This window comes from Pelodiscus sinensis, chromosome 5, assembly GCF_052426305.1.
Source record: "Pelodiscus sinensis isolate ZL-2025 chromosome 5, ASM5242630v1, whole genome shotgun sequence".
Lineage (NCBI taxonomy): Eukaryota > Metazoa > Chordata > Testudines > Trionychidae > Pelodiscus > Pelodiscus sinensis.
Window position 1 is genome coordinate 8,721,800 of NC_143056.1, and position 64,789 is coordinate 8,786,588.

General features: G+C 46.4%; 2 protein-coding genes across 4 annotated transcripts; one reads left to right on the forward strand and one right to left on the reverse strand.

Annotated features, from left to right (window-relative positions):
* Positions 1 to 16,666: 16,666 nt before the first annotated feature.
* On the reverse strand, positions 16,667 to 36,420 carry GMFB (glia maturation factor beta). 2 transcript variants are annotated; one of them, XM_075926229.2, is made up of 8 exons: positions 36,264 to 36,376; positions 34,311 to 34,905; positions 32,785 to 32,881; positions 32,107 to 32,156; positions 30,017 to 30,068; positions 28,770 to 28,850; positions 26,498 to 26,571; positions 16,667 to 20,872 (listed from the first exon to the last, which is right to left on the reverse strand). In XM_075926229.2, exons 2-8 carry the CDS (start codon positions 34,326 to 34,328, stop codon positions 20,801 to 20,803), a joined length of 444 nt encoding a protein of 147 aa, XP_075782344.1. In that variant the 5' UTR covers positions 34,329 to 34,905; positions 36,264 to 36,376; the 3' UTR covers positions 16,667 to 20,800. The 2 variants fall into 2 exon arrangements, with proteins under 2 accessions (XP_075782344.1, XP_075782345.1); XM_075926230.2 differs by lacking the exon at positions 34,311 to 34,905 and having other exon boundaries at positions 36,264 to 36,420.
* A 1,797-nt stretch (positions 36,421 to 38,217) lies between these two features.
* CGRRF1 (cell growth regulator with ring finger domain 1) lies at positions 38,218 to 58,348 on the forward strand. Of its 2 annotated transcripts, XM_075926231.2 has the most exons (6): positions 38,219 to 38,384; positions 47,920 to 48,059; positions 49,892 to 50,069; positions 50,261 to 50,408; positions 55,091 to 55,198; positions 57,045 to 58,348. In XM_075926231.2, the coding sequence occupies exons 1-6, from the start codon at positions 38,281 to 38,283 to the stop codon at positions 57,384 to 57,386; spliced, it is 1,020 nt and encodes a 339-aa protein (XP_075782346.2). In that variant the 5' UTR covers positions 38,219 to 38,280; the 3' UTR covers positions 57,387 to 58,348. The 2 variants fall into 2 exon arrangements, with proteins under 2 accessions (XP_075782347.2, XP_075782346.2); XM_075926232.2 differs by lacking the exon at positions 55,091 to 55,198 and having other exon boundaries at positions 38,218 to 38,384.
* The last annotated feature ends 6,441 nt before the right edge of the window (positions 58,349 to 64,789 follow it).

The following is a 64,789-nucleotide window of genomic DNA, read 5'->3' on the forward strand; positions in this document are numbered from 1 at the left end:
ATTCTTGGCCGTATCATTAGTTCTCACGTGGAGAAGCAGGAAGGGGTAGCGATCCGAAGGTTTGATCAGCTTGGTAAGCCTCTCAGTGACATCCTGAATGCGAGCTCCCGGTAAGCAGCACACCTCTCGAGATTCCAGGTCCGGACGGCAGAGGGATGGCTCAGTCCCTGTTAGGAGGGAGTCCCCGACCACCACCACCCGTCGTTTCCTTTTGGGGGTGGTGGCCGTGGAACCCCCATCCGTAGGACTACCCACCCCATGCCTTCCAGTAGATGGTGTTTCCTTCTGGTTTCTTCCTTGTGAGGTCCCTTCCAGAACTTTCAGCACTGCAGAGGAATTAATCCATCTGTACCTCAGTTTCTCTATCCTAATGGAGGTCCAAACAGGAATACAGTCAGATGTAATTAGCAAATGTTTGTAAAATGTTCTGCTGTCCCCCGATAAAAGATGCTATCTAAATGCAAAATGTCATTGTACTGCCCCTGATTTGGTTGTAATAGCTCAGGGGAAAATTGTAGTACAAGAGTTGAGGCTGATAATGACTTTAAGTTAAATCATTAAGAAAGGGAAATATAATTAGCCAGAAAATATCTTATTGCTTCTTTATCAAGCCATGGTACATCCACATCTTAAATACTGTGTGCAGATATGGTTGCCTCCTATCAAAACAAGTTATACTGGGATTGGAAAAGGTTCAGAAAAGGGAAACAAAAATAATTCAAGTTCTGGAACAGCTGCCATCTGATGAGAGATTAACAAGACTGGGATGTTTCAGCTTGGAATAGAGACAGCTAAGGGGGGATATGATAGAAGGCTATACAATCATGATTGACGTGGAAAAAGAAAATATGGAAAAGTTATGTAGGCCTTGTCCTAACACAAAAACTAGGCGTCACCAAATGAAATTAATAGGCAGCAGGTTAAAACTAAGCAAAAAGAAGTACTTCTTCAAAAAACACAACATCTTCTGGCAGGGAGGGGTTGAGTACGTGAAGGCCAAGACTTTAACAGAGTTCAAAAAAGAACTAGATAAGTTGATGGAGGATAAATCCACCAATGGTTGTTAGCCAGGATGATCAGGGAGAGTGTTCACGGCCCAGTGCTGGGCTACCTGCAACCCGCAGACTGCATATGGCCCCATTGGGGTTCTATGGCCTGCAGGACATTTTGTTTACTGTTGCCAGATTATGGTGGTTTCCATCCATGTAGCTTTTTTCTTATCAGTACTACTAAAGGGTACATCTACACTGCACAATTATTTAGGAATAAGCTATTCCAGAATAGTTATTCCAAAATAGCTATTTCGGAATAGGCGTTATTCTTCATAGAATGAGGTTTACAGAAGTCGGAATAAGCCGTCCATTATTTTGAAATTATTTTGAAATAATGGAATTGCTGTGTAGACACTCACATAGTTATTTCAGAATAACAGCCATTGTAACAAAATAACTTTGCTGTGTAGACACCTCCAAAATGACTTGCATGTAAAGCAAGGTGCGTGCTGTTGCACACAACATTGGATGCAGAAAGCTCTCATCAAAGCACTACATTGGCATGAACTACAGGTTCCATTGGCATACCCCACAAATTCTAGGTATGCAAGTACACTTAACAAAACTACCCAGTCCCAGGAAACCACTGAGACAATCGTGTGGCCTGCTGAGAAGAGTGCTACTCATGCGGCCCATCACTAGCCTGGGTTACCCATCACTGTCCTAGCCTCTGTTTGTCAGGACTGGGAATGGGCAATAGGGGATGGCTCACTTGATTACCTGTGCTGTTCATTTCCTTAGGCACCTGGCATTGGCCACTGTTGGCAGGCAGGAAAGTGGGCCAGACAGACCTTTGGTCTGACCCAGTATGGCCGCTCTTATGTTAGAAGCGCCACCACCTACATCATCTTCAGCGAGGTTTAAACCTGATCTTTTAGCAAAAGCATCTACCACTTTGCCTAATGGAGTAACTATTAGTTGGTAGGAACAGTAAGCTGTTACCTCCTTGAGAGGGACAAGACATGTTTTGCCAGTGTGTAATTTACAAGATGCTTTTAACATAATCAAAACCCAGAATTCTCCAATTCTGTTTTTAATTTGATTTAGTGCCAATCTGACATTTACAAAGATGCCAGCTTGCTATCTCTGGAGGCCACAGAGCAGGTGCATCAAGGAAGGCAACAGTTTTAAGCTTATTCACACAACAGGCAATACCTGCAAATATTGGCCTTGCTGCTGAGACTAGCATGTGTCTAGAACTAACATCCCACACTAAATCCAAGTAGGATGCACTTTGAGCTTATTCCTGTACCACTGAAGTAAAGAGGAGTTTTACCATTCACTTCAGTGAAAGCAGGAGCAGATGCTTTGACCTATATTTCAAAATAAATAAATAACCCTCCTACAAAGGAGCATATGGTGTGTATGATTTAGAGCTATGCGTAATTCCGTACTGCAGACAAAACACTGTGCTGTGATTGCTCTTAAAATGGAGCTTCCCCTCTCCCCACCCCCCGCTTGACCTTTATTTCCTTACATTTTGAAATGCAAAGTACGCATCAACTCCTGTATTTCATTGCTCTAAAATAATTTACATAAAACCAGTGGGTAACCACACCGAGAGGCCAAGAGGGAAAACAGTTTGAGGGGAACATCAGATGTTTTCCTGCTATATCAATCATATACAATTGACATTTTTAAAAAATCTACTATTTATTTAAGAGAGTGTGTCTGTTTCTTTTTGTTCAAGAACTCCTAAACAGTAAGCTAGGATCACCAAATTTGGTAGGCAGCTTCCTCATCATAATTTAAAGCAAGGTGAGGGTTTGGAAGTGCCAGGACAATGGGATGTGCTTGCAATGGGATTACTTCTCATAAAACCATACAGAAAAGAGACCGAATCATTAGGCAGGTGAAAGGGGCTGGGAGGGATCATGCCCCTCCCCCATCCTGGACTGCCCCAGTCCTGAGCCTCCCACACAGGGAAGCTGAGCACAGCAGGCTGGGAGATGGCAATAGAGCAGAGCAGACTGTTGCGTCACTCCAGCTCCTGCCAACACTGTGAGTTTGGACCTGACCCCCACTTCCGTCCTGCACCAGGCCCCCAGATCCCACCGGTCCCATCCATGGGATGGCTGAGGCGGCTACCGTGGACCCTCCTCGAAGTGCAGGGCCTGGGGTGACTACTCTGAACTGTCCTTCGGGCAGGACTGCTCTGGGTATGTGAAGTGTTTGGGTGGCCAATAAAGAGCAAATTATTCTAGAATGAACACTGGGTGCAAGTAACCCATAACTACGGGTCAGGAGCGGAAACCCCAGTGATGTGGAAACCAGATGGAAAAACAAATCAGCAAAAGAATTGAGCACGTTTTGTTTGTGTGCACGCGTGAGACAGACAGTGGCCTTTCTGGAGGTGCACAGATTGACAAAGGGCTTGGAAAGAGGTGAGAAAGGGGAGAGGAAGCAAGAAGCGTCAGTAGCCTGAGAAATAAAAGAGGCATTTGTAGTTGATGATTGTTATGGTGACAGGAGGAGGGAGTGTTTTGCTGAGGAAATATCACTTATATTAATGGCTGACACAGCATATTTGTGTGGGAGCCCCTTCTGAAAGCGTTGACAACCATCACTACCATTCTCAGTAGCAGTGTCTCTGGGTTCAATTTGGGAAGAATTTGCTGCTGGACTTTCACTCCCCTCCTCTGACTCATTGCTCTAGCCTAGGCCTTATTTTATGAAGCCATGCTCCTTATTTGGGCATTAATGTCTTTGCCAGCACTCCAGACTCTCGCCCCTTATTTCAGCTGAGAGGGTAATTACTGTGGCCATTCATGAACTGTCAAACCCATTCAAACATACCAGCAAAGCCATTTGATTGACATCTTCCCTATTCTAAACTGCTCTCCCCTGCCAGCCAGAGGGTTCATTCCCATCAGAAGTGGCAACAGGAGATGAAGCAACAGTGGATGAAAGCAGACCTGTTGTAGGTGACAGTGCAGGAGAATGAGGCTTAGGTCTGGTCTACACTACAATGTTAGATCAACAAGGCAGTTCACGTCGACCTAACTATGGACATATCTAGACTTTCATTTCACTCCCCGCCGATGTAAATGACCTGCTACACTGACTTAAAAACCATCTTCCTGATGCCATGGAATTGTGCTCGATACAGTGTCACAGTAGATGCTACATTACTTATGTCGACTGGCTTTCAAGAGCTGTCTCACACTGGCAGTACAATCACTTCAAGCCTTCCTGGTGTGAGACACAGCACCACCTCAAGGACCAAACTGTAGGCAATGTAAATAATGGTGGTGGCTATAGACCAATACTACTTAGGTCAACTTAATTTTGTTTACACTTAAAGCATGGCTTCAACTAGAAAAGCAGCAATATAGCCCCTCCAGGGAAAAGATACGTAAGGCATGTTGTGCATTTACCTTGCTTAGAGCAAAGGCTACAGGGACACAGAGATGGTCACTCAGTACAGCTCTATTCCATCTGCCCATGGCTTCCTCAGTAAAACAAACGTTGCACTATTAGGGTATGTCTACACTCCATTCCTCTTTTGAGAGAGGAATGCAAATGCAGCTAAGCGACATGACAAATAAAGCGCAATTTTAATTTCCCGTGTTTCATTTGCATAATCACATCCGGGCACTATTTTGAAAAAAGAAACACTATCTAGACAGGGTTATTTCGAAAGAAACCCTTTCATTCGAAATTACCCTTATTCCTTATAAAATGAGATTGCTTTGGGCAGGAAGCCTACACTATAATTCAGAAAGGAAACCGCCTACTTCCTGTTGAGATACATAGCATTTTCACCTTCAAACTCTCTACCAGTACACAGCATAGCATTTTAAGTAGAGACATACCCTGCGCCCCTCCTCTGCTCTGCCTTATGGCACACAACGGTTTAGTCTTTTGTGGGCTATAATATTTTGGCCCAATTGCAGCTGTTAGGTTTCTTGTCCGGGTGCTGAGTGGTGTAAGAGGTGTAAGATATGCAGGAGGTCAGAGTGGATGATAGGGAGATCCCTTCTCATCTTAAATTATGCTAACTAGTGTTTTTTGGAGTAAGTATGTCCCCATATTAACATCACCATGAAGGGAAAAAGAAGAGGAAAAGTGCTTTACGCACAAACAAACAATAGTGTTGCTAATGACATTGCTTACATTAATAGTTAAAAGCATGTGCAGTATAGATATGCAGTATATACAGTGTTAGCAATACACTGAATTTATATTTACTATTAGTATTATTTTTGCTTCAAAAGAATTTGATTTTTTTTCCACTAGCTTTAATACTGACACACATCTGGAAGTCACTAAAATGTAATTACTTTGCAAGGAAAACTGGAAGTAAACAACTGTAACATTATACCACTAGGATCTGTTCAGCAAAGGATTACTTAGACTCTGGATTATCTTTTTAGGACAACAGGAAAAACATTTTAAAAATAATGCTGTGAACAATGGTCAAAGCAATGCTCATTTCATTTATATATTTGACTTTTCAGATCATCCAACAATTGACTTCATTGCCTCAGAAGTTTCCTTGTATATACTTCATAGAGACTATACACACAAAAAATAGAACATTCATGAAACAAATGCTTAAGGATCACAGCACAGAGGGTGGGAGGAGGCATATAAGCTGCAATGCATTAGCGTTTTACTTATAGATGCATGGATTTTAATCCTACTTTGAATCCCAAGTGAAAATGTCATAGTTGATTTCACTGTAAATCCCTAAAAAGTATTTATTCACATCATAAGACAATATAATCAGGCATAAATCAGCATGTTTCATAGTGTGATCCTAAAGGGGTGTTAGGCCCAGCATGGGTATGGCAAGCCTCTTGCTAGAGCCCTGTGTGGATACAAAATTTGTATCTGCATACATAGCCACAAAAAATGAGTCACAGATGCGGATACCCACGGATACAGATCATGACTTTAGGGGTATGTCTACACAGCAACGTTATTTCAAAATAACTTAGTCGCGTCTCCACAGCAGGCAGTATTTCGAAATAAAGTCAAAATACTGTCAAAATACTGTCAACCTAGAGGACTTCTTACTCCGACTCCTGTATCCCTGATTGTATGAGGAAGGGAAGTTGGAGGAAGAGTGCTCTATTTCTAAATAAGTGCCGTGTAGACACTCCCAATTTAGAAATAATCTATGCAATTGATGTAGCTCAATTTGTGTAGCTTATTTCGAGTCAAGCCCTGCTATGTAGATGCAACCTACTAGTATATTGGCAGAGCTGAAGGGGTTGGGGAGAATTTGAGATCACACAGCACAGTACTTACTCTGACATATCTGGGCAATACTCATTTTCATATGCACCAAATATATCCCATAACATAGCATAACATTTTCCAGTTCTACATTCAATTCTATATTTTGAAGACAATAAATGACACAAGTTTTCCAATATTATGGCCATGTACTCTCTCTCTCAAGTATGACAACTGGTAGTTGAATGTCAAGTTTCATCCATTTGGTGCTGTACTATGGATCAGTCACAGCGTGTTTTTAATTCCAGGACCTATTAATAGGAGACAATCTCCTACATCTTTTTTATTTCTTTGGTTTCAAAAGCACAAGACAATATTTTAACAGAATGCTACGTTCAAAAAGAAAAAGAAAAGAGAAATCTAATAGTAAAACAAATATACACAAAAAATGAGACATACATTTAAATGGATAAAATGTTCTACATATGTTCATCATATCAAACATCAACCAAAGTGTCTTATTTGGAAGCTATTCTGCCTAATAGTCACTTTAATCAATGCCATGGTCCAGTTTCTGTGGATACGAGGAATAGAAGAACAGGCTATTTGATGTAACTATTTCCTAGCTTGTAGAAATGCACAAGTTAACCACTTTCCTTGAGCGTCAGTCCAATATCCCTGAAATAATGAAGAGCCAGGCAAAAGATACTGAGCGATGAAGCCACGATTCCATTGAAACATATAGTAAAATTCTCAGGGATTTTACTAGGGTTGGTTTTCACCCATTGAGTCTAAATACACTTATAGAGTTTAGTAAAGAACACTTTTCCACATACTTTCTGAATCTGGAAAATCCATAGCAAGAATAATAAGAAAAAAACTTTGACCAGAATTACCCTATTTGACTATTTAAGGACATTAATACTCTCATGCAGTGTAGACTGACTGAGTGGAACACTTCCTAGATGTCATCACACCAATTTTCTTTTCAAGTTTTCTAGGATCCTTTCTAGTTGAGCTATATTACCAACCTTGATGAGCTCTTATTTATATCAAGTCATTGTGCATCTGATATACATTCTTTATTAGGTGAAGAAAAACAAGAATCACTTCTATAAATCCATTTCTAAATATCACAACAGTAGGCAATCTGTAAACATGAGCTTTAGAAATGGCCTCAATCCTTCCAATACTTAGTATTACAGACAGAATCAATTTTCTTTGAATAGGCTGGTATAGATAAATACTCTGTTAGCATTCTAATGAGAGGGTTTGTTGTCTTGCTGTATAGAGCTCTTTTTGTAGGGTAGCTATTCATTCAAACCTGTGTGTAATGTGATTATGTGGCTGTGCAAAGAGCCCAGTAATTACTATTTTAAGTCCATGATCATTTTTGAAAACTCCACTAAATCGTTAGGTTGGAGGAAGATTTCAAATGATGAACCATATGTAATTTGATGAAGTGATATTAGCACAAATCTACAGATAGCTCAAACGAATGGTGCTAATAGGTTTGAACTGCCCCCATTCTCAAGGTGATGATAACTCTGGTACCTAATTCCATTGTAAATGTCATTTAATTAACTTTGTTTTAACTAAAACATTGGTAACTAAATACTCAACTATTTTACTGGTGACTGGTTTAGCAGAAATATACACTTTACCCATGATTATCAGATGCAGTTGTAGATATCGGGGCAGGACAGGGACGGTTAGTTTCTGGGGTGGAGAATTAGAAATCCAAGCATCCTCCCCAAAATATGTTACCACTGCCTCTGCTCAAAAGGAAGAGATGAAAGAGGAGAGGCAGCCACTTTCTTGTGCCAAAATCCTCAGTTGACCCTGGGGAGCCCAATACTACAACCACTTCCCCTCCTATCCCAAGAACTAAGAGTCCCAGCCCAAGACTTTCAGCCCACCAGCAATTTTTGCAGGGCAATTATGAAAATCAGCAGCACAGTGAAAATGGAAGGGTTATTGGCAGAGTAAAGTGCCTTTGTTGACATTTTAAATGAAGAGAAGATGCATCCGAGTCCCTTAGACTGCTTTGCAAATCTCAGCCATTGAATTTAACATCAAAGTAAGCAATGAGGGATACTGTACTGATTGGGGACAGAAAAAGGAGGGAACAGGAGTGCAGTGTAATTCCAGAACTTCTACTTTATAGGTTAGGTTTAAAGGGGAGACCTATTGAAGGCAGAATGTTCCAATGGTTAGGGTGCAAATGTGGGACTCGGGATACCTGGTTTGATTCCTTGGTCTGCCTTCTGCATGACTGTGAGCAAGTCACCTGGGGACATGTTTTTAAAGTTACTTAGATGCTTACAGACAGGTACCTAGTGGCATCTAGGCATCCAATTTCTATTGATTACAAAATGAAAATCCTACTAAATTCCTAAATACCTTTACAAATCTGGTGCTTGGTGTCTCTGTGATTCAGTTCCCCATCTGTGAAATGGGCAAAAGAGCATTGCTGTAACCCCAAAGAGGTGCTGTGAAGGTAAATACATCAAAGATTGTAATATACCATGGTAACAGGGCATCTAAATACCTAAAATAGAATGCGTTGCATAGAAGGTATATATATTTGATCATTTTCCCACAAACCTGGCTGGCAGTTTGCTTTGCATTTCTGAGGCAAACAATTGTTCATTCACAGCTGGGGGCAGAGGACATGTCAACATTATCTTTAGGCACTCCCTTGAGCCAGCCAGTCATGATCCTAGCTGAATTAATCCACTTCTCAAATCAACCGAGGATTTGTGGATGTCCGAGAAGATGGCACCGCGAGAGAGAGCCAGGTAAGCATGTTCTATTCCAGTTATTCGTTAGGATCTTCCAACTGGGTATGTATTAAATAATAAATCATTATAAAGGAGGTTGCCCTGCTTCCCAACTCAGATTGCCAACTGTATTGGAGCTTCCTTCTGACAGGTGGGCAGCTGGGTTCCCTTGTGCACACTTGTACTAGCACAATTACTAATTGTACTAGCCCTTTCTCCCTCCCTACTCCTGCCCTCTTAGTTTTTCTCCCTTGTCTCTTCTATCTGTCCCCCTCCTAGTTCTCCACTGATGAGAATGCCAATGGCATATGCTTCTCCACCTTGGGGTTTCAGTGGTGCTCTGTAGTGCAACTAAATGCCACAAGAGCAGAGAAGCTATGCTCCTGTAGCTAGCTGAGTTATGGGCCACCATGGCAGCCCAGATGTTTCTTCAGAAAAACCCTCCGTGCTGCTTTTACCCTCAGGAGCAGCACTACATTTGGTCTGACTAGCATGCAACTGACTAGCAGGCAACTGTCCTAGTGATTTCCACATTTCTTCTGCTGGGGAACACCGGTTTAATACATCCAAATTCCTAGAATGGTCAGATTAGGCATAGTGCAATCTCAGTGAGAATCCGTTAATTTAGGTAGGAGACATCTGTCACCACCACCAAAGGGGAGAATTAGCTAACACACGGTGCTTGAAGTTCCTGAGTGAAATGTTTCAAAATGGCTGTGAGAGAACAATCCCCCTATGATTTCAAGAGGTGAAAGAGGCTGATAAGCCTCATCCATAAATCTTTTCTCAAATAGAGTTTATTTTAGTTCCTGGTGTATTAGGATAGATGTCTAGAACCTCCAACCAGAACAAGGACTACATTATAGTAGGTCCGGTACAGATGCATCATAATAAATAACTCCTGTTCCAAAGCATTTATACAATCTTACATTAAGGCAAATAGTGTGAAATAAGAACTGAGCGTATTGGCAGGAGGGAAGAGAGGAAAGGGTTACAGTGATAGGGGCACATTTCTACATAAACTAGAAATCATAAAATGGGCATAAAGTGCCCTTTTTGCCTCCTGTTAATCAAGATCAATAAGTGCACCAGTATTCTCAGTTTGCCACTCAAGAGATTAAGATAGAGGAGCAGTTGATATAAAACTTGAACAGGGTGATTGCTCCGTTTAACTTTGTATTGAAAAGTGTCATGAATCATTACCAATACAAAAATATCCTATCACACAAGTTAAAAGCTAAAGTCAGAGCCCCACGCAGTACACGGCTCTGAAATCTGCCACCAAACCGCACTTACGAATCTAAGCATTCATAAAGAATTGTGGTTGTAAAGGAAACCTTGAAAACCACAAATGGAGCGGGAGGCAGTCCAATGTTGTCTGCCATAAGCAACAGCTCAGAGGTGAAACAGCCCATTCATCTCAGTCATGTCAATTCTGAAAGCCAATTATGACAAAATAATTGTATCAGTAGCTACTTCACTGCTGGTCATTTTAGCAGGAACAATCCCAAACAACTTTCTATGCCCTCTGAGCCAGAAGCCGCCCCTATGCAACTATCAAGGAGAGTGGTCATTACATGTGACAGTCCCTACAGTGCAATCTGGACTGTCGAACAGCTGTGTCCCTTCAGTTCTCCAGGCTGGGGTGCGTTTTACACTGCTTTGCTGAGAGAACCACAACTCCTGGTCTGCTCAAAGCAGCCCCTAGCATGTAAATCACTCCCAGCAATACTTGTGTGGCTTTGTCTACACTGCAGGTTTTTTGCACAAGAAGATTTTTGCGGAAGAGATCTTCCCCAAAATCTTCTTGTGCAAAAGCACGTCCACACTTCTAAAGCACATCGCAAAAGTGATGTGCTTTTGCTCAAGAGAGCGTCCACACTGCATGGACACTCTTGCACAAGAAAGTTCTGATGGCCATTCACAGAATGGCCAGAGTACCTGTGCTTTTTGCAATACGCTCTTTTTGTGCAAGAAACCCACACACCTTTTTGTGCAAGAACTCTTGCACAAAAAGGAGTGATGCCTCGTAGAAGGAGGTATATCTACACCGCAAAAAGCCCTCTGTTCTCTCGATTGACTGTAGATTTTCTTGTGCAAAAATGCACTTGAGGTGTGGATGCTCCATAGGTTTTTGCGCAAAAACCCTGTAGTGTAGACATAGCCTGCGAGTGCTATGACCAGCCACTCATGAACAGCACTGCAGGGCAACACCAGCAAACTCCCAGTCCCAGACTTTCTCCCAAGAATGTGCATCTTTCTCTGGCCGGCACTCACCTGTAGAATACAAGCTCATATAAAAGTCCCATTTTATTAATCAAAAATATGTTCAAATCTTGTCCCAAATGTAGTTTCCCATACACTTCATCCACACACAGATAAAGACAAAACAAATCATCAACAACTGCAGATGGAGTTTGAAGTGCCTGTGAACAGCGTGGCATAAGTCAGAATTGGTTAAAAGGAACTAAAAGGTAACACAAACAACCCAGATTGACAAAGCAAAGTGAATATAAAGTCTTACTGCCCGAACTTGTCAATCAAGATCTTTTGCTGTCCACAGTCCTCTTCAGGTGTTGATGATGCCATAGATAGAGAACAAAGGGAAAGATGATTTAGGGGCATCTGCCCTCTCCTCTTACAGCCCCTTCTCTTGGGCAAGATTCATGTAGCTATATATTCAGGAAAGAAAGTGTGGTGTGGTAAGGAACCTTAAGCTACTACTTTGTCAAAATGTAAACTTCTTTCTCTTAAGAGTGGTCACTTAATCAGGTGATGGTCTATTTGATCTCACTGACATCTGGCTGAGGCATGGCTAGCCTTTTGTCTCTGAGGAACCTGTCTGTGATTGTCCGGAACATGCTCTAGGTAATGTCATAAAGTAGACTGTTATATCTTTACATGCTATTTTCCCCTCAGACATTTTTCCCCAGACAATAATGATCAGCAAATTATGAGTTTTCAAATGATACACAGTATGCTTTGTACAGAATGTAATATAACAGTCTTGCAAAAGGGATGACTGTAGAGTTACAGATGATCACAGTGGGCGATAACTCCATATTTTCTGGTTTTCAATTGTTTGAGTTGTGAACTCAGTGTTCTGGAATGGCACAAGCAATCACAGGGCAACCTTAATTCTGTGCTTAATGGCTTAAACCATTAATAGCAGCATCTGTTATGGCTATTATCACTTGAGACCCCAATATAACATAAAGGACCACAACTCTCTTTCTTCCTCTAAATATTCTGCAATTCCACATAAAATGGAAAAGGAAGCAGTAGTAGCATGAATCCATGCAAAGACAGTCATTTCAGAGCCAAGGTTGGCTTTCTAATGGGGAAGCAAAGGGATGGATCACAGAGCATTGCTGGGTTCTGCCCCTGCTGCACCAGCCAGAGATCTTTGCATTGAAGCAATCAGCCATGCTCTTTATTTACAATATGCTTTCCCACCATCTTCTAGCTAGTGATGCTTCATATTCTAGCCTCAGGGACTAAGAGGTCTCCTCCCTCTAATTTGCTGGTTCTTCCCCTTCCTTTTCACCCAGTTTCTTTCCTGCCAGCCATTACATAGCCCTGCTAAAAAGACTGGCAGCTACTTCCCTATCACAGCTGGTCTTAGTTCCAATTCCCCTTTCTTGATTGTAGCATACATGAGGCGTGGCTCAGATTTCCTTAGCCAGCAGCCCATCCCAGGAAACCATAAGAGCAGTCATGCAGCCCTCCCCAAACAATATGTTGTGTGCACCCAATGCAGCCAGCAGAGGTAAATCACTGTGGGGCAGGGGCAGGAGAGGAAGGGAAGCTGATGGTTCCTACCCTGCACCAGAGTCAGATGCTAGACCCGGCTGAGCTGGGAAGAAAGGGACTTCCTCTCCCTCTGTGCAGCATCTGTGGAAGGGCCTGACCTTCCCCCAGATTTCTTTCAGGGCTGCAGGAAGAGCTTCTGCGCCTATTTCTTCTCAGCTGCCAGGGGCAGGATCACTGTGTGGGGAGTATATTTGCAGATCCCACTGCTGATCTCTGCTCCCAGACTATCCTGACAAGCCACTTGCACCCAGATCCACAACCATCTGCATCCATATACCACTGAGCCCCACTCCCCTGGCACCTGGACCCACCCCCAAACTTTCCTGTGAAGCTATCTCCTCCATACACATGTTCTGCCCTGCTGGGCCCCAACCACCTGGACCCCTGCAATACTATTGCACCAAGAACCCCCGCCCCAAACAGAACAGCCATACTGGGTCAGACCAACTGTCCATCTAGCCCAATATCCTGTCTGCCGACAGTAGCCAATACCAGTTGCACGTGATCCCTCCCCTTTCACCCACCTCCATACAAACAGAGGCTAGGGACACCATACCTACCCATCCTGGCTAATAGCCATTGATGGACCTAACCTCCATGAATCTAACAGGGTTAAAAAAAGTGCTGAAGTCCTCATCTTCACCACATCCTCTGGCAAGGAGTTCCAGAAGTTGACTGTGTGTGCTGAGTGAAAAACTTCCTTTTGTTTGTTTTAAACCTGCTGCCTATTAAATTTCATTTGGTGACCCCTAGTTCTTATATTGTGGGAAAATAACTTTTCCTTATTTGCTTTTTCCACACCAATCATAATTGTATAGACCAGAGGTTCCCAAACCTTTTGACACGGGGACCAGTAAATCCATTCACGAACTTTTGGAGGACCGGTAATGTTCATTTGCATATTCATTACTCAAATGATGAATATTCCAATAAGTTGTTTCTGGTCCTTCCAAAACCCCCAGTGCCAGCTTTAGCAAAGCTTTTGATATGGTCACCCACAATATTCTTGCCAGCGAGTTAAGGAATATGGATTGGATAAATGGACTGTAGGAGACAGAAAGCTGGTTAGATCAGGGTTTCCCAAACATTTTACTTTAGTTGGAACCTTTTTTTTTTTTCCAGTACTGCTTTTTGCAGCCCAAAAATATAAACACAAACAAACTGAGAAAATACCAGATATATAACATGTCTGGTATTTTCTCATTAGGTAAGTTGTATTATTACTAGATGGATTAGTTTGTAGTTTCGAACTGCCTGGCTGGTAAATGTGCTCAGGCTGCATGAGTGTGTCTACCAGCCAGACAGTTCTCAACTACTCGAGGGGCGTGTGGGGAGGGCGGGGGGACAATAGAATCCCCGGGCCGGACTAACTCGTGCTTTGTGGGGGGAGGAAGGGAACAGGGGCAGCGCCCCAAGATCCACATATGGCCGGGTCAGTCTCACTCCCTACAGGCCGATTCATTCCTCCCACCTGCTCCCCCCGCTGCGCCTCTGGCCAGCCCCACTTCCCCCAACCCTCTCCCAGGCAGCCAGTTCTCCCCCGCTTCTCCTCCCAATCTCCCTTGGCCAGCCCCGCTGCCTGCGTCCAGCCCTCCTTCCGGCAGCCGCTTCTCCCCCCACCCCCAATCTTCCCTGGCCAGCTCCCTGCCCCCAATCTCACACCCCCCGGTAGCCCTGCTTCCACCGTCCTCCCAGTCTCCCCAGCCTGCTCCAATTCCCCCGTCCAGTGCTGCTTCCAATGGCCAGCTCTCCCCTCCTCCTCACCCCAGAATCCCCTGGCACCTGCACCTTTCCTTAGCCCTGCACCCTCCTGGTGCCTCCCCCTTCCCTTACTGCCCCTGCCCCCTTTGCCCTCTTTTTCCCCTAATACGCACCCCCTCACCACTCTCTGCCCCATTCCCCTCCTGCCCCTCTATGCCCTCACAGATGCCTTGCTCCGTCCTGGCCTTCCTCATGCCCACTCCTTCTTTCAAGCCGTCTCCCAGAACCTCCTCTTCCAGCCCCCAATGCCCTTCCCCTCTCCTCTCCCAGCATCACCCTGTCCCTCCTCCCACTGACACCTCCCCTCCTGCCCTTTCCCTCATGGTCTGCACTTGGCCTCCTGGCATTTATCTCTCTCCTGCACCCTGTCCCTTGGTGCCTTCCCCTTCCGCCTCCACCCAAGCCCGTTCCTTACCTTCTGCCTTCCACATTGCGGGGCCAGAGGTTGCACTCAGGCCCCAGAGGCTGGCCCCAGAGGCAGCGTGGCCCAGCCACGTGCCCCCGAAGAGTTTTAAAATCCCGGGCCATCACACCCGGGCATCTTCCCCACCCACGTGCAACACCACACATGGGCAGCAGCAGGCAGTGAGGAGGAGCCGCGCGCGAGGGGATGCTCTGGGGGTAGGGTGGGAGGATGCCTGGGCCACTCCAGGCAGAGCTGGGGGAGAGACACAGCTCCACATATTGGTGGAGCAGGGCCCCTGGCTCTGTAACTCGCCGGCACTTCCGGGTTCAGAGGTGTGGGGCCCAAATCGGCCTAAGGCCAGCGCTGCCGGCAGCCACCAGCCATGCTGAGGCCCGGTATTTTTTTCCCCCCACAGCCCGGTACCGGGCCGCGGCCCATAGTTTGGGAAATGCTGGTATAGACCTCTATCTTATACCCCCCTCCCCAGTCTCCTCTTTTCTAAGCTGAAAAGTCCCAGTCTTTTTCATCTCTTTTCCTATGAGACCCGTTCCAAACCCCTAAACATTTTTGCTGCCCTTTTCTGAACCTTTTCCATGCCAAGATATCTTGAGATGAGGCAACCACACCTGTGCACGTTATTCACCCTGTGCATCCAGATTTCCACCCACACCCATATGACCCTATGCAGAATCCTCTCAAGCCGGGCCTGGATCCCACCCACTAAGCCCCTCCACACTTGGCTCCTTCCAAGCTCAGGTGTGAAGTTCCTGGCACAGAGGGGCAGAGCCCTGAGGTGTTTCTGGGGCAGGCTTGGTCTTTGGGCTGTGTTAGGATTGGGTGCAGTCTCACTGCTAAGCCATGTCCTCAGGGAAGGGTGTGCGTGAAGAAGCTGCAGGAGTAATCTCCCATCTTGGGGGAGCACAGGCCACTGGCTGCACTCCCCACTGCCGTGCTGGAGCCTCCACGTTTGACAAATAAAAAATGTGCAGAATTTTAAAAAGACTTGCATACAGAACGTTTCCATGTTTTGGCACAGAATTCCGTGGGGAGTATACTTCTACCAACTGAAGCTGTAGTATGTGTGCAAAAGTTAGCGATAGTATTGCTTCCTCTGAATAATGTAGCCAGGAGCAGAGGCAGATGTGGGGAACTTGACTGACCCTGTGCACGGTAGCAGTTCCTTCAGAAGAGGGTGTAAAGCCCTGAAATCCCACACTCTAATCTGATACTTCCATTGCACAGGTATGAAGACTGCTACCATTCTATCTCCTCATTTCTTCCAGCAACCGAAGGAGCAAGACAATGCAGAAACTCCTTTTGCTTCCTCCAGCTGAGATAAAGTTAGTTAAGGGATGCTTCCTCCAGCTGAGATAGGGACAACAAGGCAAGGCCTATTTTATGGATGATAGTCTCACAGGTTAAGAGGCAGCATCTTCCCCAGTCACCCTTGATCCCACATATGGAGGAGGAAAGAATTGTGTCACGGCACTAGTACTCCAACCCACCAGGTCCACTAGCTCCTTTTCTCCACAGATGGCCTGCTCTCAGTCCCCACTCACCCTCAAGCAGCAGAACAGAGGCCTGGTGTGGGGAGTTTGCAAGTGGGCCATGTGTTTAGACCTTGCCCAGCATTTGGTAAGTAGCAAAAACAAGAAACAGAACAGGGATTTGTGGATCCACAATTTTATTTCAACCAGTACAAGCACCATGCTTAGCAAAAGTTTTGGTTTAAAAATAAACATGCAGAATGAACTAGCCAAGACTAAATACCATATGGAAATTGTGCCAGTTATTGAAACAAACTGTTACATGGTCAATATTACCAATCTAACAATTCCATCAACATTTCAAACCTCCTAAATGTCTTTCCCCATCTACGGCATTGGCAGCTTGCCTTGGCATACACAATCAATACACATACAGGTAATATCATACGCCTGGCCCAACGTAATAAACAAAGAAAGTGGCTTTCCACGGAAGCCATTATTCCCATGCCATTACAACAACTAGTGCAGTTAGAGGGGAATATTTTGAGACGTGCTTACATCACAAAGCACAGCTGAGCAATCATGGAATGAATTTTTTAAAATCAGAGTTTCCTTTTGCACATTGATCTTAGACCCTTAACATTATTGTCTAGCTGAAGACACAGAAGTGTGAGCTCAGTGGAAATGTTCAAGGCACCTTTACACAATACATTGAAAGGTGTAGGTCCCAGCATTACTGACATTCTGGTTTATCAAGGGAGGCATACCTAGTACTAGAACTACTTTTAAACCACCAAATGTTGTGTTTAAGTTTTTTCACAAACATTTCCAATTGCATCAGTCCATTTTACAAAGTGAAAACATGCCAGAACTCTCATGCTTTAGTCAATTTGGCTTTTCTTCACATCTGGGGTTACAAGAGTTATTCCCCCACCCTGCCATATATACCTCTGTAAAATGTACAACCACCAAATTAAAGCATGGCAGAAAACCTCCACCTGTTGGAGACCTCTAAGGTAGTGTCATGACCTCTTAATAAAGTTTCTAGCCAGGGAACGTTTTATGGCTGAGTTACGTACTCCTGAAAAATGTTTCTAATAGAAAATGCTGGCTGACTAGTTGCAAAGGTGAAGAAGTGTCATTACAATTAAAGCACTCCTCTGCCCAATGTTTTGTCCTCTTTCAAGATCTCCGAAACACTGGCAGATGAGAGGAATTTGGTTACACTGGTCAGGCTTAAATTAAACTAACAATAAGAAGTTTGAATATACAGGCTGAGTGGGTGACTGGAATGAGGCATTTCTAACAAGATTGGGTGGTTAGTGATATGACAGCAAATCTCATGTCCACAGGATATAATTGAACAGGGCTAGTTATGCCTTTGTAGTTACTATAGTTGTGCACACTATCCACTCTCAGAGTCAGGCCTGGGACCCTGAAAACTGGGACAGTGAGCAGCTGGAGACTGTACAGTACATATTGTATCTGTCAAGACAGACTAGCCCTACAACAGCAGCTGTTGTCTGCAAAGACTCTGTCTCCTAGTAACTGCAGTTACTTTCCTCCCTAGCCTTTCACTGCAGATCTGAGAAAAATAAAGGACAAAGACAATGCCTGACCCCTACAAATATACAGAGCAACACTGAGGCCTGGCCCACCATGGCTTTTAGGAATCTGTTGCGTGTGTGGGCCCTAATCCTCACATCAGGTCTTCAGAGCGGTCAAGTCCACATGCCTGGGAAGTAGGCAAAGGAGGTGTGAGGAGCAGTACAAGAGGGAAGACTATGGGATAGAAGGTGCAGTAGAGGGACATTAGAAGATAGACATTCTTTCTGCCTTGATCTGCAGTAGGGGGAAGTGCTGAAGAAGGGACTGAAAAGAACTGAAGAGGAGAAAGTGCTCTTGGTATAGGGAAGGCAGGAGGAGACAACATGCAGAGAACTGGTGAAACTCCAGGTGACTCTCAGAATCACTTAAATCATAAGTACAGTTATAGCTTTACTGTAGAAAATCCCTTATTTTCATCTCAAAAAAACCTTATGATCACTTTTCTTGGTGGGGCAAGTTCCCCCTTTTATGAGCATTCTTCCCTGTGCAAGTAGTAAAGTGATTCCTGCCAGACCAATACGTACAAAAAACACTGGCTTGGTTCGGAGGGCTACAAATCCAGTTTTCCCACAGCAAGCTAGCCTGAATTTTATAGAATGTCATAGGCCCACGCACAAGGGGCAGCTTCTTTCTGCTCTACTGGATATTGACATCAATGGCTCACAGTTCATGCAATACATGAAGCAAGAACTTCAAGTCTGATTTTTTAAACTGCTTTTGAAAGCCATGTCAATTTAAAGACTAACGCCTTATTTATACAAGTCTGCCACTAAAGCAATTGCTTCTATTGATCTGTAGCACATAAGACAGACAAAGGAACATTTTTACAATCAATATGTGTTCTGTCCAGGGAAATGAGGAAATAATGTTGTTCCAGTTCGATATATCAACATAAGGATCTTATTTCCTCCAGTTAAAGTCATTTTGCCAACACTGAACTAATGATCTTTCAATCACATCACAAGCTGCAGACACAGAAAAGCTCCCTTATGTCTGAGTGATTTGTGTCTGAAGGAGGAATAAATCAATCAATAAGCCAATCTAAACATGAATCGCTGCCACTGAAGAGAACTGTCTGGGTCATGGGGTGGTCTTAAACATATTCATGTTTAATACTCTTACGCAGCATGTGTGTGGCAAACACATGAATTCTTCCAGCAACGGTTTTACAGAATGAAATAATGGCCTCCCAATTTAACAGATTCATTCACTCCTCTTCACCAAAAACATACATATTAGAGCATCTATACTGTAAGATACAGCTGTTCATGACTGGAAGCTGCTCTTGAGAAGTCACTTATTCTGTCGCATGACAAACACTCATGCGAGTCATAACAGAGATGCTGTCACAGGAGTACCTGTTTGCCACTGCATAGGCTAAAGAGGATATCCCAACTCAGAACTACTATTCTACTTTTATATAAAAGCAGAACCTTTAAAAAGGTTAGTTTTTAAGATAGATTATAAAAAAGTACAATTTTCATATTTGAATTTTTGCTGTTTTACCAAAAAGATGAAGCTCAAAGACTGAATGAGGTTACTCATGTGCAGATTTAACTGGAATGTAGTTTTGACTGACAATTAAGCTAGGAGACCTTCTTTCATCATAAAAAGATACAAGGTCTATATATGGCTAAGGTTTCTCAACAAACAAAAAGAAAAAAAACCCCATCAGACTACTCTAAGTCATTCAAGATGTTAAGAGCTTTGAACTCCTGCACTCCCAGGTCTTTACTGATGGGAGCAGATAGCTGGCATTTTAAGTCAAGGTGTGTTTTATTTTACAAATGCTTAATTGTACCACTAGGCATTAGAAAACATGTTACTTAGACAATTTAACAAAAGGCTAGTTTTCACCAAATTTGCAACAAATAGCAGTGTAAAATTTTTAGTCCTTTTAAAGCTAACAAATTAAAGGCACGCAGTATTAACAGGTGTTTGTATAACAGGTTAATTTATAATTATCCAATATAAAATCTTGCATGTAAAAATCCAGATGCATGTAATCAATATTGTAATTAAGCCCTTAAGAGTTAAATTAGTTTCTATAAGTCTATTGTATGACTGGCTAGTTCTCATGGAACTATACCCTGCAAGATGGACTCACAATCAACTTAGATACTTATTACAATTAAGGTATCAGTCCTGAAAAGTTCTAAAAAGAATTTTCTTCAGGTTAAGTTATTTTGTCATATAAATACTTAGTTTCCATTTAATATCAACACTTCCACAGACTTTAATTTGGGAAATTCAAGAGCCATTAAAAAGTAAAAAAAATTCTCAAATTTAACAAGTGACAATATGCTATTTTAACACAAACTGCTATTATACAGTATTTGTCAAAAGGATGCATTTGCAGCTCTGGAAAGTTAGTGTCAGCTTCCAAATGAAGTCTGTAAGTAGTTAACAGTTTCTGAACTGTAGTATGCGATTACAGAAATATTAGTCACAAGAGTGCAAAAAAAAAAAAAAAAAAAAGAGAATCCCTGCAGAGAAGTATTCCTTTTCATAGTTATACACAAGGAAACACTTGGCAAAGTTTTACTTCAAGGAGACTAATTTTCCTCTCCTTGCCCAAACTTTGTACAAGAACTATACTACACTACAGGAAACTGCTGTAAATACAGTGCATTTTTAGGCATACGTATTCATGACTGGTTCCAGTATTGTCAGGATGGCATATAAATATTCAATACAGAGGTTCACTTAATGAAAGTAGCCCAGTTTCTCATGCAGCCATTCTTCAGTTAGGTCTTCTGTGTTTCTTATTTCAAATACCTAAACAAAAATTGTAGCAGATTAAATATTATACCACACTTCTACTGATAAAATGCATTAGGGTACTTTTTAGAAAGCGGTCACAACAGACTAGGAAGCATGTAAGCATTTCTGTTTCATGCACGGTTTTGCAAGAACAGGTTAATAATCTAGAATAAGACAGGAGAGCCTAACAGAAATACATGTTACAATATTGATACCTTAGCTCACAGACATCCCACTCTCCCCACCTCTAATATCATCAATTCACAGACACTTACCTTCCTTCCTTCCCCCCCGCCCTGCATCCCCCTCCTGTTCTGATATGTGATTTGTCCTTTTCATATGTGTTCATTTTTTTTTTAATTGTATACTTTGGTATATATGGTTGTGACTATTTTCTTCCACTATTTGATCTGAGGAAGTGGGTCTGGCCCACGAAAGCTCATCATCTAATAAACCATCTTGTTAGTCTTTAAAGTGCTACATTGTCCTGCATTTTGTTACAATATGGCCAAGTTACAGAAAGCCAGGAATTACTGTTTCTGGGACTTGCCACCTTGATTTGTACTTCTTTTAGGATTCTACATTATATGTGCTAGATAAACTATTGTTTGCTTGTGTTATAAGTGACTCTGACGTGGCATTGTCAGCCAGAGCTCAGGGATGCTACACATTACTGTCGTGTATGAAGAGGCTTCCTGTTTGTAACACAACAACCATGTTCAGGGCTGAATTAATTATGAAGCCTTTGGATTTTTTCCACCCAAGATTAACAACTTGTGAAAAAGTCAGAACTCTCAAAACACCATAATATTTTGCTCATCTGATGAAGGTATCCTGTCAGTATTCATTGGTATACGCAAGCATTAAATGCATATAAGTCTTAAGAGCCACAGAAGAATCTTTAGAAAGGCTTACATACAGCAAATGAGATAACAGAAACGAGCGTACCATTTCCTGCCCAGTATGCACCTAGCAGGAAAGCAACTCCTGATTTGGATGCACAAAATAAAACAAATTTTACACTACTCCATTTCAGCACCACTCAAATGAGCTACCATCTTTTTAGGAAAGTCAGTATAAATCTTGTATCAATTACATGTGCCCAGAGCCTTCAGAACATTATTTTATCTAACAATCACGATAAAAACTGAAGTTGTGGACAATCAGGTTAGAATTACTAGCAAAGAGAAGACAGCATATACTCATTGAAGACTGCAAAATATTGTGCCCATACTATTAAGATTAATCTGAATTCTAATTTCACATTTTCTACCACTATACATATATGTCTGTATACACACAGCGCTGAGTACTGTAGTGCCAATATTAGGTCTGAGAGGAAAAGGGTAACAATACATAAAAACCCTAATAAATTTACTCGTTACTGGCATGAATTGACTGTTTACTCCTCCCCATCCATTCTACCTTTTTCTTAGGATTCCCCAAGTTTTTTTTCCCTCCAAGGGTTTCTTTTTTTTTTTTTTAATTAGAGACTGGTATCCCTTTGTTTATATCCACTTACGCATAATCTTTTTCCTACTTTCTATCCTTTCAGGCCCAGCCTGCAGACACTGATGCTCATGTTCGATCTGTTATTCATGCAGTTTGCTGACCGTTGGATTGTCAAGTAAAGAATGGGGGGAAAAGATCAATATGATAGCACTGACTAGCATAAAAGAAAGGAGGTTAATCTACCAAGCTACCAAAAAGAGGATTAATTCAAGCAAGATTCAAATCAGGAGAAAGCCCTCACATGAGTCAAAATGAAATCAAGTTGCAGCGAGAGGTATGAATAAAGCACATTTAAAATCTAAATCTGAAGCAGCAATTTAAAACCACAGTATAAGTGTGGGGTGGGGTCCTGGGACATTTCAGAGACAATGAAGAACTAAGACAGACAGAGAAGAGTTTGGGCTTGGAGAAAGAAAGAAAAAAAAGGGAACAGTAGTCTGCGTTAAAAATCTGGCACCAGGAGCCTTACAGAATTGCTGGAGGAGACAAGTATTGTCCCAGCCAATCAGGACAAGCTCTGGGAGGAAGCCTGTACAAAGACTCTTTCTCTTTCCTCAGAAGAGGAAAGTCACCAGCAGGGGAATGTCTGGTTGTGAACATTCTGGCCTGAAGGTGAAATGACACATTGCAGAAAGGGCAAACTTGAGAGGAAGCTGAAGTGCTACAGCTGGTCTGAATTACAACTCCAGCTTTGAGGAGAAGAGTCAGGGCCTGAAGCAAAGGGGAACACTAGGGCAGGGGTGGGCAATAGTTTTTAAAAGGGGGTCACTTCGCAAATTTCTGAAGTGGCCCCAGGCTGCCCTGGAAGGGGCAGGGCCTTTGGCAGAAGGCACAGGGCCAGGTGACTTCTAGTGCTCCCCTGCCCACAGACCCTGATTGGCCTGGGGATGGGAGAGAGCGTAAAGTATTGTCCTGTGCCCCCAGCACCTAGAGATCACCAGCTGTTTTAAAACAACTGGTAGTTCCCTCTAGGTGCCACAGCGGGAGGAGACCTTGAGCATTCCCCCACACCCTGAGGCCAATCGGGGCTGGGGAGAGCATGCAAAGTCTCTCGTCCTCTGACCCTACCCTGGCCAGGGGTGCGCAGCCTGTGGCTCTCTCTAGCTGCTGCATACCCTTGGTGGGGGAGAGACTGTGTGCGCTCCCCTGTCTCCAGGTCTTGATTGGCATGGTGATACGGAATCGGCAGGGTGGTCACAGTCTGGATCCACTGGCTTGGCAGGCCAGATCCAGCCCAGGGGGGCCCCTTTGCCCACCTCTACACTAGGGGAATAAAATAACTCCAGCCAAACAGAGCTGGGAAAGGATGAAATTTCAACTCTGAAGTCTATTTTGAGTGGAATAGTTTAGGACAATAAACCAGGGTATTAAGGGAAAAGAAAAGCCTAAGTGGAGTTTAAGGAGCCCATGAGAGAGAGAAACTGAGGCAGGGTGCAAAAGAGCCAGCCCCTGGCCAGAAGAGAGTACAAGGCAGGCACGCCCTTTAACAGATACCAAAAGCAATGGCTAAGACAAGACTTTGGATACCTGGTCAACAACCAAGTGAGCAAGCCAGTACAATGCTGTAGCTAAAAGGCTAATGCAATCCTTATTTGTATACAGGGAACAGTGAGAGGGAAGATAGGTATAGAACACTGACAGACCAGTATCAGAATTCTATAGCTAGCTCTACGGGTCTCCACTTACAAGAAGTGTTTGAAGAACTGCAAAATATTCAAAGAAGAGCTGCAAGCTAGGGTTGGGCATCTGGTAGAAAGCCTTTATAACGAAAGGCTTAAAGAGCTCAATTTCTCCCTTATCAAAAGGCAGAAGAAGGTGACTTGATCATGATCTGCAAGTACCTATGTACATCTAATACTACAGGGCTTTAATCTAACAGAGAAAGGGATAAACACAAATGGGAAGAAGGTGCTTGTAGAAAAATCAAAATGGAAAAGGAGGCACTTCTTTCACGGAGGGTAATTAGCCATTGCAACCATTTACCCAGGGATGGAGTTCTTCCACTCCATCCGAAAGCTTTAAATCAAGACAATGTATTTCTATTAAAACCATCCTAGTTCAACCATGAATTACAGGGCTCACTACCAGAATTCCTAGGTGAAGGTCAATGGCACATACAGCAAATCAAGATTAGATGCCTGCAATGGTCCCTTCTATTTTTAATCTAAGAATGTGAAAGGTGTTAAAATCTTTAAAAAAAATTATAAATAGTAGACACTTGGCACCTAGATACTAAGGGAGGTTAGTGTGTACTCATTTAAGCGATTAACTGATAAACCTGGCGTAATCTTATCAGTTAATAGTTACATGCATACACAGCCTTGCTGCTTCTGTATGTGCATGTACAGAAAGGGGGAGGAGGGGAGAGAAAGGTGGGAACCAGTGCCCAGAGGGAACCAACTTTTAAGCCGGCTCCCTGCATATGCCAGCTTCTGGCGCTGCCGGCCCCCTCCTGCTGCCTCCCACAGAGGCAGCAACGCAGGAGGGGGGTGGGAGCTGATGCTCAGGGGTAACTGGCTTAAGAGCGTGACAAACAGGTACATAAGTAATGGGATGAATCAGAAAGCAAAATTAGGCATGAAAAAAATCTGAAATTAGCATTTGGAACAGTTTCTCCCAAGAAAAGTCAACAGACATCCTATTAATTGACATTTAGAACTAAACTGGACAAGAGATGAATAAAGAATCCTGTACTGGCAGGAGATGGCAAAGACTTATCAGATCAGCTAGTCTAAGTTTTAGGGTTAGCTATTACCATGGATCAGAAGACAAACTTCTGCCTTGTTTAAATGAATGCCATTTTAAGTAGGCTCCTAGAATCTAGACTAGTTTGGTGCTTAGGGCAGGGATATTAAAAAACCCAGGTTCAATTCCCTGCTCCACTTTGTGTAACCTCTGTCAAGTCACTTAGTCCTTCTAGGGAAAATAATGCTTTTCTACCTCACAGGGATATTATGAGAATAAATAGCATGAAGGACTGAGATCTGCTGATCAAGAGCGCCAACAGGCAATATTCACATTGTTCCACCTATTATAATACAGGAAACACTTGTGTCTAGCCAATCAGTAGGTCTCCCTTCTCATTTGTTCCAGTTAGAGCACTGACAGCTACAGTACTACATCTACAAAGGAGAGACAGCCCAACCAGTATGCATCAGCCCTAGATTGCAATCATACCATAGGCTTCATCTTATTCTAGACCAGTGGTCTCCAACCTTTTTACACCCAAGATCACTTTTTAAATCTCCAAACAGGTGAAGATCTACCGCCCCGCCCCTTTCTTGAAGCCCCGCCCCTTCTTTGAAGCCCCGCCCTCTCTATTCTCCTCCTGTCCATCACTTGCTAACCCCAGCCCTTACTTGGAGAGGGGGGTGCCAGTGGAGGCAGAGTCCCCTGTATCTGCCTCCTCCCAGGATTCTCCCCCCCCCCCCGGGAAACCAGTGCGTGCCTGCCCCGGGGCTGACCCCCCGCAGCGCAGGGAAGTCCTGCCCCGCGTGCACGCCTGCCCCAGGGCCGGCCTCCCGGCGCAGGGATGCCCCCTGCGCGCACGCGCACCTCCCCCGGCTGCCGACCGCCTCCCCTGGCACTGGGATGCCCCGCGCTTGCGCGCCTGTCCCTGGGCCACGCCCCCCACCCCGGGCGCAGGGAAGCCCCGCGTGCGCCTGCCCCGGGGCCACCCCCCACCCCGGCGCAGGGAAGCCCCACGCCCGACCACCCCGCTCACACGCCTCCCCCGGGCGGACAGGACGCTTCCCAATCGACTGGTCAAGGCCTCGCGATCGACCAGTTGGTGACCACGGTTCTAGAGTATCTTACTTGTAAATAGGATGGCATTTTCATGCTCCTGACTTGCCAGTGTTTGTGGAGTGATAGGTAAAGGGTCCCTACCTGTTGGAGGGTATTTTTAGTACTAATTAATTTGTCTCTCCTTATCCTCTAAAGAACCCATAAATCTCCATGCTTATCCCTCTCTCTCTCTTTTTAGGCTTTCTGCAAGACAGACCACTGTTGAATGCAATTTAAAACATGCAAGAAAACAATGATGCTGCTGTGTTAAATAACTGACAGACCAGCATCTTATGTGTACATGACTTTCTTGCAACTCATCAGCTAGATATTAAATTATACCTTAGTGAGTTCAGCTGTCTGTACAAGCTTATTCTTGCTCCCAGCATACATCATCTGTTGTTCAGGCTTGCATCCTGTAGTTGTGGGAAGGAAAGCAAAGCTGTGTTTGACAGTTGGACTGCAATCCATTAACAAGATTTAAAAAAATAAAAATAAATAAAGCCAGCTTGTATGTAGGAAGTTTCCAATCAGCAGACTGATGCAATTGTTCGTTTGTACACAGGATCTTTAGTTTTGCTTTGATGTTTAATATTGGCAAATCTACACCAGCGTGCAGGGGGCTGGATAGGCAGCCACATCAAGCTATGTTTATAGCTCTGCTTAAAACAATACTCAACAGCAAGACACAACAAAACATGATAGTTATCCTGAATTTTAACTGCACAGCCAGCAAAGGAGAGGGTAAACTCACAACCAGTTCTTGCTACCTTATACTCTACAAGTGTTCATCTACCAGAAAGCAAGTTATCTTTGCTGCTGTTTCTAAAAGATTTCCATTTCTTCCTAAGCCACAAATGCAGACTTAGGCAAGTAATGCTTTTATGTCTAGCCATTAATCTCGTACAATAACTTTCAGGGTAAGACAAAAAATTGACTGAACAAAAAAATTATTGCTAGATTTATTTCATTTAGCAAGCCGTCGTCTATGTCCTGATCAATTGTAGAAGTTTTCATCAGACACTGAAAATAGAGCAGAATTTCTAGAAACACAGTCTTAGGGTATGTCTACACTACCACCCTAGTTCGAACTAGGGTGGTAATGTAGGCAACCGGAGTTGCAAATGAAGCCCGGGATTTGAATTTCCCGGGTTTCATTTGCATATTGCCTGGCGCCGCCATTTTTAAATGTCCGCTAGTGCAGACTCCGTGCCGCGCGGCTACACGCGGCACAGACTAGGTAGTTCGGATTAGGCTTCCTATTCCGAACTACCGTTACTCCTCGTTCTAACAACAAGAGAAGCATGGCTTATGACTTGTTACAGAAATTGACTACTGAAGACACAGAAGATGATGTGAACTTATTGCTCAACTTACACCTACCTGCTTATTCTAGCAAGCAGCATAGCGAAAGGTAAAATGTACTCTCTCTCAAGGATCACAATTAAATTCAATAGTTGCAGAAAGCCACCCTATTACAAACTGAGAACATGCAGACTGATCAAGGGGCTGACTCATCCCTGAATATGAACAAAACTCGTAACACAGACGAAGTGCTGAGCTATTTTTCCCCCCTTCCTAGCTTTCTTCAGGGTCACTTGGTCCCTGGTATAGATGCTCGAATGTGAACCCCAGCTGTTCTGGCTGCAGGACATAGGAATGTTTGACACTGCTGGAGGAGGTTGAATACAACTGGATCTGTGCCTGCCTGAAGTGTCCCTCCAAGAAGTTTGTCAGGGAGCCATTACTGTGACTTTGTGCCAACTCTGACAAAGAGGCCGCAGAGGGGACATACCGTATTTTCCGGCGTATAGGGCGACTGGGCGTATAAGACGACCCCCTATCTTTTTAATTAAAAGATAGGGTTTCATCTTATACCCCAGCGCCCCTCCGCCTCCTTTGCTCCCGGTGTCCCTGGTCTGCTGGAGATGGTCCCCAGCAGACCAGAGGCACCGGGAGCAAAGCCGCAGCAGCTTTGAAAGCCTCGGGGGAAGCCGGCGGGGGAGCAGCAGCTTTCAAAGCCGCAGCAGCTTTCAAAGCCGCGGAGGGGCTCCGGCGGGGGAGCAGCCCAGGCGCGCCTGGGATGCCCCCCCGCCGGCTTCCCCCGAGGCTTTCAAAGCCGCGGAGGGGCTCCGGCGGGGGAGCAGCCCAGGCGCGCCTGGGATGCGCCCCCGCCGGCTTCCCCCGAGGCTTTCAAAGCCGCGGAGGGGCTCCGGCGGGGGAGCAGCCCAGGCGCGCCTGGGATGCCCCCCCGCCGGCTTCCCCCGAGGCTTTCAAAGCCGCGGAGGGGCTCCGGCGGGGGAGCAGCCCAGGCGCGCCTGGGATGCCCCCCCGCCGGCTTCCCCCGAGGCTTTCAAAGCCGCGGAGGGGCTCCGGCGGGGGAGCAGCCCAGGCGCGCCTGGGATGTATACCCGGCGTACAAGACGACCCCCGATTTTTGGGGGATGGTTTTTAACATCAGAGGTCGTCTTGTACGCCGGAATATACGGTACTGATGAATTTGGTCTTATGTGTGAAAACCACTGATCTTCGGTGTTAGACCTTTTTGTTTCTTAGATACAAGAACTTCCACATTTATAGGATGTAACCACTATTATTCACAGTGTTCACTCACCAACTGGACTGGAGAAGATAAAACACAACGGATAGGAAACTCTTCCATCATCATGCTGATACTTGTAACTATACACAATAAATGTTTTTCTGAAGTTAAGGAAACAAACCCTCATGGATATCCTAGAACAGTGGTCCCCAACATGGTGCCATTTGTGTGCGCCCGCCAAGTGCTCGGGGCTGGCCTGGCCCTGGGCACATAGTGCATGCATCGTGCCGGAGCCGGCCCGGGCGCATGGTAAGTGCCGGCCCCGGGAGTGCCGCGAATTGGCCGCTCGTGCCCCAGGCGCGCGGCGCTTGGAGGGGGGGGGGGGTGCGCCGGCCCTGGGCACATGGCGCTTAAGAGGAGCGCCGGCCCCCGGGCGCGTGGCGCTTGGGGGGGGGCCACTGGCCCCCGGGTGTGCATGTGTCCTCGCCCTCTGGCACCCAGCAGGCGAACGGCCACGCCCCCTGGCGCCCGGCAGGCTCTAAAGGTTGGGGACCACTGTCCTAGAACATAATCCTTGCATTCATTAGCTGAGCTCGATATAGGCAAAAAATAAATCTCCTTTTGCCATATGTTCTAAAAGATGCTTACATTCACGTTTCTGTACTGTTTCATCTTGCTCCCATCCCAGTTTCTCCTCCAATTTGAATTTGAGCCATTGGAGACTTCACCCTGCTTTTCAGTAACATAACTCCCATCTGAGATAATGTTTGTTTTGCAAAATATTCACACAAACACTAGTTTTCAATATTGTCCTTTTCACTATGAAGTCCTTCACAGGGATCTCCAAGTTTAACATATCTGCTTATGACCCATTTTCGCTAAATCAGTCAAATTTCTTTTTCTAAAGACAATCTGTGCTTCTCTTTTCATACACTTTGCACATCAAACATCAGATGGTTTCCTGTGTTTTGCTAACCTTTAAATGAGAACGTAGAGCCAAAGCATTAATTTAAATTCTTCTGTTGTATTAATGAGATAATGTCCCTGCAATAGAGCAGATTGAAAGCCATTCAAAAACAGTGTGAAAGTAACCAAACCTTAAAAAGTACAGAGTTCACTATGCCATTCTAAAAGTCTTTGCTAAAAAATGAAAGGAGACCAGAGAAGATATCATGAAAATTAGTCAATATATGAATTAACACGGAAATTCTCACGGTAGACAAATTTGTTTAAAAAAAATAGAAAATTCAGCTTCCAATGTATTTTAGATTTTCTTTCTTCAGTAAACAAAACAATGCTAGCAACATTAGAAAAAGGATATCGAGGTTGTCTCTCAGGCAGCTCATCTTTCAGTTCATCAGGGGAAATGCCCTAGTAATATTAAAAACAAACAATCTTTTAACAGGTGAACTCAGACCTACACAAGCTAGAGTATGAGGGTACAGGGGGCAAGAGACATTGCTACAATTTAGTTACACATTGACAATTTAACTGAGAAGAATCCTATTGTAACAGTCATAGGAAGATTCCACTGTTAATTGATTACTAAACTGCTTTAGTAGTTTTATACAAGAAATATAATGTTAATATGAAAAATCCCTGGTTTTGTCCTTATTAATTTAGAAATTGATGTTTTGAGGTCCTATTCTAGTCCTACATATACACTCACCACACCTTGTAATCTCTGCTACTGAACACAAGTGTGCAAGTTATGATACAATCAGCAACACAAACAGATCTTGAAATCTAGTCACTTGTCTCCATTTGTAAGAGACTAGTTCCTGGACTAGTGAACAAGCCTGACTATTCATAGTGACCAATACTCTTCTCTTCAAATATTATATTTTTAACATTCTGGGAGAGACAGAAAGAGGCAAAAGTTCTCAAATTATTGCATAAGACTGTGTTGTCTGGGGGCCAACATTACACACTGAGATAACTCTATTTCCTGCTTTCTACAGGGATTAAGACACTTCTGTAGGGATAACATATTAATGTATTGAAAATGATTCCTCCAAATGGAAGTGACTCCCCATAATTTGTTCCCCACAACTTAGTGTTTAGATTTATTATTAATTCTTATTATTATTATTATTAGTTAAGATTGTTAAATGTTTAGATTTATTATTATTATTGCCCCTTTAGAATATAATGTATTAGCTCATGTAACTTAGAACTGTTAAGAATATAATCCTATGTAGCCAGAAACAGCCCCCCCCCGCGCTCCAGGGCATACTCAAGCTTGTGCAAGGGGCTGCTTGAAATTGACATTGCAGAGATACATTGTAACAATGCATTGTCAAGCCACTAACTCTGCTATGGGAGCCAAGCCCTGTAATTGACTTAAGGGCATTGTTACTTAATTGAGGCCTGTTCTCTTTAAAACATTGTAACTTTATTCAGCACTCAGAGAATGTTTTAAGCAATACCACCCAGAAACTTTCTGTAACTACAACTTTTATTATTATACAAAATACTGTATGAATGTATGAGAGAGTGCTTGGATGATGAGTGAATGGTTCTGAGAGGTGCCAGCCTGAGAATACAGCAACAAAGGGCTGAAGAAGGCGTCAGGTGCCAGTGCAACCAAAAGGTGTCAAGTGGAGAAAACCAAGTACTGGAGGTCCACCCGATGAGATCACTGATGAGCACCTGGCAGCCACCCTGGAGACATCAGCATGATACAGCAATTTCCATAGACTGGCATAGGAAGAAATTCCTATAAGAACTGGACTAAAAAACTATGGAATCAGAGTCCAAGGTTCTGCTGCCAGCCTACCAGGAGCTTCAGATGTGCACCTGATCAGGACTTCGCTCCCCACTACCATCACTTGTGTACAGAATACCTGGCCAGTATTCTGTCACAAGCAACTTCCAGGCTGGTAACTATACACAGAACTTGAATGAATGGATGTATGAATGAATGGTTATATATATATATATATACACAAGTGTATAAGGGTTAAGTAGTGATAGGAATAAGTAGTTAAACAACGTTGTTTGCTTCTATCTTTTCTTTATTTTTTATTATTATCTTTACAATAAATGTGGCTTTTTGCCTTATCCCCCTCATAAGATCCTGCTTGCTTTTATTTGGTACAACACTTCTAACTGATGTCAGATCAGCAAAGTCCAGAATGCAGATCCGCAAGAGACTCAGCACAAATTCTTCCAGCAAATGGTGAGATTTTGCAGAATTAAATTATATTTGAATGAAAATTAACATTTTAAAGTTTAAGCCTTTTTGTTTGGAAAAGTAGCAACACAATTACTCCAGTGCAGTTCAATAATAATGTATCATATATCTGAAGGATGTTCAAGATTAACAATTTCACACTATGGCAATACCTCAGAAGCAACAACACATGGTAAACGGAAGATATTCTGATTTACAGTTCATTTAACAAACCTCATGCTCCTCATCCAGTACCACCAGCTGCTTATCCTTGTCAATCTTCACTATAATAAAAACATAACATAAGTGAATTGTGCATCTAAGGAGGCTCTCTCCCCCTTCTACCCTCTCCTTTTAAAATTGAAGGCTGAAATTGCAAATTTCTAGAAGTACATGCATTGAATGCTCAGCTTTTTATTTACATCTTGCATCATCTTACACTTCAGACTCTTTCCTCTTCTCCCCCACCCTCTTCTGACAATGATCAGTGATATTGAATGAAATTCTGGCCCCAGGGTAAGTCAATGGGAATTTCAGTTTCAGCATGGTCAAGACTCCTCCCCCCGCAAACTTTGTTATAAATCAAAATAATCTACTTTAAGAATGTCAAATATACTCAAACCTAGGAGGGTCAAGTCTTAGTTTTCTCTCCACCTGAAGCCTCTGGTAGATTTTTTCCACTTTAAGCAGTGTTTAAAGATTTAAGTATTTCTGTTAATAGCAAGTGTGATAGCTTTGATTCTGAAAGCTTTAATTCCATATCATAAAATAATGTTGTTTTATTATTGAGAGAACAAGAAAGTTAATAGCATAGTAGAAGTCTAGTCCATGCCATTTTGCTACAGCAGCTGAAAATGTTCAAAGATTTTCTTTAAGACCTTTTAGCTTTTGTTGGCAATGATTTTAGCTTACTTATAATGGCAGCATTGTTGGTTTCTTTTCGAAATCTGAATTTTCTCAGTTTTTCCACCAGATCTTCAGCAACATCACAAACCACCAGTGATTCACTCTACAGAAAAAAATATTTAAATTAACAAAAAGAAACTACGTTATCCTCCCAAAATTATACAATTACATTAAATTAGCTGACAATTCAGAACATGCACAAAAATCAGAGATACAAAAACCCAGAAGCATTAAACACAGTGGAAAATGGACTTTGGTTCACAAGAAATAAATCTGGTCTTCTCTTTACACAGAGTCATAAAAGGAAAGTTAAGTATCAGAAAAATTTGAACCAAAAGTCTTTACATATTTATTCCTGAAGTCAGAAAATAATTTCTATACTTCTACTTTATCAAGCAATCGTATTTCTGCAATTACAGGTTAAAATAATGAATCAGATATGCAATTGATTTTGCAAGTTCAATGATGTACTGGTGTTAATTCTGAAATACATTAATTATTTAAAGCAATAAGAGCTTTTAATATCTCAATAGCATCTAAAGGCCCCAGTCATGGTCCTGTTATGCTAGGTATGAAAGCAGAACTCTGAACCTTCAAGTTTTGCTTACATTACAAGTGTTTAATAAACAAGAAATATGCACCCTTTCCCCACTATAATATTTACAAGTCACTTTTTATACTCACTAATTCTAAGTTTTCAAAACAAAATATTAGAAAAGTTATGCTGTTAAAGGTAGGACATAGTGATCAGCTCCTCCACAGCAAGTCCTGTAAGTAATAACCCGTTTTACATAGAGTTTGCAATTGCATTACACTGCTTGCCCATTTCCTGCACCATTCTTTATACACACATTGAATACCTTGTTGTAAGAACCAACACTTGCAGGGAGTTGGAGCTCTGTTACCACAAGTAGCTTTGACTGAATACCAAGCATACCAGAACACCATTACCAAGCAGAAGAAAGAAAAAGGAATTCACCATAATTAGGTCAATTATACTACTGCAGCTACCATAAATAGGAGTTTCCTTTATACACTCCTGAGAAGATATGGCTAACAAAATCTATATTTAAAACTAAATTATCAAGTTATAAGGCACAAGTCTTAAAAGGAATACATTAAAGAATTTAAAGAGAATGCTGAAGAAAGGTTCTGAGCCCATACGCAACTATACCAAAGTGCTAGTCCACTTTTAACTTCCCCCTCCCCCACAAAAAAGGATTAAATCAGAAAGAGTAAGCCACACTGATGTTTCCCTGCAATTCAGACATGACTGAAATTCTCTGCTGGGGTAGTTATATTTTAAAGAGAGGTTTTAATTAAAGTCAACAATTCTAAATAATGACTCCTTTAGTAAAAGAAATTATCACTAGTATAGTTATTAGAAGAAATTTAACCTTTGGAACTCTGGGCTTCAGCAATTTACCCAGACAACTTGTGAGAGGCCAACATTGAAGACAGGAGGATTTCCTCACTAACAAAAGAAGCAAGGATAAACCTTATCCCACACATTCCCATGCCATCTCTAGTACCTTGAACTCCATTTCCATCAGCCTCTGGAAAAGTATCTTGAGTTTGCTCTCTCTGACTGCTGAAAAGGAGCCTTCTTCCTCCACCTATAAGTCTACTGTGATAGCATTTTTCTGATCTAGCCTCTCTCAAGCTCCTGGCTGCTGCAAGGATGAGGATGATGGCTGTGTGCTTGTTTCCCCCAAACTTTGTTTTGGATCACTCTCATGCTAGTATAGCATCCACTTCTTCCGCTATTGCAGAAGTATGGTTCCATTTTGCTTAAATATGGCATTGTAATCCATGTTCATTGTTTCTAAATGATATCACACATCAACTGTTTCAACTTCAAAAGTAAGACATTTCTTCCAGCTGCCAGTTCCACAAAATCAACTTGGCATAAGAATCCATCTAGGTTCTTTTCTTGTCCAACATGGATAGTAAAGTACCAGAGGCCATACCACTTTTGCAACACCATGTCCTTTTTTTCAGGCTAGAACCAGGACTTTAAATTCTTCAGAAACTGATAGCTTAGCCAACTACGCTTCTCCCAAACTGATCACTGAAGAGTGGCCTTTCAAACTTTGTTTACACAGAAATTTCTTCAGCTTGCAATGTCTGTAGGGAGGCAGGATGGAAACCTGTTAAGAGTTAGTCACCCTTGTTTTCATATCCCTCCTCCCCATAGAAAGGCACATAGGGCCACACGTGCTCACTTTCTAGCAACACACCAACTGTAAGGAAGAAGCTGAAAAATGTATGTTTCAACTTAAGCCTCTCTCTTTAGTCACAGCAGAGCTAGTAGACTATCAACTCCTTTTTGAACTCTCCTTCAAGACAGAAGGATCCAGCTCTCTCATGAGACAAGCAAGTTCATGACTAGTTCACAATTTTGTTTCCACACTGTGCCATTTTAGAACAGTTTAATCTCTTCCTAACAAAAAAGTTATTACAAAGTAACAAACTCAAAGGGAAGTGTGTGAAAAAAAAAGTGATACACAGCAGACCAGACCTCCAGAATTCAGCCTTTTCTGTTCTTTTCAGGCCTGCCCATTTGGTTTCAGGCATAATTTTTGCTCAATCTATACTAAGAGATCACAATGGGCAATCAGGAGCCTAGAATGCTGTGTCAGCATGAAGCAATTGAAACAGTTACTAGCAGGCTGAGTGTTCTTTATGTTCCCGCTATCATTAGCCTCAATCATTACTAAGACTGGTTGAAAGCTTAAAAATGACTGCCATTTGACTTTATTGCACCCACTGCAATTGATCCTGCTAGAGTCTAGGCCACTCTGGTACCAGACCACGCCACCAACCACTTCTCAGACTCTACAGCTACTTTCTATAAAACACATCTCACTGGCTACATGAGGGAGACTGCACAGATGGTGGATGACTTGGCCCAACTGCCACCGTTTTCCAAAGACTAGCACACACAATAGCTTCATGGTTCGTTAGGCGATGAGCTTTGGCGGGCCAAACTCCCCTCTTCAGATGATCTGAAGAAGCGGGTCTGCCCCGCCAAAAACTCATCACCTCATGAAGCATCTTGTTCGTCTTTACAGAGCTACAGGGCTGCTCTTTTTTTTAAACCAAGCTCAGAGGAACGCGGCTCCCTCTCTGTTACAACAGCTGCGAGCACGCCAGCCCCGCAGTCACCACCCACACAGCTCTCCCAGCACAACCCCCCCCCCCCCCCCCAGCACACTCCTGTCACTCATCACCAGCTCAGCCCCACAGGAGTCTCCCAACCCACAAACAGGGGTCCGAGCCGCCCGGCTCCGAGCGCCGCGGGGCTCCACAGTCCCCGCCCCCCCCCCGGGGGCCAGCGCGCAGCCCTGCACAGGACGGGCCCTGGGGGGGTGGCGCCCACGCAGCCTCCGCGCGCGCGCCCGGCTGGGGGCTGCCAGGGGCGGGTCTCCTCGGCGGGGGGCTGCGAGCGGCCAGGGTCCCGGCCCTCGCGAGGCGGCGCTCACCATTTTGCGCCCGCCGCCAGCGCCTTCCGCTCGCGCGTGCAGAACGAAAGCGCCGCCGACCTCCTCCCGACGGCGGGCTCCAGTGCGCACGCGCCGGACAGCCGCCGGAGCCAATCAGCGGGGCTGGCCGGGGTCGTCGGCCGGCTACGGGACCCGAGAAGGCTCATGGCGGGGGGGGGGGGGAGCTGAGCGTGGGAGGGCAGCGGGCGCGGCCAAGGGTGGGCAGGGGCGACGCGGGGGAGTGGACCCACGCTAAGCCGGGCGCCGCCTAGGCCCAGCAGCTGTGGAGAGGGGAGCAATGTGAAAGCAGAGCAGCCTATGAGGGCACCATGGCATCACGTCATGCATGTCCCCGTGGGGCGGCAGCGCCTCACGGCCCCGTGACGTCACCTCAACCGCCAAATCCCTGTGCGGCAGCAGCGCGTCACAGCCCCGTGACGTCACTTCAACCGCCAAATCTCTGAGTGACACCCAACGCCTCAGAGCCCGGTGACATCACATCAGCCACCAAATCCCTGAGAGACTGCAACACATCACAGCTGCATGACATCACATCATGCCCCAAGACCCTGTGCAACAGCCGCGTATCACAGACTGCTGACGTCATATCACTGCCCCAAACTCCTCAAGTATTTCCTGCAAGAGTCATAGTCATGCCGATTTCAGGAGACCCCAGCCCAATCCTGGGGGCAGGGGCAGCAGACATAATAGGTGGGGAAGGCATTGCCTTCCCAAACTGCCAGCCTGGCTCCACACAGACTCCATCCCTGCAACACCATGCTCCGGGGAGGCTGGGGCCACACGTTGCCCACCCTCGTGTGCTCCAGAGCTTAAGAGTCTGGGACTGTACACCACCAGCTGGAGAGCTTCAGACCCCATGCCACCCGCCCTCCTTGTGCTCCAGGGTGGGAAGGCTGAGGCCACCCATCTTCCCAGTGGTGCTTGTCTCCCCCAGCCATAACTTCACCCACCGCCCCAGTGCCACCCCAAGCATTCATAGATTCATAGAAGATTAGGGTTGGAAGAGACCTTGGGTGGTCATCTGGTCCAACTCCAGCTATAAGATTCCACCACCTGCCTAGGCAACCCATCCCAGTGCTTTGCCACCCTCCGAGGGAAATAGTTCTTCCTAATATCCAGCCTAGACCTTCCCCACTGCAACTTGAGACCATTGTCCCTTGTTCTGTCCTCGCTGCGAGCAGCCTAGTTCCATCTAGGGATGTAAAATCTGTTTAATCAGTTAACCAGCTAAACCTTACGTTTAACTGGAGAACCACTTAAAGGGGGTGGGGGAGCAGTCGGAGCCGTTTCAGCCCAGCTGGACTGTCCTGGATCCCCTGGAGCAACTCTGCCTGGGTACTACTCTGGCCAGGCCGGTGGTCTGGCTGGGCTGGAGTGCCCTGGCTTGTGATGTGCCAGTGAGGTCCATGGCGCTGCTCCAGCCATGCTGCCTGCAAAAGCTGATGCCCAAATAAATTTTAGTCTTTATGTTGCCCCAGGGCTCTTTGTTGTTCCTCTTACAGTCATGTCATGTGGTTTCAGAGTCTTTGACGCAGGTAGGTTTTCAGGTTTTCTTTGCACCCCGGGTGCCAGACAGTGACTTTTTTTTTACAGACAGTGACTTTTTTTTACAGACGTGACTTTTTTTTACAGACAGTGACTTTTCTTAAAAAGACTAACGCCGAGATTCTCCGCCCATCAGGGTGCTCCAGCAGCTGGGGCTTTAGCAGAACCAGTCCCTAGGGAGGCTCCCCACACATCAGGAGAGCTAGCAAGCTGCACACACGCTTCTCCCCCCGCCCCTGCCCTGAATCCCCCTGCTTGCCCTACCGTGGGCGCCTCATGCCACCCCCGCCCTGCCCCAGTCCCGAGCTCAGGGCAAAGGGCAGACTAAGGGCAGCCGCTTCACGGGAGCGTCACACGCCCAGTGCGCATGTGCAAACGGCGCGCCCATGCGCAGTAGCGCCACATCCGCCGCCGGTGGGGAGGTCGGGCGGCTGGTTTGCCTGGCGGCCCCATGGCCGCCGTGTTCCTGGTGACGCTCTACGAATACTCGCCGCTCTTCTACATCGCGGTGGTGTTCGTCTGCTTCCTGGTCACCAGCGGCCTGGTGCTGGGCTGGTGAGCGCGGGGCCCAGCGGGGGGGGGGGGGTGGATGATGAGTGGGTGGCCTGGATCTGGGGGATGATGAGTGGGTGGCCTGGATCTGGGGGGGGATGAGTGGGTGGCCTGGATCTGGGGGGGATGATGAGTGGGTGGCCTGGATCTGGGGGGGATGATGAGTGGGTGGCCTGGATCTGGGGGGGATGAGTGGGTGGCCTGGATCTGGGGGGGGATGAGTGTGTGGCCTGGATCTGGGGGGAGGGGGATGATGAGTGGGTGGCCTGGATCTGGGGGGGATGATGAGTGGGTGGCCTGGATCTGGGGGAGGGGGATGATGAGTGGGTGGCCTGGATCTGGGGGGGGGGATGATGAGTGGGTGGCCTGGATCTGGGGGGAGGGGGATGATGAGTGGGTGGCCTGGATCTGGGGGGGGGAGGGGGATGATGAGTGGGTGGCCTGGATCTGGGGGGAGGGGGATGATGAGTGGGTGGCCTGGATCTGGGGGGGGAGGGGGATGATGAGTGGGTGGCCTGGATCTGGGGGGGGAGGGGGATGATGAGTGGGTGGCCTGGATCTGGGGGCAGGGGGATGATGAGTGGGTGGCCTGGATCTGGGGGGAGGGGGATGATGAGTGGGTGGCCTGGATCTGGGGGGAGGGGGATGATGAGTGGGTGGCCTGGATCTGGGGGGGGGGGGGATGAGTGGGTGGCCTGGATCTGGGGGGGGATGAGTGGGTGGCCTGGATCTGGGGGGGGGGAGAGATGCTGATGAGTGGGTGATCTGTATCGGGGAGCTGATGAGAGGGTGGCTTGGATATAGGGTGGAGGGTTCTGGGAGAGGAGGGCTGGTGAACGGGGGCCCGGTACCAGCCTGGGAGCAGGGGAGGGTTGGAGGACCTGGCATTGGGGATGGGGGTGAACACGGGAGCGTGCAGCCCTGCCCAGGAAGGGGAGCAGGGCTGGGGAGCTGGGAGAAGCAGGAGGTGGAGATGGGGGGTATCATCTTAGAGGGATGGGGGAGTAGGCACGGCTTGTGGCTGGGAGCGACCCATTGGCCTGTACAGGGGAGTTTGGCAGAGGCCCGAGTAGGTGGCTGGGGGGACGAGGTTAGGGGTAAACAGACAGTGTCCCTTGAAGCTTGAGTTCCTGGTATGAGATCCATCCCATTGTGACAGCAAACTATTCTAGCATACTTAATGAAAACAATACATCCGGGGAAGTTCATACATTTCATGCCATCCTTATTGGGAAGTTTGTTATGAAGAAGCAGATAGAGCATCCCAAAGAATTCACCAGGAGATAATATGCTGATGACTGAGTGAACCAATATTGTAAACCCTTTTAAAGTGCCATCACTTCAACTTTACAGCTGGCAGTGGCCAAATGCATGAAGTCATACATGCTAATGGTTCAGCTGGAACTAATAAATAACAATATATAAAATAAGCAACAACAAAAAAAACCCCTCAAGCTATATCTGCTGCCTCCTTTATATAAAAATCTAGGGTAGTTTAATCCAGAATCAAAATCTCTTCCGTACAGTGCCTGATATTGTCTTCTGAATTAGCATAACACGTCCAATCACTTCTTGTTACTGGCAGTGCTGTCCTCTTTTGTAAAGATGAATTTATCTTTATCTGAAAATAGAAATGAATGTGTATTCTGTACATCTGGCTTTCTCTTGTGGTTGCATTTTGAAAGTTGCGGTCAAAGAATATTAAAATCCTGCATTTTGCATATGATAGGCTATTTCCTCTTGGCTCCTTCAGATTGAATATCATGCTTAACAGTGCCTGTGGATAAAAGTAGGTATGGGAGTGTGATTTAAAAAAAATGGTGGCTGAGGATCCTGACTGGTACAAAATGACCCCAAAAAATGGTGGCATGCTCTCCTCAGTCTGCAGGGCCCGAGCCAAACCCTGCGGAAATCAATTGGAGCCTCTCGGTTGACTTCTTTGGGCTGTATTTCTGAGGCAGAAACTGATGTCCCTGACTCAAAAATTATTTATAATCAAGATTAAAATATTAAACTTGGATCTTGCAGTCCTCATGAATCTCTATAGCAAAAGCTGTATGAATTCAAGGGCTGCAGGCAATGTTCCCTGTAAACTTTTTCATCGTGCACAGAATAAGTGTTATATGCTCCGAGACATGTGTGAATGTATATTATCAGTAGAAACAAAAAATCTATCTATGGACATTGAGCTAATCAGCTGGACGGCACTGGAATCTCTCCTGAGTCGTCTCACAAGTACACAGCTTACAAGGCAACACTGGCTGCAGGATCCAACACTAATTTCTTATTACTGCTGAAAGTACACAATGCATCAGGTTTGTCCCAACAAAGAAAGCAATGTCACGTGCCACTGAGCAAGCAGCTCCTACAGATCTGGTTTTGGGGAAGTTTAGGACAAAATTTACCACTAGAGGGCACTAACCACCCTTGTTACTTCAGCACTGAAAAACTTTGAAAAAGAGGGAAAATATTCTGCCATCACAATTTTGTCTATAACAAGATTAAAAAAAGAACTAGATAAATTCATGGAAGTTAGGTCCATCAATGGCGATTAGTCAGGATGGGTAGGGATGGTGTCCCTAGCCTCTGTTTGCGAGAAGCTGGGAATGGCAAGAGGGGATGATTGCCTGATAATTTTCTGTTCGTTCCCTGTGAAACCCCTGACAGTGCCCACTGTTCAGAGATAGGATGCTAGTCTAGCGTGAATCCAGTGAGACCATTCTTATGTTCTGACTAGTGTTAAAGATTCCCACTTTTATTACTGTATAGCACTGTATTGTATGGATCCAGTTTTTGATTGACAGTACAGTAATTCCTTATTTAACACTATAGATCTGTTTCAGAAAATGATCGTGTTAAGTGAAAACGTGTTATGCGGGGTCAGTTTTCCCATTGAAAATAATGGAAAAGGTGGGGGCTGCTTTTCAAGCGATGGTGTCTGTTGGGACTGGGACATAAGGTTGGGGGAGACAGGGACTGGGTTACAGCAGGGAGGGGTGGTGTTTGGCTCTGGGGAAGGAAAGGGGAGGAGAGGGAAGGGGGATTGGGTTGGGAGTATGCCCCTGTGATGGGTCTGCTGGGACCTGCACTGCGTCCGGCGAGGGGGGGTTGTGGGGAACGACGCAGCACGCCCCTTTGCAGGGAGGCGGGGAAGCCCCATGCAGTGGCTGGGGAAACCCAGCCACCGGCCTGCAAGCGGGGGTGCAGGAGACGGGGCAAGGCATCCGGCGAGGGGGAGTCAGTGGGGAACGGTGTGGCGAGCAGCGAACCCTCCACCGCTTTTCAGGGAGGTGGGGGAAGCCCCGCGCAGCCGCCGGCAATGGGCCAGCTGGGGAAATCGTGTTATTCCAGGGACAGTCGTGTAATTCAAAAAACGTTCCCTAAAAAAAAATCATGCTATCGCGAAAACGTGTTAAACGGGCACGTGTTAAATGAGGAATTACTGCATAGTCTATGTGTGCATGTGACGGGGCAGCCCCGCCCACGGCGGAGAGCCCCGCACCAGCCGCCCTGTACAGCGGGAGGCGGAGCGCCCCCCGCCGCTGCCCGCGGTGTTCGGCGGCGGCGAGGAACGCGTTGGCCTCCGACGCGCCGGAGGACGTCATCCGGGCGCGCCGGAGCCTAGGCCCCGTTGCCCTGGCAACGGACAGACGCCCCGGCGTGGAGGGCGGAGACGGCGCAGGACGCCGGGGCCGCGCCCCCGGCGCCAACTTTAAAACGGGACCGCGGCCCCAAGCGAGGGGGGGGCAGCAGACTGCGGGCGGAGGACAGCGCCGCGGAGAGCGGCGCAGGGCAGCGCAGCGCGGCTCCGCACCCCACCGCACAGTCCCACACCGGCCAGGGGAGAAACGCCGAGGCAGCGGACCACCCCCAGGCTCGCGGGTACCCCGGACTGCGGCGAATTGGTGAGCTCGGGAGCACGAGGGGAAGGAAGCAGCCCAGGGCAGAGTCAGGGATGACTGGTGGGCTGGCGAGTTAAGGGGTCGTACCCCGTCAGCCGGGTTCGGGTCACTTGGACCAGAACCCTTAGGGCCCTGGGCTGGGGCCCGTGAGAGTGGGCGGGCCCGGGCCCCCCTTCCCCTCCTGCGTTGTTGCGGGGGGGGGAAACCGAAGACGAAAGCGCGGAAAAGACTAGCCGAGGGAGCTCGAGACTCAAGGACCATAGCGAGCCCTCTGGGCAAACGCCGCGGGGCGGCGTGGGGGCGTCACAGGTGGTGGAGAATGTGGGTATAGTGGGGATCCTACCCCGGATGTAAGGGGCGATTAAAAAAAAAAAAAAAAAAAAAAAACCTACTCACGAACCCAGCCCCCCCCCAGGAAAGGAAAGGGGGTGTGAGAAGGCTTAGGGAGCACTAACAGGGGGGTGTTTTGTGGTGTTTTTCGGAAAAAGGGGAGTGAGAACTGCACCGGGACACGCCATGGATCCGACGCAATTCATGGAGTGGGTCAAGGAGACCCAAAGGCAAAACCAACAGCAGCAGGCAGCCTTAATCCAGCAGCTCACCACCCAGCAACAAGAGCAGCAAAAACAACTGATCCGGGAGGTAGCCGAGCAAATGAAGGCGCAACAGGAAGAGTGGATGAGACGATATCCACCGGCAATGGTGACCCCCCTGAGTCCAGCATGCCCCGAAGAGGAGGGGCCAGTAGGAGAGGGGGAGGTGGTACGCCTGCCCATACGGCTAACTAAGATGGGGCCGGCTGACGATCCTGAGGCATACCTCGCCACCTTTGAGAGGGTGGCGACGGTAGCCCGGTGGCCAGAATCCCACTGGGCTACACTACTGGCCCCATACCTAACGGGCCCGGCTCAGTTAGCATATAGGGGTTTAAGTGACCGCGAGGCCCTGCATTACTACCGATTGAAGGAGGCCATACTCGACCAAATGGGGATCACGCCTGAGACGCACCGCCAGAAGTTCCGGGGTGAACCCTACAGCGCCGAGGTCCGCCCCCGGGCCATGGCCCAGAAGCTAAGGGAGGCTGCATGGCGCTGGCTGGAGCCTGAGCAACACACGGGGCCCCAGGTGGCAGAACAAGTCGTCCTGGAACAATTCGTCAACATCCTCCCCGCCGGCGGACAGCGATGGGTCCGCAGACACCATCCCTCCACCCTCCAGGAAGCCGTGGAGTTGATGACAGACTATGAGGCCGCCGAACGGGCCGACGGGCGCGACCGCGGGCGGAAAGCCACCCCCTCACCGCGTCTCGACATCGGGCGGGGAGTCCAAAGGAGAAGGAGCCCAGAGAGGGACGGGCCGCGGAGATGGACCGCCGCAGCGAGGCCAGCGCGGGGCGAGGAGGGGCCACGGGAGGCACCGCAACCACGGCCTGAACCCCCCCGGCGTCAGAGGCCGGGCACCCCACCTCCGGCCCGCGGGACCTGCTTCCGCTGTGGCCAAGAGGGGCACTTCATCCGGGACTGCCCCTATATGGACTGCTCCTACGCCCAGGCCCTGGCGGGGGCCGAACCCGAGGCCAGCGACGGGCAAGGTAAGATATTAAGGACCGTAGGGATAGGGGGTAAGACGGTGGTAGCCCTTGTGGACTCTGGCTGCAGCCAGACGATTGTAAGAGCCGATCTACTCCCGGAGGGAGGACCACGGGGCCCGCCGGTCTGGGTGCAGTGCGTACACGGCGATTCCCACCAATACGCCACTGCGTGGACCCAGATATCGGATGGGGACCGCCAAGAGTGGTGCTACGTGGTGGTCGCCCCTAAGCTAGTGTACCCAGCGCTCCTAGGACGGGATTGGCGGGGCTTCCGCCGGGCCCTGAACGCATGGCGGGAACGAGGGCCTCCCCAGAGAGAGGAGGGTATGATTGGGGACCCCCGCCCCGGCCCACAAGAGGGCGAGGCAGAAGGACCGCGAATACTGGAGCTAGTGGATGGTGACTTTATACAGGAGCAGCGGGAAGATCCGTCACTCCGACATGCATGGAGTGCCGCCCGGGATCCGCAGGACGAGGACGCTCCCCAGGCCGACAGGCCGACCAGCCCCTACTTTGAGGTACGACACGATCGGTTGTACCGGGTGGACGGGGGGCAGGGGGACGATTCAGGGGTCGAGCAGTTGCTGGTGCCAAAAAGGTACCGACAACGCCTCATGGAGCTAGCCCACGCTAACCCCTGGGCCGGGCACCTGGGGGCAGAAAAAACTGTGCAGCGTATCATTCGGCGGTTCTACTGGCCGGGCATCTTCCGCGAAGTACAGGACTTTTGTGGCTCCTGCCCCGAGTGCCAAAAGGTTAGGCCGAAGGGGGTACCCAAAGCCCCCCTGGTGCCGTTGCCCGTGGTGGGAGTGCCCTTCGCGAGAGTCGCCATGGATATAGTCGGCCCGTTGGACAAATCCAAAACCGGGCACCAGTATATTTTGGTGCTATTAGACTATGCAACACGATATCCGGAGGCCGTCCCGCTCAGAAACGTGCACGCCAGCACCCTTGCTGCGGAACTCGTGAAGATTTTTGCCCGAGTGGGGCTGCCGGAGCAGATTCTAACTGACCAAGGGACTAACTTCACCTCGAGACTGATGAACGAGTTGTGTAAGTTGTTGCGGATCGAGCGGCTGAAAACGGCCATCTACCACCCCCAAACAGACGGGTTAGTAGAACGTTTTAATAGAACGCTAAAGGAGATGCTGAGGAAGTTTGTAGGGCAAGAACCCCGGGATTGGGACGCGTTGTTGCCAGCACTCCTGTTCGCGATACGGGAGGTGCCCCAATCCTCTACAGGGTTTTCCCCGTTTGAACTATTGTTCGGCCGACACCCGCGGGGGATACTAGACATTATCCGTGAGAATTGGGAGGAACAGGGGACCCGAGTGCAGGGGTCGGTACAGTATGTCCTGAACCTCCGGGAAAAGCTGCACAGGCTAGGGGAGTTCGCGAAAGAGAACCTAGAGCAAGCCCAAGCCAAGCAAGCCCGGTATTATAACCAGGGAGCTCAGTTGCGGGTGTTCGACCCGGGTCAACGGGTCCTGGTGCTGTTGCCGACCCCCGGCTCGAAGTTGTTGGCCAAGTGGCAAGGGCCCTTCGAGATCCTGAGGCGTGTAGGGGACGTCGATTATGAGGTTAAGGTGTCAGGGAGGAAGAATGACACACGCATTTACCATATTAATCTCTTGAAAGCCTGGAAGCAACGTGAGGCCTTCTGGATCAACCCAGTGCCCCCCGACCCGGAGTTAGGACCCGGGAACCTCGACGGGGCAACCCCGCCCCAGACCTTCCCCACAGGAACCGACCTAACCGAGGCCCAGAGGAATGACCTGGAGGAGCTGCTACGGACCTTCGGGGATGTCCTGACGGCCGAGCCGGGGCAAACCACCCTCATCCACCACCACATAGAGACGGAACCCCGGAAGACGGTGTGTGAACGAGTACGGCCCGTGCCCCGGCGGATGTGGGAGACGGTGCGAGGGGAGGTGCAGAAGATGCTCCAGTGGGGAGTCGTGGAGGAATCCTTCAGCGAATGGCGCAGCCCTATAGTGCTCGTCCCGAAGCCCGACGGATCACTACGATTCTGCATCGACTTCCGTAAAGTCAATGCGCAGTCGCGCTTCGATGCCTACCCCATGCCACGGGTAGATGAACTTCTAGACCGGCTCGGAGGCGCCCGGTACCTGTCCACTTTGGATCTGACCCGAGGATACTGGCAGATTCCCCTGACGCCGACCTCCCGAGAGAAGACGGCCTTCTCGACCCCGTTTGGGCTATACCATTTTACACGGATGCCCTTCGGGCTACATGGCGCCGCCGCGACGTTTCAGCGCCTTATGGACCGGGTACTGAGAGAACAGGGAAGATGGGCGGCCGCCTACATCGACGACATCGTCGTGTACAGCCAGACATGGGGAGAACACCTCCAACACGTAGGGTCCGTGCTACAGGCTCTGCGGGAAGCCGGGCTGACGGCGAACCCACGAAAGTGCCGCTTCGGGGAAAAGGAGGTAGTCTATCTGGGGTATGTAGTGGGAAGGGGTCAAATACGTCCCGTGGTAGAAAAGGTTGAAGCCTTGAAGAGCTACCCCCCACCCAAAACAAAGAAACAGGTGCGCCAGTTTCTCGGGTTAGCCGGATACTATCGGCGTTTTATCCCAAACTTCGCGGCGATAGCAGCGCCGCTAACGGACTTAACTCGGGCCGCGATGCCCCAGAAGGTGGGCTGGTCGACCGAGTGCGAGGTAGCCTTTCAGAGGTTAAAGGAAAGTTTAAGTCGCGACCCCGTATTGGCCCAACCTGACTTTAACCTCCCCTTTACGGTCCTAACAGACGCCTCCGAGACGGGGATTGGGGCGGTCCTCTCGCAGGGTGAAGGAGAGGAAGAACACCCGGTGGTGTACATCAGTCGCAAGCTCTTCCCACGGGAGCGTCGCTACTCGACCATTGAGAAGGAGGCCCTTGCGGTAAAGTGGGCCTTAGATATGTTAAGATACTATCTTTTAGGGGGACGGTTCAAGGTGGTCACGGACCACGCCCCACTCCGTTGGATACAAACTATGAAGGACGCGAACCCGCGCCTGATGCGGTGGTACCTGGCCCTCCAGCCATACGCCTTTGACGTGGCCCACCGACCGGGCGCGCAGCATCAAAATGCGGACTTCTTTTCGAGAAGGTACGAGGCAGACTCGGAAGAAGAGGGAGGGCAGTTAAAGGGGGAGGTGTGTGACGGGGCAGCCCCGCCCACGGCGGAGAGCCCCGCACCAGCCGCCCTGTACAGCGGGAGGCGGAGCGCCCCCCGCCGCTGCCCGCGGTGTTCGGCGGCGGCGAGGAACGCGTTGGCCTCCGACGCGCCGGAGGACGTCATCCGGGCGCGCCGGAGCCTAGGCCCCGTTGCCCTGGCAACGGACAGACGCCCCGGCGTGGAGGGCGGAGACGGCGCAGGACGCCGGGGCCGCGCCCCCGGCGCCAACTTTAAAACGGGACCGCGGCCCCAAGCGAGGGGGGGGCAGCAGACTGCGGGCGGAGGACAGCGCCGCGGAGAGCGGCGCAGGGCAGCGCAGCGCGGCTCCGCACCCCACCGCACAGTCCCACACCGGCCAGGGGAGAAACGCCGAGGCAGCGGACCACCCCCAGGCTCGCGGGTACCCCGGACTGCGGCGAATTGGTGAGCTCGGGAGCACGAGGGGAAGGAAGCAGCCCAGGGCAGAGTCAGGGATGACTGGTGGGCTGGCGAGTTAAGGGGTCGTACCCCGTCAGCCGGGTTCGGGTCACTTGGACCAGAACCCTTAGGGCCCTGGGCTGGGGCCCGTGAGAGTGGGCGGGCCCGGGCCCCCCTTCCCCTCCTGCGTTGTTGCGGGGGGGGGAAACCGAAGACGAAAGCGCGGAAAAGACTAGCCGAGGGAGCTCGAGACTCAAGGACCATAGCGAGCCCTCTGGGCAAACGCCGCGGGGCGGCGTGGGGGCGTCACAGTGCATCCTAGCAAATATTCTTTGTCTCCAAGCTGTAGTTCTGTTTGTTGTGTTGCTTGTTATTTAGATCTGAAAGGCACTTCAAATGTGCTAGCACTTATGCATCTAGTTGTTCCACATCTCTTAGGTTTGGTTGGGATGTTCCTGTGATCCTGAGAAATTCAGAAGAAACAGAATCCAGTGTAAGAGTATCCAAAAAGCATATGAGACAAGTGAAGAATCCTTTTGGCTTAGAAATTCCTCATCCTGCTGCAGTTTCCATAACAAGTCAGTGGATTTTTTTGTCCCCATCTATAGTTCCCAGCCCTTGGTTTCATGGCCATACCATGTTCCATTACACAATCATCACAGAAATTGCTGTACTAAACTGTGTGTTTTAAAGTTGCACTGTCAACATTTTGGGCTCAAAAATTAGATGTTTGTAAAATGATGTAAATTTTATTAATAAAACTTGCTCCAGTGACATATTTATCTACCAAATTTTATTAATAAAACTTGCTCTAGTGACAACTTAGAGATGATAAACTAGACACAGCTTCATTCATTGTGAAGTCCATCTCATCCACTTAAAACGTACATAATTGGGCCTCATGAATGTGAATTGCAGAAGAGGCAGGGGATCTGTTCCCTCCTGCACCAATTGGAACAGTGAGCTGAGCTGATGAGCAGTTTTCAGCTGCTCCTATTGCAGCTTATGGGCTGGGCTAGGATCCCCTTCATGCACCTTGCACAAGGTGTTGGGGCAGCTAGGTTTATGCAGTGCTAGGTCCTGGCCCACCACACTTACTCCCAATCTCCTCCCAGAGTGGCCTTCTGTATGGCTGTCCAAACCAGCCAATGAAGAAAGATATTTGTATGGGCTTGTGATGTAACCTTAAGTGGTAGTTTGCAGTTTGTTTGTGGTGTTTCAAAGTGCTGCTTTGTCCAAACATCCACTCCATTCCCGGGCCTCTGAAAGAATTAAGGAGATACTTTCCCAGCTCATGTCAAAGTCCAGCATCAAACCTGTAAAACCTTCCTGTATTCAAATAAAAAGCACTGCAGTAATGAACTCAGGTCTCTTCAGCTCTTTTCACACAGAATGTCTTGGCATTACAGGGCCAGATTTTTTAGAAGCACTAACACCCACTTAGGTACCAAAGTAAGTGATCCGAGTTTCCAAAGAGCTCAGTATATTGGATGCTGGGTGCGATTCTAAATCTGACCATTATGTGCTGCTTAGATGAGATCTGTGCTCTTCTGAAAAATCTATCCCAAGTTATGGGTGCTGAGTCCTTGAAAGTATGGACTACTTCTCTTTTAAACTGTGTCCCTGAAGGCTCAGAATTGCTGTCCACTACCCTGGTAACTAAGGCCATGATTTAGTCACAAATATTTTCAGTAAAAGTCATGGATAGGTGATGGGCAATTAAAAAAAATGCAAAATGCACAGCCTATGACCTGTCCATGACTTTTACTAAAAATAACTATGATTAAAAATTGGGAGGGGGAGTGGAGGGTTGAGAGCCATGGCTGCTCCCAATGACCACAATTGCTCCAGCTGGCCAGGGCTACTCTGGGGCCTCCAGAATAGTGGCTGGTGTAGCTGTCCTTGGGGCTAGCTGCTTCAATGGCCTTATGGTCAGCCACACTGGCCCCTGCAGAAGTTATGCAGGTTGTGGAAATTCATGGAATCCATGGGCGTGGGTGGGAAGGATGAGTGGGCAGCCTGGATCTGAGTCTGTGGGCACAGGAGCATGGTAGGATGAGGGTCTTGTTAAATATAATTTTCCAAACAGCATAGTCTTTGGGAGGGAGTCAAACTCAGCCCCCTAAGTGAAATGGTAGGTATAATGCTGTCAGCAGTAAACCTTACCCTGTACAAGATGCATGTGCCGCAGCAAAAGGCAACTTGTGGTCTTCCCCTTTCAAGTCCACTATATCCACTCTAAATTAAAAAAAAAACCAACCAGAACCCTGATTACTGGTATTGATTTGCCTCTGCTGCCTCTAAGGAATTATGGCTGTAAATTCAGGATTCCTGTACACTGGTGATCTGATGATGCTTGCATTGTGTAGGATGCATATTTTTTCATGTATTTATATGTTCATTCTCTAAGAGGGTATAACACTGACAGCTGATTGCCTGGAAGACTGTATCCTTACCTGCTACTGGGGGTGTAGTGTTCAAAAACTACACGAAGCTCTGCAGAAACACGTCTATTGCTTCAGAATAAAGACTCCGCAGGCACTAGAAGATGCACTCTACAGTGAATACATCTATCGACAGCAGTATTTGTATCCTTTTATCGATTTTTTTCCCACAAATTATGCTAATTTTCTGGCATGAGGGGAATTGGGCCTCGTGAGCCGTCTGCAGTTTTTGGCACAGTATATTTATGAATGAATAAGAATACTCTTAATGCAAGTGCTGCATTTGTCTTCAACTGGAGTGACATTGATTTTTTTTTTCCTTTACACAAATAAAGCATTACAAAAACTGACAAGGAAGAAAAATACTGTCAGTTGCCAGAAGATGCTCAAATTGCAGACTTTGGCCCAGTGCCTAGATCTCGTTACCCGCTGGTAGCTTTGTTGACTTTAGCTGAGGAAGAAGACAGAGAGATATACGACATTGTGAGTAATTTTAGAACGTAGCTGAGCACTGTATTGACGTGCGTGGATGCTTCAGAATGTAGGATTGAGTAGAATGGCTGGCTTGCTTTTCTCATGTGGCAAAAGCCAAAATCAAAGCTCTCGTTCCTTCACCAATGAACGTTCCCTAAACAGGGGAACCTAGGTGGTCCTGCTGTACATGGGGTAGGGATGAATGTATGTGTGGGCCAGTCAGGAAGAGCTTACCCTCTGCACAACACAGAGCTTGTATATGCGAGGTCTTTGTGTGCTGGCACATTGGAGCAGGGCATGAGGGCTAGAGAAACTTCAGAGCCAGGAGTATCAATCACTATGGGCATGTCTAAACTACGTGTAAATGAGCCTGATCAAAAATTCAAATGAAGCACGGATTTACAAATGCTTCATTTGCATAATCATGTGCGAGCGCTTTTTCGAAACGCGGTTTTGAAAAAGAAATCATAGTCTAGACTGGGTTCTTTCGGAAGAAAAAACCCTTTTTCGAAAGAACCCATGCTCCTGAAAAGAACCCCGTCTACACTGTGGTTTCTTTTTCGAAAAACTCTGTTTCGAAAAAGCGCTCTTCCGTGATTATGCAAATGAAGCGCAAGATTTGTAAATCCGTGCTTCATTTGAATTTTCGATCGAGCTCATTTAAACTCCTCTTTTGGAAGAGGAATGTAGTTTAGACATAGCCTGTATCACATGGTGCAGTGTAGCCTTTGAGCTGGTTTAGCTTTTGTAACTTCTCTGGATCAGGAAGAGGGATTCAGCCCCAGAACTATTTGGCTGATCTCTGGGGAGAGGATTGAGGATGGAAGAATTGCCATACCAGATCGGACTGGTTGTTTATCTTGGTCAGTAGCCAATGCTTGATGATCTTCTCCTTATTCCTAATAGAGATTAGCTTCAATGCTGAAGCAAGAGGTTTAATATCCCTTCCAGAATTTTTTCACTTAGTTCCTGTCTAATGTGCAATGTATAGATTTATCTAGCATCTTTGAGTTTAAATGATATATTTGGTTCCAGTAGTTTGAAGTGCATGAACACTAATGTATATTGAGGCATACATATTTGAAGGCAAACTCCCTAATGCACTTGACCTTCCTTGCATACTAATATAGAAATCAGTCATGGCCAAAAGAAAAAATACCCAGGAGAACTTACGCATTAGCTTTTCCCACTATTCCTGTCCCTCAGCTTCCTGCCAGTCCACCATAAAGGCTTCAAAAGAAAACAATATCTAGCTCCTCCCTCAATCAGTACATTCAAGTATGTTTATAATTCAATTTAGTTTAATAACAATAAAATGTATATTAAACAAACTTGCAAGAATGTTTCTTAAATTAACATGAGAAAAATGGATTGTTTTACCAGGCATTTTTTTGCATCAGGTAAAACATCAGGCATTTTTTTGCATCAGGTAGGGGAGAAAATCCAGTTTATTTTCCTTTTTTGTCTTTTTGAAGAAGTTTTTCTTCCTGATTGTCATCAAATACCTTTCAAGTGGTCAAAGCTGCAGAAGCAGAATCTACTTGTGCACTAAAAGAGGGAACAGATTTTAGAGATTTTCATGGTCCAAATGAAAGGATTGGATCTAACTTTGTTGCAGACCTTAAAAATATATAATCACGAAACAAAAATGATCAATGCTGAAATACTCAATCAAAACATTTTTTATATGTAAAAATATTAAGGAAACAGTTGTGCATTTTAGCCTTACAATACATCCATGGTAAACTTCTGGTGCATTCCCCATGCAAACTCATGCTTGCTTTTTTTAATGGTTGTCACGTAAGTAGCATTTTTTGGTACTGGGGATGTTAAAATGTGTTTAATTATGTAATTGTGTAACTGTTGAAAACTGCTTAAAGCTGGCTCCCCGTGAACACCGGCTCCTGCCTGGCACTTCTCCCCCACTCCCCCCACTGCTGCCTCTGATACAACACAGTGGGAGTGCAGAGGCAGGATCCCGCCTGTCCCAGCACCACAGATCTTGCTGTGCCTGGGAAGTGGCCAGCAGCCGGTCTGGCTCCTAGACAAAGGCGCACAAGTGACTCTGCTTTGCTCTCACCCACAGGCATTGTTCCCCCAGCTCCCGTTGACCAGTTCCCAGCCAGCGGCAGTGCAGAGCTGGTGTTCAGGGCAGGAGCAGCGTGTGAAGCCCTATGGCTCCCCTGCCTATGAGCTGGACCTGCTACTAGCCATAGTAGCAATAGCAGAACAGATAAGGACTAGTAGTTTTCAAAGTGCAATTTGTGACCCAGTTTACCAAGCCACCAAAGTCCCTGGGTGCCGAGCAAGGTGACCCAGTGCCTTACATTCTGTGGCCCAGTACTGGGTCGCAACCCAAAGTTTGAAAACCGCTGATCTAGGCCATGCCTGACTGGTGTTTACATAATATACTCTTAAAAATTTCCAGTGATAGAGATTCCACAACCTTCCTAGGCAATGTCTGCCAGAGTCTAATTACCCTGACAGGCAGTTTTTCCTAATGTGCAATCTAAATTGCCCTTGCTATAATATAAGCCCATTGTTGCTTCTTATCCTCAGTGCTTAAAGAGAACAATTTCTGTCCTTCCTCCTTGTAACAATCTTTTATGTTCTTGAAATTTGTTAACGTCTTCTCCAGACCAAACAAACCCAGTTTTTTCTATTTTCCCTCATAGGTCATGTTTTCTAGGGCCAGGTCCATGCTACGGGGAAGATCAGTGTAAATTGGAGTTGACATACCTTAAGCCGAGCTTTGGCGCAATCCTCATGGTGGGAGGTCAACAGGAGAAATGCTCCCGTCGACTTCCCTTACTCCTTGTGAGGAGCAGGCATACCGGCACTGACAGGGGCACCCTCAGCATTTGATTTAGCAGGTCTTTACTAGACCCCTAAATCAAACACTGGAAGATTGACCGCCGCAACATCAATCTTCCTGCAAGTGGAGATGCGGCCTAGATCTTTCATTATTTTTGTTTTTCTTCTGTGGACCTTCTCCTATTTGCCACATCTTTCCTGAACAGTGGTGTGTAGAACTGGACCTGAACTGAATAGCTCTGGTTGAGTCCTGATCAGCATGCAGTAAAGCGGAAGAATTACTTCTCGTGGCTAAAAACTGGAAACCAGACAAATGTAAATTAAAATTTAAGTATAAATGTTAAATGGAATCTGAAAGACAGCCTTGGGCATTTGCGGGAGGAGAGAGAACACAAAGGGGAAAGGGAAAGTGGAGGTGTTCTCCTTTCACATCATCAGCTATGGACGTGCAATCAGAGCACAGCTGACAATGTTACTGCTGCTGTCCAAGGCAGGATAGAATCCAGTCACAGAAGAGCAAGTCACACGGGGGTTTGAGGCCAGATTGTGACTGGCTTTTACCAGGTACCGGTGGAATTTCCCTCCTGCACCCCATGTAAGAGCCAATCAGAATTGCTCTCATACTCGCTCTGGGTGAAGTTTATTGCTGTGTGGAGGTGCAGCATCAGGCAAATACCATTGAAAACTGTAATGTATTATAGCACCTGGGAGCTCTCGTCATGGATCAAGATCCCATTGTGCTAGGTGCCATACAAACATAGAACCCAGAGACACCCTCTGTCCCAAAGAGGTTACAACCTTTATTTGAGTCCACAGTTCAGTGAGGTACTTAAGCATTTCCCTGTCTTTGTTTACATCTACACAAAGGCTGTAAAATCCTGTAACCGGTTAAACAGTACAGTTAACTGTGATCCCATGGCAGGGGACTGCTTCATCTCGGCCAGGCCTGCTGCGCTGCAGGCTGCTCCAGCCAGGCCAGTCTGAGCCCCCCGCACCTCTGGCCAGCTCCCCCCATTGCTCCCCCGCCCCCCAACGGCTCTTCATACACTTAAGAAGCAGAGACACAGCATCTGGGACCGGGCGTGAGCTGGGAATCAGCTGATTCCTGGCTCATGCCCAGTCCCACACTACGCTTCTGCCTCTCCTGCCCCCTCCCCTCAGCACTGACTTCTGCTCCCCCCGCCTTGCTGCCTCTCTCTCATATGCTTATCGGGTAGTCGACTAGTCACTTATGTCCCTAGTAAGGGTCAATCTACGCTACCGCAGAGATTGATGCTCTGAGATCGATCCACTGGTGGTTGATTTAGCGGGTCAAGTGAAGATCAGTCTCCAGTTGACTCTGTTATTCTACCCCAGATGAGAAAAATATGGGAAGTTGACAGAGTTACTGCGGGGTCTACAGAGAATCTTTACTTAAGGTACATTGACTCCAGCTACATTATTCACATAGCTCGAGTTGCATGCCTTAAGTCGACTCTCTGCTGCTGTGTAAATGCAGCCTTTGACTCCCATGTTCTTAAGTGTTTTTTCTGGTTGGTGCCCAACTCGCTGGAATCAGGAGTAGGAGAATCTTTACTGTGGATCAGCCACAGAAGAATTTACATAGGCACAGTGTGGTTGTAAAATTTGACCCTTGGATTGTCTATTTGATCACATGTTCAGCAGTTGTATAGGACAGTAGCTTGACCAACCCTGAGAAACAGGACAAACGGTTTTTATACAGGCCACAAAGAGACACAAATTAAACCTTGTACTTATTTTAGCTTCTCTAATTCCTTAATAGACTCTATCATTTGTCTGTGATGTGCTGCACATATATAAATCAACAAGTCATACACCTGGAAGGAGGTTGTGCTCAATAAAACTTTTGTTTTTAGATTTCAATGGTGTCTGTAATCCATATTCCGGATGAAAGTTACAGACTTTCCTGCAGAATATTATATCAGTATCTACTTTTGGCCCAAGGTCAATTTCATGACCTTAAGGTAAGCTGTGCTCTGAGTCTTACTTCACTCTGACTGTAATATTCATTTAGTTTGTGTAGGCTAGCTACTCTAAACTGGTATCCGGCTTTTTCAGTCTCATGTTATACCAGGAATTGGATGATGGTTACACTTATCACGTCACTACATTAGTTCCAAGCAGACTTACAGTGCAATCTGCATTTTATCTGAAAATATCTGAACTCTCCTACAGAAATCCCTTGTTTGTATATATTTATATTCCAGGCAACCCCAGATCCTCCCGATTTATCCAAGTGAGAGTAACAGATTGACTCTCACCTAGTAACTGCTGCAAATCTTACAAAGTACTCAGAATGGTTCTGATCCAAAGTCCATTGATGTCAATGAGAGTGCTTCTGTTGACATCCGTGACTTTGGATGAGGTCCGGTGTGCACCATAAAATCAATATGGCAAAAGCAGATATTGAAAATAATTTATATTCTCTTCTAAAGTCTTTGTTTTGATAGTATATCAATAGGAAATAATATGCAGATAATGTGTAGACAATATCAATGAATTATAAAGAATGGGCCAAATTCATTCCTTGATGGAACTCGACTTGAAATTTAAGCCACAAATAGATTTGTCCCAATAAATCCAGCAGTTTGATACATATTTGTTCCATGTGACCCACCCTAAAAAAATCTCCATATGCTTTGTGGTGGGGTATTGTTACCTCATCAAACATACTGTTGGCAATAAACACATAATGGATCTGCATAATCACTACAATTTTTAATTGTACGTACAAATTTGTGTTTGTATACATAGACATGCACTCTCTGTGCGTATTGTATCCCTAACTGCTTTTAAAAAAATAATAGAATATAGGAGCAGGTTTCCATTCTGATGTCTTCAACAAGTTCTGTTTCCTTTTGCAGTTGGATGCTTTAGGAAGCTAAAATAGACTCTGGTAATAATGAGTAGTCCTGTGGCCCCTTAGAGACTAAAAAAATATAGAGAGAAAGCTTTCATGGGTAAAACCCACTTCATCAGATGAATTGGAATGGAAAATATGTATAATAGCAATCCAAGAGACATAACAAACAGTAAAAAGCATTTACCTGTCAATTGTAGGACCCATATTAATGATGCTAATTAAGTGAGCTGGATGAGTCCCATTCATAGCTTTTGATGCGGAAATGTGAATGTTAAAGGTAGGGGAAATTGACTAAATTGGCTTGGTAGTGCGTTTACTAGGGATGTTAAAGTATCGGATAATTGACTAATCGAATAGTCGATTTATTTTGCATCAACTATTCAATTAGTCAATAGAGCGCCTCCGCCTTTGAAGTGTAGCAACAGCTGTAGGGTTGCAAACATGAAAGACCTATTTCTTGCCCTGAAGAACTTGCAGTCTAGATGAAATGAGACAGGAAATCACAAGAGCTAGTAAAATGTGATGGGTTTGAAGGCAGAGAGAATATGTGTTTGCTGGGAGAGGTTGGGGCCATAACTCCAGGCATGTGGAGTAGCATGTTAGAAAATACAAAGCCTGGACCAGACCCTCATCCATTGCAAACCTGTATAGCTCTAGGGAAGTCAGTGAACTACACGGATTTGTGGCAGCTGGTCTCCTGTCTCTTTTCTCCATCGTTGTTCTGCACCTCTCTAGCCTCCGAAAATGTCCATAACTGAAGTCAAGGGAGTTGTTCCCGTTTGCACCATGGCAGAATTTGGTCCTGTATTGAACATAATAGGATGCATGTGTGAAGAGAGAAGCACAGCCCCATTAGTTTGTATGTGGTCTGTCGTAGATCACACTAGAAAATAAATGTACAATTACTGCGTTCTGTTGAAACGGGGTTGTGTGTGTTTTGTCCATAGCAACTCTTCATGTCTGCAAGCAACAGTGCCCCGCCCTCGAGCACTGCATCTGGAGAGAGTAGCACTGACAAAAGCTTGCTGGAGAAGGTTGGGCTGGCCGATGCTGAATCAGAATTACTTGAGGAAAACAGTAAAGACTGTGTCGTCTGCCAGAATGGAACAGTGAACTGGGTCCTCCTGCCCTGCAGGCATGCATGTCTGTGCGATGGGTGTGTGAAGTACTTTCAGCAGTGCCCAATGTGTAGGCAGTTTGTTCAAGAATCTTTTCCCCTGTGCAGTAAAAAGGAGCAAGATGAACCCCCACAAGTTTTCCAGGGTGCTCCCCTCGGAGCAGACTTTTAGTGGAAAACCAAGAAGAATCAGGTTATACTCTCAAGTGGGCGATGTAGAACCTAAAGCATTTTCTATCCACGGGAAGATCTTCAATGTAACTTTGTTAGTTGCATTTTTTCATGTCAATGCGGCATATGATTACTAAAACACTGCATATACCCTGGTGATATGGACAGAAGAAGTGTGTAGGATATGTACAAAGAGGGAGTTTTTTGATAACCGCTTACTGGATGTTCATGAAGTATTAGAGATTGTGTTGACATGTAGATTTAGGTGCGCTGAACGTTAGAAAAGAAAAAAGGCTTTCTTACAACTGAAATGAAAAATACTTCTATATAATAGATAAAGAGGTTTCTAAATGTAACGTCAGAAGAAAGTATCATTTTAATACCATATAATTTAGATAATTTAGCACTTTACAGAATGAAAAATGAAGGAAACAAAATATTTAAGAATCTGTACTTAGATTGGGTATAAATCTGTATGTATTCATTTTGCATTTGAGGGGCTTGGCCATGGGAAATGCTGAGCTGCTCAAATCCAGTTGAAGTTACTGGGAGTTAAAGATATTCAGGACATTAGTGTGTCTGCACCTCTTATATTTTGTTGTTAGTGCTTTGAAAGAGATGTTCTGTTGCACAGGGTCTAATCCAAAGCCCCTTGAAGTGACTGGAAATATTCCCATTGATTTCAGTGAGTTTTAATTCAGGCCCCTACTAAGTATCAAGCAGGTAGAATGCCTAAGTATGCCCCCTGTGTGTAGACTGCCACTTTGCACTCATAGGGCTTTAAGTGTTGCTAGTGGGAAAGGAGAAGAAACTAATTATTTTGTAGTTGATGTTAGCAGCATGTCATGTTCATAACGCGGAGAGCCTAGTCTGTGAAGTTACCATCTCTCCCATACTTGTTGTTGAAGAAAAGGAGCTAGAAAACAGTCGTCTTTTGTCATCAAAATAAATACATAAAAATGAGTGTTGAGAAGAGAAATGATTCTGTTCATTTAATGCAAGAAAGACTAATGTAATTCAGGCTGACGTAACTTGTCAGCCAGAACTTTTCCTTGGGTGGAAAGAAACACCAAAGTAAAAATAGCAAACTCCCACTCTTCCTAGGACCCCATGAGAGACGGGGGCTTGGCAAGGAGCAATACTCACTCCTTGCTCTGCCCCTGCCCCATCATCGCCTCCAACACCAGTGCAGCTTCTCAGGCCTCCCCCTTCCCACCGCACAGCTCTCCCTCTGCGGAAGGAAAACAGCGTTGAGGCATCTCCTACAGCCTCTTCAACTGGTGCTGCCCCGGAACTGAGCACTGTGCACAGAGTCCCTAATTCAGAACCCGAAGCTATCCGCAGTTTCTTGCCATGACCCCAAATGCAAAAATCTTCATGGCTGAGATGGATTATGGGAGCTGGCAGGTCCTGCTAAGAAGTCTCTGGGGGAAGAAGGAGAGGTGAGACACAATGCACTAGGCCACCTGTGATTAATAAACCACACTTCTTCCTAATAAGAGACCTGGACTTGTCTCTGGAACTCTAATCTCAGCTCCCCCTCACTCTCTTGGTAACTTGAAGGAAGAATCACTTGCACCACGTGTCAAACAGAGATAACAGTGGGTGTTGAGAAGCCCGGTTCATGTCTGGAAAGAGCTTTTGAAGAAAAAACATGCTGGCTGGATGCCAAATACTGTTATTTCTAGTGTAACTCTGCATTAACTGAAACCATCCCTCACCATACGGGTGCACTCCCAGAGACAAAGTACCCAGCAGTACAGGTACTCTTAAAAGCAGTGAGGACTGTGATGTTATGCCGTCTCCATCCAGACGATATCCAGACGATGGCCAGCTACCAGGGTTCCACATAGATCAGACCAAAGAACATATTGAGGTGGTAATAGTTCCCCATTTGCAGATAATCAGAGGTGGCTGCTATAGTGATAGGTGATGAGAAAGCGTTCTGAACACTTAAGTGATGGGCATAATTCCCATGGGAATCTTCCTTTCCATTATACAGCCTACAGCGGAGTAAAAGGAATGGAGTGAGGACATTCACCTCATGGAAAGGAAGGGTCAGAACTATGCAACATGTTTTCCCTACTACACTATGGCTATGTCTACACTACAGAGTTTTTGCGCAAAAACTCACAGAGCATCCGCACCTCAAGCACATTTTTGCACAAGACAATTTACAGTGAATCGACGGAACAGAGGGGTTTCTGTGGTATAGGTATTCCTCTTTCTACAAGGAATAACTCCTTTTTGCACAAGCGCTCTTGTGCAAAAAGGTGTGTGGGGATGGGAAACGGGATTTTTGCACAAGAAGCATTCTGTTCATGGCAATCAGAGCTTTCTTGCAAGAGAGCTTCCATGCTGTCTGGATGCTCTCTCGTGCAAAAGCACATCGCTTTTCCAATGCGCTTTTGCAGTGTGGACGCGCTCTTGCGCAAGAAGTTTTTGAGGAAGATCTCTTCCGCAAAAAGCATCTTGCGCAAGAAGCCTGCAGTGTAGACATAGCCTGAGTCTGCAGGTGGCCTTGTGAATCTGCTTCAGGAATTGGGGACTCTGTCGGTTTTCAGGCATGGTGCAGAAGCTGTCCCCATTGTGTTCCCCACTGCACCCCATAGATTCTCAAGTAGAATTTCACACTAGGCTATGTCTATACTATAGCCTTCTGTCGCAAAAGCTTATGCAAATGAAGTGCAGAGTAGAATATCACTACACTTCACTTGCATAATTAATTAGCAACCATTTTTGCACAAGAGGCTTTTGCGCAAAAAGGAGCAGTGTAGATGGCTCCTTTTTGCGCAAAAACTCCCTCTTGCACAAGAGCCATTCTTTCTGAAAACATGAGGAAGAACGGCTCTTGCACAAGAGGGGGAGCCATCTACACAGCTCCTTTTTGCACAAAAGCCTCTTGCGCAAAAACGGCGGCTAATTATGTAAATGAAGCACAGCGATATTCTACTCCGTGCTTCATTTGCATAAGCTTTTGCGGAAGAAGGCTGTGGTTAGACGTAGCCCTAGAGTTAATGGGTAACTCCCACAGCCTCCCTCTACTTTGCTGCCATAGGGGACAAGAATGCCTAATCCCAGCCTGGCTCCTGATGCAGTTTTGTGGGCAGGAGTCTGGAGGCCTGCAGAACAACATAAGAGGATGGACTTTATGTTGAAATCCCAGGATTCCCAAGAATTGATACCTTGTTTTCCTGGGACTCAGTGCAGTTTGGAGATCCTGCCTAACCAACCTGTTCCAAGAAACCACTAACCTTGTTGCTCAAAGGGAAGGACAGCCCTAAACATCTACCTCTTCAGATACTTTACCTTAGTTTTTCCCTGTCCACTGAGTTTTTTCCTGGGCGAGTAGTACCAGGGCTTATAATGTTAAAGTCGGATCGCCACAATCCTCAGCACCATGGAATAAATCTGCTTCCATTGAAGCTAATGATAAATTTCTCTGACTCCAGTGGGCTCACAGTTGGAAATCCCATCCCAGGGCATGTCTACACTAGGAAATTATTTTGAAATAACTAAATTTGAAGTAACTCCTGAAATAACAAAATTGAAATGGTGTTATTCCCCAAGGAAAGCAGGAATACAGATTTCGAATAATCAACCTGTTATTTCGCAATAGCGGGCTTGGTAGTATGGATGCTCCACTTATTATTTCGAAATAATATTTTTGGAATAACTTCCTAGGGTAGACCAGGACCCAGATATTTATTTCTGGCATGACCCAAAGCAGGGTGTTTCACAGCAGTTGGAACCAAACTCTTCCTCGGTCAGTGATGACATTTCAGCCCCAACTACAAGGCCCTTTTTGGTGATTTGGTCTGACCCAGCATGGCTGTTTTTATGGGTCCCAGAAAGATTTTTCTGACACCCACTTTCCTGAGGGGAGAGCTGTTCCCTTCTGCCTCTGGGTGAGATCAGAGCTCTGAACTGGCATCGGATTTGCAGCTGGGCTTTCTCCAGGAGCGGCCTGAGGCCGGATGTGGCAGCTGGCTCCCCAGGCGGAATGTGTGATCGGCACCCCCACCTGCATGGCCGTCAATGGGGTGACGTCATCACTGGGCACCCCGGGTGCCCCGTGACGTCATTATCAGGTGCCGTTGAAGGCGGTGTCCTAGGCGACGGCTGAGTCGGCCGATAGTCACGGGCCGCCCCGGCTTCTCCCCATTGAGTATTTTGACTGGATCTTCTCTGGCTAGTGAAGGAATATCTGTGTCTACCTAAGACAAGAACAACTCAAAGAGATCTTTCCCAGTTACCTCCCATTCTGTTCAAGTCTCATCATTGAGACAAAGATCTCAACCAACCAAACTGAGTATCTTCACAAGAAGTGTTTCCAATCTTCCCCTCCTCGCCAGATTATACTGGGAACTTCTCTTCAGGGCTGGCCTTACCATGAGGAACCATGTGTGTGTCGGGGGTGCCACTAGGACCCAGAGTGTAGAAAATTGTGTCTGCTGCTGGTGCATAAGTAGATAGCAGAGCAGTCCCGTGAGAGGAGTAGAACAGGAAGAAGGCAGAATTTAGACCTTTCAAAGTTTTGGCCCAAGCGAGGGCGCATGGGGGCGTCGTTTGAGCTCCCCGCCTCCGCTGCCAAAATGTTGTGGGCCGGCCCTGCTTCCCTTCCTCGATTCAGGGACTATTGATTTATTTATTGTACAGGAGCATTTAGAGATGCCAACTGAGCTCGGGTCCTATTGTGTTGCCTGCTGTGTATACGCATAGCCTGCCTGAAAGAGCTAGCAATCGAAATAGTCAGGGACCGGCGTAGGAACAGGTGTAGCACACTGAACTGACCTGCTTAAGGACACAGTAGGTCAGTACCAGCGTTGGGAGGAGAACACAGGTACCCTGAGTCCATTGTAGTGGCTCAGCCATTAGACCACACACAAGCGCTTTCTGCTGTGCAGTATAAAGGCTGGTTTATAGCTGACCCCCAGAAAAATCAGTCGGGGGCCGCAAGTGAGAAGCAAAGGGAGAAGCCCCTGCCTGAGAAGGAGAAAGACACTCCCCACGTTCCCCTCGCACACTGGAGAGCCCAGGCTAATAGATTTTGTGTGCTCCGGGCCTGTGGGTGGATGGCAGGGGGCTGAAGTGTGAGCGTGGGCTCCCCAATGCGGCAGGGAGATCTCTGAGCCTTGGGGGCCAGATCCAGAGAAGCCGAGGTTCCCCACCCGAGTTCTACTGTGTCACTTTAGAAATCAGTACAGTTAAAGAAATACAACACCCTCTTAGGCTATGTCTAGACTGCAAGCCTCTTTCGAAAGAGGCTCTTTCGAAAGATACTTTTGAAAGAGCCTCTTTCGAAAGAGAGCGTCTAGACTGCACGTTGAACTTTCGAAAAAGCGGTTTGCTTTTTCGAAAGAAAGCATCCAGTGAGTCTGGATGCTCTCTTTCGAAGAAGCCCTATTTACATTGAAGAACGCCTTCTTTCAAAAGAGGAACTTTCGAAAGAAGGCGTTCTTCCTCGTGAAATGAGGTTTACCGCCATCGAAAGAAAAGCCGCGTTCTTTCGATTTAATTTCGAAAGAACGCGGCTTGAGTCTGGACGCAGGTGAGGTTTTTTCGAAAAAAGGCTACTTTTTTCGAAAAAACCCCTGAGTCTGGACACAGCCTTAGTCTGTAACTTATGACACCGTACTTACATCCCCAGCAGTTATGACACCGTACTTACATCCCCAGCTTAATCTATGCTGCTTTAAGCATCTTAATAATAATATAACATCTTCCACACTAAGGAGAGGAAAAAATATGTAGCACTTAAAAGACTAACAAGATCGTTTGTTAGTCTTTAAAGTGCTACATATTTTTTCCTTTTGTTTTACCAAGATCAGACTAACACGGCTAGCTCTCTATTACTAAGGAGAGGGTTGTACGGCTATAGTTAGGTCAGTCTCTAAACAGATCTGGTTAAAGCTGTTAACAAGTCCTAAGATGGCATGATGCCTTACACACAAAACTGAGAATTGAAAACGAGATACAATCACCTGCCCTGGCTTTTGCAATTCAACTGCTTCATCATGTCCCTGCTCACAGCGCCTTCAGACTTTTGCTTTCTTTGAAAAGATGGGCAAGAATATAGTTAAAGGGGAAACCAGGCAAACCGCCTAATGGATGTGTAACAAGCCCCCCTGTGCTGCCCAGAGAGGAGAAATCTATTTATCCTCATTCAGACCTGCTCTTGAATATCCTGAAGCATGTCACGCCGAAGGGACCCATTTTGTTGGACAGATGTGTAAGGCCATCAGACATCCCGTCAGTGGCTGGCATCATACCTGCCCCATCCTCTGACTGCCACAGATAAGCCAGGCTTTGGGTCCATGGGATTGTTTCTGTTTTGACTGAGCTTTCCGTCTGGTGCCAGGACTGTGCCATAGACAGTAGCTGAGGAATGTGAGTTTGGGCCTCAAAGAGGCAGCATTTACAATGAAAGGGGACGCACAGACATGTAACTGTTCACCGCCTCGCCTCAGCGTGTGAACCATAGGATGCGCGATTCGAGCTAAACACTTGGGCACCAATGTATACAGTGCCCAGATGTTATGCTTAAATGAAGCACACGAGATCTTTTATAGGGGCAAAGGCAGTACGCCGCATTTATTGAGAATACAACAGTTGCATATGCTTTTCAGTCACTCACACACAAACACCATACACACACAGTCCCACCAGACGATGTTATAGTTACCAGTCCAGAGTCTGGATCAATCTAGTGGCCAGCTAGATCGAACACAGAGGGAGAGCAGGGTCTTTGGTTGGTCGCAATCCAATGCTCTTCTGGAGTTAGAACAAGACGAACCCAAAGTTCCATAGCAAGATACCCTGCTTTTAAAATCCTCTTTCCCTGTTGAAGTCTATGGATTTTGCTGTGTCAGTCTGCGACTGGTGTGTTATCTTGTTGATGTTAATCATTCCCAAAACATTTCCAAGAGGCTCATCCTGTCCTGGATTGTTAATCAGTTGTTTTTAGGGATGCCTTCACCTTTAGAGCCGTCAATCTGCCGATCTGATCCATTCTTGGCTGTGGGTATGCACTGATGGTTTCTCTGACACCAATATGTCTCTTTGCAGTCTGTCTTTTACAGTTTGTCTTCACCCAGGCTTCACCCCTCCCCTGGCCATCTGGATAACCTTCACACCTTTTACTCGTCACATACATACCACTTTCACACATAAACAATCCTCTACAAAGGACTTTCAAAAAAAAGTACAATACAACGGTATTCCATACTGGGCAAAGCAAAAAGGCCTTGTAAATCAAACAATTAAGCCTTCAGCCTTCAACATTCCTCCAATTTTATTAACATAGACACAATAGCAAAACTCTGTCTCTTTACTTATTAAACTCACTAAGCTTTAAAACAAAGGAATATATATCTTACTAAAGAGCTTAGTTTAATAAAATAT

Bases quoted from the DNA above. Each gene is read 5' to 3' on its own strand.
- GMFB (XM_075926229.2), bottom strand. The intron at 32,157-32,784 runs GTAAGCTAAAAT...TTTTTATTATAG, and splicing joins CAACAATGCTGCCATTATAA to TGAAGATTGACAAGGATAAG. The intron at 30,069-32,106 runs GTTTGTTAAATG...TAATATTACTAG, and splicing joins TACTGGATGAGGAGCATGAG to GGCATTTCCCCTGATGAACT.
- CGRRF1 (XM_075926231.2), top strand. From the start codon at position 38,281: ATGGCCGCCGTGTTCCTGGTGACGCTCTACGAATACTCGCCGCTCTTC. The intron at 48,060-49,891 runs GTCAGTGGATTT...TCATTCTCTAAG, and splicing joins TGCTGCAGTTTCCATAACAA to AGGGTATAACACTGACAGCT. The intron at 50,070-50,260 runs GTATCCTTTTAT...ACACAAATAAAG, and splicing joins ATCTATCGACAGCAGTATTT to CATTACAAAAACTGACAAGG.